This window comes from Corvus cornix, chromosome 1 (genome assembly GCF_000738735.6).
Source record: "Corvus cornix cornix isolate S_Up_H32 chromosome 1, ASM73873v5, whole genome shotgun sequence".
Lineage (NCBI taxonomy): Eukaryota > Metazoa > Chordata > Aves > Passeriformes > Corvidae > Corvus > Corvus cornix.
This window is the reverse complement of record NC_046332.1, coordinates 38,271,804-38,343,477: the sequence shown is the minus strand read 5'-3', so window position 1 is coordinate 38,343,477 and position 71,674 is coordinate 38,271,804. Positions and strand designations below refer to the sequence as shown.

The 71,674-nt window shown below is 43.8% G+C and overlaps 2 protein-coding genes across 2 annotated transcripts in view; one reads left to right on the top strand and one right to left on the bottom strand.

Moving 5' to 3' along the window:
- Positions 1-14,303: 14,303 nt before the first annotated feature.
- On the top strand, positions 14,304-54,976 carry SESN3 (sestrin 3). The gene is made up of 10 exons (XM_039563548.1): positions 14,304-14,483; positions 37,702-37,767; positions 40,097-40,294; positions 40,978-41,160; positions 41,543-41,779; positions 43,335-43,482; positions 45,711-45,826; positions 48,182-48,372; positions 49,656-49,800; positions 51,521-54,976. Exons 1-10 carry the CDS (start codon positions 14,379-14,381, stop codon positions 51,605-51,607), a joined length of 1,476 nt encoding a protein of 491 aa, XP_039419482.1. The 5' UTR covers positions 14,304-14,378; the 3' UTR covers positions 51,608-54,976.
- An 11,981-nt stretch (positions 54,977-66,957) lies between these two features.
- ENDOD1 (endonuclease domain containing 1) overlaps positions 66,958-71,674 on the bottom strand; it is a 10,461-nt gene continuing 5,744 nt past the window's right edge. Inside the window, exon 2 of the mRNA XM_010400625.4 lies at positions 66,958-71,074. Coding sequence (XP_010398927.3) covers positions 69,941-71,074 — 1,134 coding nt within the window. The 3' untranslated portion in view covers positions 66,958-69,940. The remainder of the gene's footprint in view (positions 71,075-71,674) is intronic.

Below are 71,674 nucleotides of genomic sequence, written 5' to 3'. Positions count from 1 at the left end.
TTCTTGTGTGATGGACAAATGTAGATAGTAAGCAGGGGAACTGCAGCACCCTCTAAATACTTTGTGAGTCATTTGTGTCCCTCACCACACTCCATGTTTCAGCAGCTACAGCAGAAGTGACCAGACACCAACCAGAGTAGCTGGCAGCAAAGTGCTACTGTTGCATATATTCAATAAAAGCAGGCATTTGAACACCATATTCTATTGTGGATTTTTCAAATAAAGTTTACATCCAAGGACCTGCTTTATTTGCAACAACTAGGCAGAAATATGAACAAGAAGGACTTCTCATAACAGCGGCTGCTATAAAAGTATTATTGTTCAAAATCTCCATTTGACTTTTTGGATATCCCTTTGGATGATGATTTTGCAGTATCACTGGGATATCCTGTGTGATACCCCTAACTAAAAGGCATCTCTGATGGGAATTGATTTCTCTGCTGGTGGGAGAGAGCTCACAGTACAACCTAAGTAAGAGTACAGTCAAATCAAATTGTTTCTAGAGTGCACCACTTTAGAAAGACAGATTCAAAAGTTCAGTTGTCAGCTGTGCCCATGACCTGTGCTGTGATCTGTCCCAAGTCACTTCATCTTCTCATGCTTCCTTTTCCGTTCCAACCTTTTTGCATTTAACTCTACAGTTTGTGATCTGGTCAGATGAGTTTCATTGTGTTTGTACAATACATACTAAACCAGAGCTGTCAGCCTGATTTGTGTCTCTTGGCAGTGCCAATGTTACCAGGTCTTGGGGATTTAGTGAAGGTCTGCATGTTCGGAGGCTGTCATGAAGTCTCCTATCTTGGCATGTTGCACTGAATAAATTTTTCATTTCAAAGAACAGCAGATTTTCAGGCAAGCTTGAAAAGGCTTGCACTAGAAATTAATACTTGAGAATACATGTAGAGGTGAGGTGGTGTTATTTTTAACATTTGGTGTTAGCAGAATGGCAGAAACACAGAAAAGGTATGAATGACATAGCCACAACAGTAAAAGCAGTAGAGAGTCAAAATGTTCCTGTTGCAAAGGCAATAGACAAGAAACATCTAATTACCATGTTTTAACAGTATGGAAAACCAGTTAATTTACCAGGAGTTACATCATGTATCTGCATATTCTGTTTACAAAGGAGGATGCTGCCATTCAAAGGCCATGGGGTTGTCAGTGGGGGTTTTTACCCTTTTTATCAGCCAGCCCCACGCTTCTCTGCACTCTGCCGCACACAATGCTGGCGGCCCAGCACTCCTCCCCTCCTCCAAACAGCACTGCTGAGCCAAAATCTGCCTGCTCCCTATGCACTGCACAGGGCAGCCCTCCAGGGAGTAAGAAAAAGGGCTGGCAAGGAGGAAACATAGACTTTCTATTTTATTGTTGTTGATTCCATGGCTGGCTTCTTATGGAGTGTGGTGGCCTGCTAGCCTGCCTCTAAAATGGGGATAATGAGTCATTATTCTGCCAGTAACAATGTGCATCTTTATTTAATTTTCCTCCTGAAACCCTGATTGCCAGCAGGTGATGCAGATTGCCCAGGGTGGGTGACAAGGAGTGACTGCCAAGCAGCTGGGGTCAGTGTTTGGGGCCCGTGGAGGGTGGATGTAAGCCACGCCAGCAAGGTGACAGCACCCAAAAGCCACCTCACACACAGACATTTTGGAGAGGTTCTGGGGAGGGAATCACCGCCCCAGAAGGCTGAGCACAGTGCAATGCACTGGGGAGAGGTGGGAAGTCCAGGGGCAGGGCTCCAGTCCACAGCCAGATGCCTCCCATTGTGTTCATTTGCATGAGTAAAATACAAAAGTGGTTTTATGGAATTGCCCCTCCTAAGGTGAGAGGTGAAATTACTTACCCTAGGGTCACCCCTGGAACCTGTGGCAAAGTCCAGCCTGCAGGCAGATTTGTGAAGGGAGAGAGGAGATGAGACCTTCCTCAGATCTTATCCACCTGCACATTACACCTTGAGACTGCAGAGGGGAAAACATTTTACCTTACAAATAATTTGATAAATTTAATCTTGAGGTAAGCAATTCGATAAATTCAGTCTTGAGGAAAGCAAGTCAAATTGTTCACTTTGGTAGCTTTGTGCTCAGATCCATCCTAGCTTGGTAGTTCCTGAGTTTCCCATTTTATCTGATGCTGATGGGGTGCCCAGTGCAGCTCCACTGTGCCAGCCACAGCTGTGCTGTGCTCCACGAAGGGTACCTGCTCAGCCCCAGCACTGCTGCAACCTGGCATCAGCCCTCACTGGGCTGGTGTGCCGAGTACAAACCATTACATGCAATGACAAGTAAAGCACTGCTTGAACCTTAGCACAAAGAAGAAAAAACCAAAACAATAAATGCATTTTCCACAAGGGCAGAGACAGCAGCCTTTGAATAGGAATTGCTGGATCGGCTTATGACTCAGCTGGCTGCTCCCAGAGCACTTCAGCACATGCTCAGCTTGGGATGGCAACTGGGGCTCTGTTGGCTTTGTTGGATCCAAAGTGAAATGCATGCAGGGATGTGTTGTAAAGGTGTGGGATGTGGGAGAGGTCTGCAGCACTGGTAGGACCGGGGGGATGTGTTGCCCACGCATCCTCTCCCCAAGCAATGTGGTTACCCAGTGCAAGCAGCCCCTCCAGAGGAGGCCGAGTGGGAAGTGGCGGGTGAAGGGGGGCCCGTGCTGCTCCCAGGGCTCAGCATGGCGTGGGGTGACACGCTCAGGGCTTGCGGGATGCGTTTCACCACTCGGGTCAAGCCCTGCTTGTTGAAGTGGGAGGAGGGAACCAGCCCAGGCGCCAAAATGTCTGTGACTCTGCTTAGATCATAGTTATAATGTTTTTCTGCATACGGATCTACGTAAATAGAAAGAAACCATTCATCTCAGCTGGGAGAACTGGCAGTCTTTGGAGTCACCCTGTCCACTGATATCCAGCCACCTTATTTTTTGCCCACTCTTTGATTTCTGCCCTCCTCCCCCCACCAGCACTGTTCCCAGGGCATCGTCTTCATGAAACGGCCTTTTGTTCATAGGTGCCTGAAGCCAATGCGCCTCTTTGGCTGCTTCATTTCACGCCGGCACCCTTAACTGCTGGTTTCATCTTCCTGGTAGCGATTGTCTCAGATGAAGTTTCAGTATCACTGTTTCTCATCTGCGGCTTGAGAGTCCCATTTTCACCAGCCAAAAGCCAAATGCCTTGCACTTGCCTGACCTCTGCAATTACCGGCAAGACTGTTGCTTCACAGCACTGCAGCCTCTGGCCATGGGGAACCTTTGGAGCAGGGGCCATTTGGATAAGCCACAGGAGACCTAGAAACAGCACAGTTTGCTTAAAATGTCCGGTTCTTCCTGCAGTTCCTTTCAAATTCACTGCTGCGACCTCACTTGCTGTGAAGCACAGTTTTGATTACAGTGTCATTTGAATACTGCCTGTGATGGCAGAGTGCCTGTCCTCACCTCTGGAGGGTCTTCCTATTTTCTTCTTTTTTTGCTTCTTAATCAAAGAGGAAAGTTTCTAGCCACCCCAGGCTGCAAGTCTGCTGTGAGTCTTTCATGTACAGAAGTGCAAAAGAAAGCATTAAACACAACTATTTGGGGATTTCTTCCCTCCAATGCATATTTGTGCAAGAACTTACGCAAATCTCCTGGTGCTGGTCAGGATATTCTGCTAGATGCGTACCACCTTTGGTTTTCATTATACCATGAGCATCCATCTGACTTCAGCCAGCAGCTTTTATTAGCTCTTCAGCAAACCCCAAGCATTTGCCAATACCTTCAGTGGTGTGAGGAGCCCACAGCACCCACCTCTTCATAAAAGGTGAAGAGCAAGGCATGGTAACACAACAGATTGTGTGGGAAAATTGCAAGCCCACCACATGCCCATAATGCTGCTGCACAGAGTAGGTCTGTTTCGGATTTCAGCTATCACATTTCAGCTGCAGTGCATGGGAGTTGGGGGTGGAAACGCCCTGTCACACCATTGCTGTGCTGTGGGCGTGATCAGGTCCAAATGTAAACTTGGCAGATCAGTAAAGCACCCAAAAAAATGGTGGCCACTGCAGTTCTCATGGGAAGCTTGGCATTGGAACAGATCACCTTAACTCCAAGTCCCCTGGAAATTTTACAGCAATTAGGCAAGGCATGCAGGAAAACTCAGAGGCCCTGCCTGCCTTCCTACAGCCTCTTCTCAGATAGGTATTTGTCCTCTCAAGGAAGAGGATATGATGGGATTAAGGCTTGTGGTGCTGCTCACTGGCTCTGCTCAAGGGCTGGAAGAGGGTTAGGCATTCAACCCAGAGTTGGTGAAGCTAACTGGCTCTGCTCATTAATCACCCTCAGCACACCACTGTCCTGTGTGTCAGTACAAACTCTAGGAAACACAAGTTTGTGAGTCTGGGCACCATGCTCCAGCACAGGCTATGGTCATGCTTTGGCTTCCTCAAGACAAGAATTATTCTGCTCTTCTGGTGGCACCCCAGCTTTCAGGGATGGATGCAACCATGGTACTGAGGGGGAGAGAAAAGTTGCTGCTCAGCTTTCTCCCTGCACTAACCAGGGGCAGCTAATTAGATGGCAAATGTCCCACCATGCCTTGTGGCTCTCCTAGGAAACCCTGACTTGGCTAATAATTTTAGCATAAACTGCAAGAAAACTCTGATTAGCAGAAGAAAATGAGATCACATTCAAACCATCACACTGCCTTTCTTGGTGAGAAGAATAAAATTTCTGTCTATCACTCAGATAACTTCAGACACACTGTGCATGATCTGTTGGGTTCTTCCCATTCATGCTATTATCAAGAGTTCAGCAGCCACATCAGCTTTGTCTTCAGTTTGAGTGTTTTCCTGTTTTACTTTCTCTGCAGCTTATCGAGTACAGGCACTGTTCTTTGATAACTCCACAGATAACTGCTCTTTCTGGACTTTTATTTTCACCGTTCATGAAGCATCTTACATGAGTGGATCTCCATGTACTTCAGAAAGTCCTGGAAGTGAGTGTCTGGAGGCAGATGGGGTCTGATTCTCCAGCACCTCGTGCTGCCCTTCATAATAACATAAAGCTTAAAGACCTGCAAAGCACTTTGAGGTGTGGGAAAGAAAAACCCAGTTTCACAGAATTACAAATCCTGTCTGCTTTTCATGATGAGGTCGTATGCTGGTGAGCATTGCATCTCTAGAAAATAATTCTCACACAGAAGAAGACGCAAGAAGTCTGTGGCAGTCCCAGAAGGCAGCAGTCAGCTGTCCCAGCCCTCCATGCCTTATTTTAACAGTGACCCTTCACCACACAGAGGCAGTGGAGACTTGGGGTCAGGTACCAGGAGGCTTGGGAAGATGACAGTTCTTTAGCACTTGGGATATTCACTGCTGCCATGGTGCCCAGGTACCTGCCACAGACAGGGACAGGTGCTTCCAAAGCAGCTGACCAGCATACCTTTTTGCTTCTGAATAGTCTCTCATGTCCATCATCCCAGTGGGGAAAAGGAAAACATACTACAGACAGGACATGCCTCGTTTGTTTTTTTTTTACTAGACAATAAATACTTTTTTCCAGTCTCTTACATATTAAATGTCAGCTTGACTACTTTGGGACAGCTGGCTACAGGTATGCAAACTCAAAGATGTGATTTATTCACTTCTGACCCTCTCTCCCACCCATAGCCAAACAAATTGGCGATGCTTTAACAACAGCTGCACGTGGCAGCTAAGAACACAACCAACAAAATTACCTGGCACAGTTGCAAGTTGTTCACTGCACTGACAAACAGTTACCAACCACTTTCTTCTGCTCTCTGAGCTTAATCTTGTTACAGACACCGCTTGGAAACCACATCCTTCTGCTCAGTATGACTTGTCCCCACCGCTTACGACACACTTTCTGATTAAATGCATGAATGCCATGTTTTATCGCAGGGAGAAGTCGCTGCGGATATTCAGAGGATCCCCAGTCTGCACAGAGGATGCTTTGCCCACCAGCTGCAGAAACTTGCTTCAGGCACCAGGACCCCCTTTGCCTTTAGCCAAGTGCTGTCCTCATCCAGTAGTGGACTGCTTGGCACTGTTTCTCCAGCGCTTTTGGCTCACATATTACTTGCAGGATAGTACATCACTGCTGCTTTACTCAAAGGAAATCTAACCATCCTGCCAAGGAAGTAAGGGAAGAAATTCACTTCTCATAAACTGACTAGAAAGAGGCAAATTCTCTGCCTACCAGCAGGAACGTGCCTATGAATAGTCACTGTGTAAACACGGATTGCTTATTGCAGAATGACATCGAGCGTGGTTACCGCCAGCCATCTCTTCCTGAAATTCAATAGACATTGATATTTATACCCAGCCTTTGAGGTTTAGCATGCTTCAGCACAAATATACATTTATTAATACCACATAACACCGGGCCTTATTGACTCTTATTCCACTCACAGATACACATTTTCTCTTGGACTGTCATGCTTGAAATAAGTTAAGCCAAAAGTGAATGATCTTTCAACAGAGTAAGTAATATATTTAAGGCCACATTCACCATTATTTTCCTTACTTCCCTTCACCAAAGTGATATTTATAGAGAGTGCTACATTCTGCTCAGCAGTAGATTAATGCTAATGATATATGACTCCAGCGGTTATAGCACAGTTGATCTGAACATATATTGACAAAACAGGGAGTGGGAATTTGGCCCAACATTCTCAGAATAGGAGTACTAGGACTGGAGTTATGTCAGGAAAAGAATTTGGTCCATACTCTTTCTGAAATAAGGGAGTCAAATAATGCAAAAAAGGAAGCTGGTCTGAAGTCTGTTTACAAGAAAATCCATGATCTCCAGTGATTTGGAGTCCAGCTAGAGGAAGGTTAAGTTCAGGAGCAATACAGCCTGACTAAAATAAGTTATTTCTCCCCGTAAAATGACCTTTTAATAGAAATGAGGACAAATAAAATTCTTAAGACATGACCTTGCTCCGGAAATACAATCCTTTCATATTTTCCATCTCAGATCCTGTGCTGTACAAAGACATCACTTCACCTTTAAAGCAGTTTCTGCTTCTACTGTGCAGTATTCTCATGAATCTTCATCAATATAAATGCTTCAGTGGCCATAGTAAATAGTCCAGTCTGTGCCTGAGGTTCAGTTATACTAGACAGATCTGGAAGTTAGCAGAGCAAGACGCAATGACCCATGTTATTATTCATTTATTTGCCCAAACAGGAGCTGGCTTCTGCCATTTCCAGTTCAGGAGACCCAGCACTGAAGGGGTGACCGCCAGCGCTTCACCAGCAGAGCAAGGTGCATTGATTACACCCTTTTTTCCTTCCAGACTGACCCTCTCTTTCCCCTCCTCTGACATGATAAACAGAGCTCATGTCTGCTGCAACACTGGGCTGAAATAGGTCAGGGAGTCTTCAAAGAAAAATCTACATGCAGGAGTCATGAATTTCCATCCGGCAGCAGACAACCAGCAGGCTAGAGGAGACAGAAGCAGAAAGGAGTTGGCTGATGTAGGTCCAGGAAACTGCTGCTCCTTTTCTCTTACTCTGCAGTGCCAGATGGCTGGTCCCATCCTGCTTGCTGCATTTTGGTGTATCACTGCCTGGCTGTGCAGGAGGGAGGGAGGTGGAAGTGCCAAGGTTAGCAGGTTGTGAGGCTCTGCACAGGCAAATTGTGCTGCTGATTCAGTCAGCCGACTCCCCTGCAGGGGTCTTTCTTTAAGGCTGAATCTCAACACCTCTCCTGTCCAAGAACGTCCCCAGCATCCAGACAGAGATGAATGAAAGAAGAAAACACACCATGCAAACAAGCTTTCATCACTCATCTGATTTTGCTGGGGAAGATCCCATGTGCTAACTGCCTCCACTCACACGCCTAATTGCTTCTAAGTGTGGTACCTTCTGAGAAAATCCCACTTGCACTGACACTCTGGTTTTTCAGGGTGTAACCACTGGGAAAAGAATGAAATTGGGTAAAAGCATTTTTAAATAAAAACAAGCCAAGTCCATGACAGACGCAAATCTTTCAGCATTTCAGGTCTTCTTTGTCTAAAAACAAGGAATAAAACTCTGCCATAATTTAGCCTGACCTTCCAACATATTTATGTTCCTGTCTCATGGGTTTCAATGAGAAATGGAGCTGAACTATGTGCCATATCCCAAAAGCTGCTAAGTTTTGTATTTGGTTTTTTGTATTTGCACTTGTATTTGAAAATAATGAAAGCCATAACTTTACCAATGAATACCGGAAGCTAATTTCACTGATCAGCTCCATCCTTAATGTGGCATCATGCTGTACCAAGTGTTTCATTTGCAAAATACAAACAGACAAGTTCTTCTGCTTGAGAAACATTACAGTTTTTCAGTCAGACAAAGACATTTGTGTGCTTTGCATTGGCCAGGCACAAAACTGAGCCAAGGCAGTGGGAGGAAACAGGCAGCAACCCCCCAGGTTCCAGTTCTCTTCCCCAGACAGCTGCCTCCTGCTTGCCCTCTTCTGGCTCCTTGGCTTTTGAGCTCTTGGCCTCATGGTATCCTGGCTGCAAAAGAAAAGCTCGAGGTGTTTTACCCAGCCTGACCTACACTGTTGTGTTTAGGCTGTACTCTTCAGTGATATGCATTGTAGCTGGGAGCCAAGGCAGGAACTCCCACTTTCCACCCAAAGGCCAGCAGCATTTCTGTCTTCTTGAGGAAATCTTGCCACTGGTCCACAGTGCCAGAGGACACTTACATCTCACAGAGATGTCATAACTGCAGCTTTGATGCAGGTACACATGTTTAGGAGAGGGATGAAACCTCGGGCACATCCTTATCAGTGCTGGAATTGGTGCCTTTTGTAGCAGCTGTGCAGCCAGTGCTGAGACCCAGCCTTGCCCCTGCTCCACATGTATGACCCCAGGCATCCAGGTCCACCCCATGAACTACACCTCCAGTCCTGGAGGGGAGAGAGTTTTCTGTCTCCACAGGTAGTCCTGCTGCTGTCATTACATCTGTTTTGTAGGACTACCTTCAATACTAATAGGAATACATTGCAAATGATTACTTGCATTTCTCCTTTTGCAGGGAGTAAGATCAGGCTGCCTTTGTCCTGATTTTCAGATGCAGTTTTTTTCATTTAATATACTTCCCCTCTGTATCACTCCCAAAAATTATACAGGCTGAAACATTTCCAACTTTAACTTGAAGCATAAAGTATTTTTGTTCCAGATGATCCCTATTTATGGGCTCACAGCACTGGCCAGTGTGGTCTCAGAAGGCTGAATTGAAGTAAACAACATGTTGAAATATATTTAGTGAATTATCATGCAAACCACAGAAGAACATGAAGAGAGAAGAGAAGAGGTTTCTCGGTTGGGTAGTGATTTCATGTTTTCTGTCAAAGAAATCAGATATTATAAAGGCTTATTAGGTCAGTGAGCTCAGCTTTCCTGGGCCAGGCCATAATTGTTTCTTATGATAAACATAATTTCAAGTACTTTGTCTAGTTAGGGTTTAAACCCTGCAAATGAAAAGGTGTGCACCCCCACCCTCAAGGAAGAATTCCACAAACTATTACATCTCCCTATCTCACACAATTATCTGAACACCCATTTTGCAGATTAGGATGTGTAATAGCAAGGATGAGAAGTCATTTTAGTGTCTAAGTGTGTGTAACATCATTCAGGGCACAAATTTTATCTGTTTCTCTTCCTTCCCCTAACAATATAATATAAATGCCGTGCAAATGATATTAGAAGAGTGCAACAAAAATTATGATAATGAAGGCAGGACTGTCACTCATTTGACATAATGTCAACAGGCTGGATTTTTGGCCTGAAGAAACTACATCTATTTGCCTGTGTATACATGTTCCGCATGGCTTTACTGAATGACTCATGGGGTCATGAAATGTAAGGCATGTGACATGTGTCAATCAGCTCATTTAATCATGCATAGAGCACTTTACTATGGCAGTCAGGGAGGCTGGGTAAGGCTCCAGAGCTGGGTGCTCAGGTATGCTCTCTCTTCCTGCTTCTGGGCAAAACCCGAGAATCTTTTAATTTCGTGTGGGATTTCTAGTCTGGCAGCAATCCAGTCAGAGCTATTGCACAGCAGCTGCCCCCTCCTGTCCTCTCTCTCCAAGCTGCTGGATGTCTATGAATAACAAACGTTTCCACTGCATAACAAGTTCAATTTTACAGCACTTGATCTTGTCAATCTAGCCTTTTCAGGAAGCATCAAGCTGTTCAATAATGTATGAACAACAGAAGCACTGCACACTTGTAGAGTAGGTGCATAATTTAGGGAAGCATCATGTAGATTTTGTGAGCATCCCACAGCACCTGCACAGCACATTGCCATCAGGCTGACTGTTCTGGGACACACAGTATGGTCAGTACAGTCAACCTACAGATCATCTTCTTACTGCTCTTGAAAAAAGTGTGTGTTTGTCGCTCTGTGCTGCCTTACAGAATGGTTGTGCAGCAGACGGTTGTTGGGTGTGATGCTTTCTGGAAGACAGTGGAGATGCATTTTGTCCAAGTTCCAGGTGGAAATACTGCAGCCTCAGCAGGAGTTCAAAGCTGGTATCACACTGCTAAAACACAGCATGAAGTATATGCTCTGGGAGGTGAAGGTGGCTCAGTGTTTGGATGCACCTGGGTCTCTCAGCCAGTCTGTTTCAACAAAGTTAACTTGAAGGCTGCATAAGGCATTAGGAGAAATTTGACCTTCTAGCAAAGGCCATCACATCTCAGACACTCCTACGACAAGGGCAGCAGTCCACGCCTGGCTGCAATGTGTCTGCCAAAAATGCATCTGATGATTTCAGGAGGCAGAGAAATCCTTACTTCCTTTGGAAGTTTATTCCCACCTTGTTGTTTCATCATAGTGTTTGTTTCTTAAACTTTGCAAAAGTTATGATCATTGATGATAAAAATCTGTTTAAACCAGTAACCACTTGTGCAACTCTATCCCAGCAGGTCAGTAATCTTTGTCAAAGGATGTGATGGTCTCAAGCCAGTATGCTCCATATCATCAAGATTAAAAAAATCTCCCCATTACCCTTATACAGCAATAGTTCACAGCCTGTCTAGGTGACCTCAGAAGAGAGAACTGATTGGGTTTACAGAACTGACAATCTTTGTAAAATTTACAGGCTGGTCAAGATGCCATGCTGTTTGTAACTCAAGTACCTCTTAATTTCAGCATTCTGCTTTCCTTTATGACTCAGTAGCTGGCCAAAAACTGAAGGAAATCCACAGCAGTGGATGGCAAGTGAGGTACAGTTGAATCATAAAAACTGCCAGACAATTGTGAAGGGAGCACTGGATATTTTTGCATACTTCATTTCAGCAATAAGCTTACAAGGAGAACTTTCAAGAATGTGGATATGTTCACCAAGAAACCAGCTTGTACAAAGACAGGCTTTTATTCTGCAGAACTTATGCACATTTAACTCAAAATGGAATGATGCAAGAGCTCAAAATCAGGCTCACATGCACAAGCTTTTGCAGGCAGCAGGACTCTGCAGATGCTGTAAGCAGAGCACAAAACCAGCATTTTACAGGAGCATTGTCACACAGAGCCCAGCAGTTCATTTCCAAACACCGCATCTAAACAGAGTTGAGGTGTTTTAAAAATTGTCATATTGTCTCTAATGTATACACTAATTTTCTAAGACTGACACCGAGTAAGCACTGGCCCTGTTAAGTACATTTCTGATCTCTATTAGGCATTAAAACTCTTTATTAAAAAAAAAATTTGCAGAGGGGAAAAATGAACTCCAGAAAAGATATCCAATAGAATTTTTGTTTGAGGGCAAGAAAGGGTTTTAGGCAACTTCTATTTGCTGTATTATTTCCAAAAACAATGAAACACTTTCAAAGTTTATGTTTCTCTTGACATTTCGCAGCTACTAAAGTACTGAAAGGCAAGACTGGGAGCCACAAAGGTATTTAAGTGCTTCTTGTTTAATTAAGGATTAGTCAACCAAATACTTAAGCATCTGGGCATGCATGTCCTGCTTTTTTTCACAAGATGTTTGTGGCAGAACAGAGACTAGATACCAAATTTCTCTAATTGTAAACTGCCTTACAAGTCAGCCTAACTTTCACACCAGACTAATGGAAAATTTTCCTGGGTTTAATGGACTTTGCTAAAGATCTGAAGATGTCACTCAAGGCAGAAATAATTTCAGCAGGGGAGTGGGACCCAACCACATTTCTAAGAATGTTTAGTCATGTGTACTTGACACTGTGGATATAAAATAAATGAATGGATGCTATTACTGAAATCTGAGTATTTGCTAATGTTCCAATGTTAAATATTAGGAGTAATTCAGCCAAAATCTTTCTCTTACCTGTTTTTCAAACTTGTCTGCTACCATCCTTGCCAATGGGTTTGAGTTTTGAACCAGACACTTTAACAGCAAATAACTCAAAGTGATCTTACTTGAACTGAAGAGTGAACTCTTTGCTTGTGGCTTAATAACACTGATCCTCTACTGTTTCTTTTAAAATTCTTATTTCAGATAACATGATCATGGAGTTTGGCAAGAAATAAAAAGCTGTTTATATCATTCACGTAGTTTACTTAAATGTTAGCATTACATTCAGATTACACGATGAAAACTAACCTGTTTGGCTACCCTTTTCCCCTGGTTTAAATAGCACCATGCTGCAGTGTGTGGGATTCAGACACGGCACAGCAAGTACCTGCACTCAGGGAAACAAACTGTTTTCTCATGTTGGGATGCCTTTTCTAGTACACTGTTTGGGGGAGAAACCCCCAAAACACCAAAACAAAAGAAAAAAAAAAACAAACAACCCCCTTTCATGTATTCCTCTCCAAGCATTTTGTATTGCTGCCTGTGACTGTAACATTTGGATGTATTCCCAACAGTGGAGTCCACAGAGTGTCCGTCTGTTGAAGGCTGCTCTGCCTGGGGAAAAGATCCCTTTTGAAATGGACAGAAGGGAAAGGATGGAGGAGAATGTTCCTGTGGATGTGGTTTTACTCATGCTGGCAAAGTCTGATCTGAGAAACTTTTTGGTAGTTCTCAAAGATAGATCTAGGTTCAATCAGTCTCCTTTAAGATATGTAAATTACTAATTGCATTGTGCCCTTTTTAGCCAGTCAGTTGACTAAATTATACAACGCTTCATTTTGCAAAAACAGAAAGTATTCCCAGGCAAAGCAAATCACAGTTCTCAAGCAGCTGGTTTAAGAATGTTTCTCTGGGAGAAACCTTGAAAACAATGTAACATCCCAAATCTGCTTAGAAATTTCATAGCGTAATAGCATTCTGTTGCCATTAAAAAACAGAAAATAAAATCCTTCTGTATCATCATCTTTCAAAATAGGAATTATATAACGCTCGACATTTAATGAACTTTTATTGACGTCGGTGGGACTACTTATGCTGAAGCTCATCTGTGCACATTTAAAAGCTAAAGAGCACACAGGCAAGGGAAACTGCAATGATGCCGTGATGCAAAAAAGAGGTCCATACCCCAGCTCTCCGAGGCTGCAGATAATAGATTTGCCTCTGTCCTAATTATACACTCCATCTCCGTGCATTAGCATGGAGCCTAGAAAACCTGACTCATCATCCCTAACAATCCCGGCGACCTGAGGCAACCACACACACACACACACACACACACACACACACTCTCGCATGCGTGCTCCCAACTTCCCCTAGAGCAAACACCTCATCCTGCTCCGCCGGGCAGCAGCGCAGTCGTGTCCCTGCATGTGCAGCCCGCCGCTCTGGCAGGGAGAGCAGATCGCCCCCCGCCCCGGGAACGGGGGTACCCCGGGAGAATGAGGCTGGCGATGCCCGGGGACTGGGTCTGGCCGCGGGGTCGGCAGGCAGGTGGGATGGGGAGCTGAGGCCGGCCCCTCCTCCCACCGGTGACCCCGAACGGGACCCTCGGGGACGCTCCTGGGGCAGCGGGACCGGGACCGGCCCGGGGGAGCCGCGGCCGCCGAGACCCCGGCCCGGGGGCGTGGCCTCCGCGCCTCATTTGCATGGCGCGCACCTTATTGGCCAGCGGAAGGCACGCGCCGAAGCGCCGGCTCCGCCCCTCTCTCCCCAAGGCTGCCCAGAGACGCCACCGGCCACGCCCCTCGCGGCCCTGGCCACGCCCCCCTCCCCGCCCCCTCTCGCAGGCTGCCCGGAGATGGGAGCCGCAGCGGGCGCTGCCCATTGGCCGGCGGCGGGCGGCCCGTCGGGATTGGCCGGCGGCGGCGGCGGTGGGCGGGGCGGGCGGCGCTGATTGGCGGGGCCGGCGGGGGTGTGCGCGGGGGGCGGTGGCGCGGAGCGGGCGCTGGGGCCGCGGCCGGGGATGGGGGCGGCCGGCGGCGCGGGCAGCTGAGCGGCGCGGAGCGTCCTGCGCCTCCCCGTCCCGCCCGGCCCTCGCCGCCATCCCCGCCACCATGAACCGCCTCGGCTCCGGACCTGTGGGCAGCGCCGCCGCCGCTGCCGCCGCCGCCGCCGGGCAGTACCGGGTGTGCGGCAATTGCCGGAAGGTGCCGAGACAGGTATCGGGGGGCGCCCGCTCAGAGGAGGCGGGAGCTGCGGGAGAGGCTTGTAGAGGAGATTGGGGGAGCGAGGGGCGGTGGGACAGAGACTTGGCGGGGGGGGACACGGACGGCGACAGTGACTGAGGAGAAATGGGCAATAGGGCAGTAGTGGGGCGGGGGGATAGAGGGGAGCAGTGGGGTGAGGGCGTGCATGGAGGGCTTTCCAGGAGGTGATTGTCTGGGGAGCGTGGGGTGGGGGGCAGGAGAGGGGTGCAGGGCGAGGGGGATGTGGGCCCAGGGGGTGCCGAGGGTGCCAAGTCCCGCGCCCCCATCGCCCCCATCCCCCTTGGGACGGCTGTCACTTGCCCTTGTCCCAGGCTGCCCCCTGCATCCCGAGGGCTTGGGGGGGACCCGGCCTCCCCGGTGGCATTGCGGGGCTTGACTTGGGGCCCAGCCACGCTTGTAAAGTTTATTATCCACGTATTTCACCGGCGAAATTCATCACCGCGATCTCCGTCAAGTCTTTGTGCGGGGGGGAATCCGACATCAGAGCTTTAAAAATGTAAGAAAAGCACCAAAGAATTCCCAGCCCCCCGCCCCCCAGCCCGCTGAACCACATCCCTGCAGTGCCCGGCCGCTTCCCTGCGGACCCCCCCGTGCCCCCGGAGGGGTGCGGTGGCGGCACCCCCTGCTCCCGACATCTGCCTCACGGGGAGCATTAGTGGAGGTGCTTTTTGTTTGTCCAGTGCAAATGAATTAAAATTGCTGAGCTGTTCAAATGCGCCGAGTCTCCGAGCGCCCAAGATGAACGCGACGCCGGTTTTGGTTTTATTTTAATTCAATCTCTCCCAACACATTTTGCTCCACGTTGGTTCTTGCAAATGCTAAGAAAGCCTGTAAGTCAATGAGCTCAAATATTTGCGCTCTTTGTCCAAAAACTGTTTTTCTTCCTCTGTGGGTCAGGCCAAGTGCCAATCAAAGTTGTTTTTCAAGCCTCTCTTCCCTGCAGTAGGACTGCTTTTTTCTTTCTTCCTTTTTTTTTTTTTTTTTTTTTTTAAGGGTTTGGTTTTTGGAAAGGAGGTGTGTATTTAGGGGAGGGGGAGGAGAAACGTTAAAAATCGGTCAGAGAGAGAAGCAGGTCTTAAAAATCATGTTTTTTGAATATTTTAATGGAAACAAAATCTTATTAAATGTGCATGCTTGGTATGTGCAGTTATTTTTTCCATAAACTCTTGGATCATATTACAGTTGATACTTGGTGCTCAGCTCTTAGCTCAGCTTGCAAGAAATGTAATGGATCAGAGAAGCACACATCAGCAGAGTCTGATTTTTAACCATTTCGTTGCAGGATCGAATCCCTTCTTGGCTTTAGCTTGCTGCTGTTCCTGCTTTAAGAAAAACAAGTACTTAAAAGAGAGAAGTTCTGCAGGGTTAAAGCCTGAAACAGCTTCAGACTTGACATATGTCTAAAGACATACAAATTAACCAGTGCCAAATATGTCTGTAGAAAAAGCAGGGAGGGAGCTTGCTTTGTTCTGCCAAATAATCAAAATGTTTTGTTGACAAATAAAGTGGTGCTTGGCAGCACTTGTAGATCTAAAATTAAATTTAAGTTATTGAATTTTTTTGAAGCCGTATTCCCATCCTGCTGTGTAGGACTTTTTTTGTATACCTCTTTAATATCAGTGGGAGGTAGGAGGCGGGGACAGGGTTAGATGGTACTTTTCTGGTAACAGGAAACTTGCTGGATTTGATTTATTGCTGTGTTTTTATTTTATTTTAAAGTAGTTTAGGGATGATGGTGAAACGTAGGCACCCAGTTGGGTCTGTTGAGAAGGCAACTTAGTGCTGCTCTGCCTTGGCTGTGGTCATTTCAACCATACAAAATTGGGGAAGAATAAAGAAACTGAGTGATAGCCCGTGAAACCCTCTTGAAACATAGGTGTTCTGTGCTTTCAGTGGTTGTACTGGGACATTGTTCCATCTCTGTTGTAGGCTGGACAATAAAAATAGAAGTGCAAAGCTTCTGACTACATCTGTCATTATTTAAAAGTTGGTATAATAAAAATCACTGTAAATTTTAAGCTTTTGCACCTCATTGGCAAGCATGCAAGTAGAAAACAAAAAGTGCTTGATAGAAGCAAGATGCAAATTTGACCTGAGTCTCAGAGTAATAATCTTCAGATAAGTGCTGCCTCATCTGTTCTTTTGATGGTATTGGGGTTTTTTTTTCTAATGATCATGTGATAATATACTGGAAAAAATGATTGGCCTTGAAACATGTTGAATCTCTTCTGCCCTCCTCAGTCTTAAGCCTTTATTTGAAGTCATTTGAATGCTCACAGTTTAGGTAGTGCTGTTGTCAAAATAATAAGGAGCAAAGCAAGCTTTCAACTCAATGGCATATAATGAAATTTGAAATAGTCTAGCACGTTTTGGATTTTCATGGGTGAAGGTAAGTTTCTCTTTCAGCTGGGAAACAGGAAAAGCTAGATGCAGCACTTTATGCTTTGGCCGATTTCAGATTAATCAAAGTTACATTTTATTATGGAAAGTTCTGTGAGGGCAGCACTGAGAATCTTGCTACGTATTCATGGGTTGCATTTGCCTATGAAGAATGTTTCTCATATTAAAAGGATACAGTTTCCAGTTGGGTTTATTGTTATGGTACTCTTTAGATAACCAGATCTACTTGCAGAACAGTTGTTGCTAATCAGAAGGGCTTAGACAGTCATAGATACAACAACTGCATCATTATTTGGTTTAGGAGAAAAACAAAAAAGGACAGCCAGTAGTAGGTGATGCTGTCTTGAGTTTGATCAGTGAGCTTGTTGAACACACAACCAAGGCAATGCTTTAACTCAGTTTAATAAATGGGAGAATGACCAAAACCACATGAGTAGCTCTGGTTCATGGGGTGGATGGGCAGCCTTTGTAACAAAACTGTGGCATACCAGTAGGGAAAAGTGTTAAACATGGCATATGAGTGCTGTTGCCAAGTCTTTCCTAGAGGTGGCTGAGAGTTGCTGCCACTTCAGTAACCAGGACAGCTCCAGCTCTTTCCTTTGAAAATGCAACATGTAGGGGAGTCCCTGGGCAGGGGAGCTCCAGGGTGTTATCCTGGAGCCTGATGGAAATCCAAGGTTCTCCTGCCTAAACAGAATCAATATCCCAAGCAAGAAAGAAGAGAATATATAGGAAGAGCTCAGTATTTCTTTGGACAAATAACTGCTTCAGGAAGGCTTTTAGGAATAAGCAAAAAGTCTTCGGGGGATAGAAAAGTCCTGATATGTCAGGAAATGTAGGAACAGGGAAGATTTGCCAACTATTCAAACTTAGTTGCAAATTGCAAAGCATGTGAAGTAAAAGGTTCTTTTACATGTACATACAAGTCAGTAGGATATAAAAGAAGTATAAACATGGTTCCAGGATTAAATATTTGGTTTGTGTTAGATTTCAGTGAGGCAGATAGAAGGGCAGTGGCAAGAGGAGTGATGGGGGAGTGTGGTTTAAAAGCAACATTTAGTGTTGGCAAGGTGGAAGTGGACCCAACTTACCTGACCCTCCTAGCTTGAACCAGTGTCTGTGCTGGAGTGCAGCATAAAGGCATATGGAATCCAGGATTTTCATGGTATTTATAGACCTACCCACTCAGGGTGATCCTGTGAGAGGGGAAATATCCATAAAAATGAGTGACATAATTTGCTCCTCATCCTCCCATGCCAGTCTCCTTCTTTAGTGCAAGTCTCAATCCTGTACAAAGTTACTAAATAAAGCAAATAGGAAAAAAATTTATATGACATGGTACCACCAGAAGCAGGTCATGCTAGACTAATGTAGTGGTCTTCTGTTGGTAAGACAGCTGCTACAGTGTCCTGTTCCAAAAGCTTTGAATGGACTAAAACTGCACTGTAGTCATTAAACATCTGAAGTAACATCAAAGGTTGAACTTGACACTGCAAGTCAATGCAAATTAAATGTTTGTATTTACTAACATCAAATGTTCTATATATCAAAAAGTTTAACTGGGTTTGAAAATTATTTAGGCGAATTCATAACAGAAAAATTAAACAACACCTGTAAATATGAAACAGCAACACCTCTCAGTATAGTTTCTGTATGCTTTCCTGGGTGTCACGTCTCCCATTGTCCCCTAGCAGTGACAGATTACTGGGCAGGAGGGACCTTTGTTCTGACACAATTTGTCTGTTTTTCTGTTCCTGTTAATTACAGTGATTCAGAACTGATGAGAATGGGAATTTTGGTGGGCCATGCTGAAAGGAGAAGTTGCTGTGCTGAGAGGAGAGCACAAGTGGTAAATGTTGTTGTTCCAGGGAGAGAGGGACATTTCATGGAGAGCTGGGAGACCTTGAGCACTGACATAGTTAAAGCGGTGTGAAATCCAGTGGTGTGAAATGTGAGAGTTACAGGCTTGGCTGTTTGCTACTCATCACTTTTAATAAGAGCAGCTCCTTGGAAGGAGCAGGGAGAAGAATGTTGATGCAGGAGGACCAGCAGCTTACTGTCACCCTGCAGGGCTGTGGTGTTGGAGAGGAGGGAAGCTGGGAAGGATAGGCCCTAATTAAACAGGCACAGAGGCTGGCTGCCTGGGTGCTGGGAGAAAGGGCATACTGATTTTGCAGAAGGAAACGAAAAAGTTTGCTTTTTTAATCCAGCAGAAAAAAAGGCTGAGAGGGGATATGATCCACGTCTATAAATACATCTCATGGTAAGAGCCAGTGAGGAGAAATTAGCTCAGGAGTAGATGGATGTAATATGGTCATAAATACATTTAGGCTGGAAAATTGAAGTGTCCACAGGTACAAGGATCTGGAAGAGTTTGTTCTAGGTCTGATGCTGCCAAAAAAAAGCACCCGCTTTTAAGATAGAAAAATGTGTGAACATCATTAAATGATGTGGTGCTTACAATAGCACTAGCCTAGGCTCAGGAAGTTGAGGTCATATCCAAAAAAAAAGCAACCAAAAAACAGAAAAAGAAAAGGCACACTTTGATTCACATTGTTGTTCTGTGTGGGTGAATAAGAAAGTAGCCCAAAAGTGAACCAAAAATAGTTTAATGTCAGGTCTCATAAGCCCATGTAAAGCAAAATATGTGTCACCATGAGTCATGAAGATGCATGGAGATGCTGTTACCTGCACTGTAAAAGTCAAGGGGCCTTTCAAGGATATCTCAGCTATTTTGAGGGAAGTCAGCCTGGTTCAATCTCTTCTGAGCATAGGCAAATCAAAGTGGCTATGCCTTTGCTTGGAAAACACCCTGGGTTTTCCACAATGCAGCGTCTTTTTTTCTGAGTTGAATAGTCTAGTTGGCTTTGGAAGTAGTCTAGTTGGCTGTCACAGAGAATCTTAATTTGTAAAATCAAATTATATCTTCTATAGTTTGATGCCTCTTAATCTCTCTTCACATTGTAGGGAATGTGAGGGGCTGCCTAGATGGCTTTAAATCTCCAGTGTGTTTCTTCCTAAAGGAGTTCTCAAAATGATTTGCAAAGTCCGTCATGAAAAATCAACTCTGCTTGCATTGGTTCTAATATTAGCAACATTCTGTTGTGTAAAACATTGTGTCTGCCTTCAGTGTTTGTGTCTTCCAGTCCCCTGGAGCACTGGTGAAACATGGTGAAACTAGCTCAGGTCACTCCTCCAACTAATTCCGAATGCACAGCTGGTGGGGAGAAGATGGGTTTTCTTAGGGTCCAAAAATGTAAAGCTATGAACCAAGAGCAACAAACCAAACTTTTTAGGGCAGTTAAAGTCAACAGCAACAGGCTCCTCACTCTCATAATTCATTCTTACTTTTTCTTGAAACATTTGATAAAAAAACTCCCAACAAACTGAGAACTTAGAGCAGGGTTCTTTCCTGTGAAATAAATGCTGTGAAAATCCAGAGCTGACTGGTTTCTCTCCTTCCCCATCCTCACAAGTGTTTCAATAATTTGTATCTTTTCAGAATCTGATCCATTTAACTGGCTCTTCTCCCATCCCCTGCGTAATTATAGTCTTTGTGTCCTGAAATCAAAGGACAGTACTGCTCTTTGCACATGTATGCTGGTCCTGAGGCTTCCTGGGTTCTCCTAATTTTGCCTTAGAAACTACTGTAAAGAAATTTCCTTGTGTTTTCCTAGTTTTACGGGCTGAAAATGAGATGGCAGAATTACTAAATTTTCATTAGACCTGTAATGAGAGTGGCATGAGTGAAATGAACCTCTGGTGAACAGCACGGTTTTGCAATGAAAAGCTGCAAGAGGTGGCCTTGTAGCAACCGTGCTCATTTAGAATACTCATTCTATTTAAAAAAAACAAAAGCAAAAACACCGTCTTCCCTGAATTACAAGGAGGGAATGGAGGTGAGAAAGGAAGGAAGGTGGGCTGGAGGATTTTCTTCAGAAGAAACCTTGAGGTTTAGTGTTGGGACTGAGTTAGCCAAGCGTGGAGGTTGTCCCCTGCTAAGATTTACTTCTACTCGTAGGAGTGGAGCATTGCATTAGCCAAATCACAGGCTGTGGTTTGGAGATGTGGACTGTGTGAACATTTGCTTTAAATTCATGCATATTACTTAATTAGGGCTTCAAATCTCACATCTCTTTAAATGGCAGTGTTTTGAAATCTGAAAAAAATAATATGGTCCATTAAGCATCCTTGGTTTTTCCTCTCTTCCACATTGGTGAGGGAGCTGTTGATACTCATTTAGTTCTTTATTTGAACCTTTTTTTCCTGGCTAGGGAGATATGAGAGAGAGAAGATAGTGGTATAATTCTCCCCTGGCTGTGCATAGCTGGGATCTGGAGATTTTATTATCAGATTTCGATTTACAGGGCTGGAGAATAAGGAGGGATCTCAAGCATAGTTTGCATGGCCAGGCTGAATATTGGCTTTTTGTCTAAGTGGGTCAGGATGGACTGGGGGGATATGGAGCACTTTCAGTAGAAAAGAAATTTGAATTGTCAGGAGGGAGACCTCAGTTAATGAGAAATTGCACCTCATCAGCTTTGGAAAAACCTGTTTGGAAATAATTTATGCTGTTTAATTTCTCTGTTCTTTGCAGGTGTTCCTGTTTGTATGCAGAGGTCCTTCCCATTGTTTTCTCTGCAGCCCAGCCTGGTAGTCTTTGTGCTTTGAGTAGAAGCTATAGGGAACGTAATGAAGATGAGTCAAATTGTGAAATGCCATTACAGGGCAAACATTTTTTTTCTGATTGTTTGCCTATCAGTCAGTCCATGAAACACATTACAGATAGTTCAAGAAATTTTATGCAGTTCTTGGTATGCCATCCTGGGCAGACCAGTGTTACTGATAATAGGGGAGGCCATGATCAAGGGGTATTAATTTTAAATGTCTCTCTTAACCACTAGTTTCAAATTTGTATTATAGGATGCTTCTTGCATATCAGACATTAGATAACTACCACTTGGGGCAAAATACTGGTATAGATGGTAGTTAATATTATGTGTTTATGAAGCTGAAAAACTATTTTGTTCCTTTTACAGACCATGTCAACCATTGATTTACTCTAATATCTTCATTCTCACATCTTACTTAAATTGAAAGGAAGGCGTTTTGAAGCATGGGCTTTTTTCTTGTAGGGCATAATCTTTGTGACAGTCATGGACTTAAGTTAGGGAGAGGCTGAACAGAGTGTAAGTGATGGTGCTCAGGGTGAGAGACAGAAGTCAGTGTTCTTAATCTAGCAAGATATCTTAAATCTTTCCTGAATGTCTCTGCTTACTTGAATTAGGGTAAGATAAATAAACAGATACAACCTCCTGATTAAACACCTTTTGTTGTTGTTAATGACTCCCATGGTACTCTCAAGGTAAGCATCTTTGTTTTGTTAGACCAGCAACAGATTTCTAATGGATTCTGAGCTCAGCCCCCAACCTATTGAACTTGGTAATAGTGTGAAGCTACCTGCAGTCCCCATCCTCAGGGGATCAGATGGTAAAAAATAATAATGGAGTAGAATATGAAGTATTCCTGGCTTCATGTGTTGGGAGTAGGCTGAAACAGAAGTAATAAGTCTTTATCACAAGGGAATATGGTGTGGTCAGTGTGTGGACCCCCCTTTGGCTTGTGGTTTAAGTCTTCTAACATATACAGATGTTAGGTTAACAGGTATGAAAGCCAGGAGGAATCGCATTCTTGAGAATTCTTTGGAGTCATAGGTCTCTGTTATCTCTGCAAGTGCAAAACACATTTGGAAGAAAAATAAAAGGTAACTTGAAAATCAGGTTTTCATCTATTCAGAATGGGTAATAAAGTAATAAATACAGTCAATGTGTCTCAGTTGCTGCAGTTTGGAATCAAACTGTGTAATTGTGTATCTGTTTTAAAGCATATTAAATTTGAAATTAGTTTTGTCATGAAACTGGAGAGACATGTAAATTCTTTCAGAGTCATTTGACACTTTATAGGATGGATTAAAATTGTTCCTTAGAAAGGAGGAATGGTTGCAAGAATGACTCCTCACTTAACATTTTCAAATTAAAAACTCATGCTTCTGAGCAATTGCACATAACCTCAGTAAAACAAAGTTATGTTAATGACAGTGAGGGAGTACAAGCTGTCTTGGTGTAAACCATTCTAGAGCAGTACACAGCTGCTTACTCAAAATCATCCTTTATTTGTCTCTGGGCAGTTTATTATTGCATTGGATTTGTTCTGGCTGATACTAACAAAACAATTGAAAGCCAGTGTATGTTCTCTCCTCTGTATGAATTCTGCAGTTAAAAACTGTTTAATAAGACAGTATCTTAACAGTGTTGAACCTAATTTAATGGCACATGCTTGTAAATATGTTTAATATCTCCTGCTTTAGCATGTGGTAAAGGGAATATAGTTACATTATTGTCTAAATGTATCTGGAGGGGTTTTGGCCATATGGTTCTAAATCTGTTTTAAAGTAATTATACCTATTAACTAAAAAAATAAAAAATATTCCCCTCTGAGTTGATTGACATTCCTCTCAGTAAAGCACCCTCATTGCTGATTAGAGGTGTGGAAATAGTAATTTGTTCTAGCATTTAGAAATTTGATTAGAACTCTAATGAAATGGAGCTCCTACATGCTGTCTAAATATTCTACCTGGCACCAGCTGGATCTCATCCAGTGTGGAAGAACACTTGAAATGTTGCTTTACTACAATATCTTTTGTGTCTTGAAGTCAACGTGCTGTCTGCAGTGCAAATACCTACTGGCTATTCAGCAGGCAGAGCAAACCTTGAGCCTCCCTGGAAACCAGTATCAGGATGTGATTATTCTAGTGAGCACTGATTGCCTGACTGCAATATCTGGCTTAGAGTTAGAAAATTAAAGTAGCTCTTTATGGAGAAGCACCCCTACTACAGCTCTGTCCTCTGGACTTCAGGTGGTTGTGCACATATGTTATACACAACATGGTGTGTGTATATGAGGTAGAAACATGCTGAAGTTCCCAATTTTTCGCTGTTGTTGTCTAGTAATAAGGTGGCAACAACACACTATGAATAAGAGTTTAAAGTTAAAGCACCACATTTCTCTCCCCATTATGAGTAGTGTCTTCAGTTCCTCCAAAAGCTGATTGCAACACCCATTACGTGCAGTGGCAGCTGTTTGAGCACCCATGTTTTAAGTCCTCTTTAATTCATTTGCAGCCATTTGCACTCCAGACCACTATGGCTAGAAGACTCTAAATTGGCACTCTGTTAGTATCCTGTAGTGGAAACTTCCAGTCCCTAGTGGTAGGAGACACTTGAGGAACACTTGAGGTGCATGGTGTTCATTAGTCAACAGTTCATTTTGACTGGTTGCCTTCTCCCTGTGAAATCCAGAAGATAAGCTGTAATGCATCTCACTAGAATCAGACATGGTCTTTTGTGTTCTTCCTTTTTTTTTTTTTTTAGTTCTGTTTGTCCACCATATTTAATATTTTTACATCTTGCAGTCACCACATTTAAACAAATGCAGTGGAAAGGTTGAACCAGAAAAACTCCCAACTAGTTTATGCCATATTAATGCTTCAGAAATTATTTTCATCTTCTTGTTCCCTCCAGAAAACTTGAACAAACTGTTCAATTACATTAGTATTTTAAGTTTTGCGTTACTGGGGAAAGACTGGATGAGGTGGTAACATTGGGGGTCATTCAAGTAGAATCTGCTTTGAAATAAGTGACTTTTATTCCAGCAATTTAAAACTTGTCTCACTTCTGTGCTGGTGCTTGACAAGTAGTTAGGAGGAAAGGTGTGTTGGTTGAAAAGGTCAACTTAACATAATTAAAGGTTGAAGGAGCCTGCAGCTGCCGTTGGAGTTCTTCACGAGAGATGGGGCTTGGTGCCTCTTCCACCTGGGCAGAGTCCAAGAGGAAGGAGAGCAGGCTGCAGCCATGGAGGGTATGCTGGAACCATCTTACACACATGGCTTAGAAAAGCCAAGAGGGGAGTAGAGGTGGAAGGAGGGTCTCCCTCCATGCCCCTGCTCTTTAGGCCACTTATGCAAAAAGTATTAGATAAAGGTGTAGTTAGTTGACCTATTTATCCAACAGAAACTTGCCGTACAAGCAAAAGCAGTTTGACTATCCAGTGCTGTTGCTGTTTTGTATGGGACACTCCTTTGAGTTAAGCTGTGCCTCATGAATACATAGAGGCAGCATCCAGCCATCCAAAATTATTAATTTGTCTTCTTTGAGAAGTTAGGGCTATGGCCTCAGTTCTTGTTTCCCAGAAAAGTTGGACAAAAAATTGCATAGTCTAACCTGTCTGTATAGAGGTAAGGCTGTTGCAAGTAAAGGCTGTGAATGTGTCTCTTGGGAGCTGGGCTTACTCTGATGAAAAGGTCTCTGTTTGGGTTTGGAGACTTCATTAAGAAAAAGGGCAAGTCGACTGGAGGGCAATGGAGAACCTTATTAGGCAGTGCATGTTAATCACTCTTCCATAGCTACAGAAGTCTTTATTCAAGCAGGGCATAAAATAAGTGAGTTTATTATTTCTTTATTACTTGCTGGTGCTTTTTTTTGTAGAGTCGTTAAGCCACCAAACTGTAGCAAAAGCCCTCTTAGTAAAAGTGTAGGCAGTGATCTGAGAAAATGGTAGCACCTGCTAGCAGAGGCTGGAGGTAAATCTGAAATTCTGTTGATCTGCTGGCCTGGGTGGCTGGAGAGAGCAGGAGTAGCTGATCTATCTCTGGACAAGTCCTGTATTTACATGCAATAAATCTTCTCTAACAGTTAGGAGTCTTTAATTTTTGAAAATCAGCATCTCTTTTAAGCTCCATCATGAAAATACATTTGTATCTTTGCTGCCACCAGCTCAGCTACATTCAGTCAGTGTGTTTTGGAGATTGTATCTCACTAATGACTCACTTTGGTAAGATGTAGCTTAAGATGCAAAATGTTCTTAAAAAAAAAAAAAGGAAAGAAGAAGAAAGGGGAAGAAACTGCCTGACTGAAAGTATTCTTATGGTCGCTCCAGCAAGTCGGTGGCTTGCGAATGTGCTACTGAGATGAAGCCTTTCCTCTGTCTGTCTCTTGCCCAGACTTTCCCAGACTAATCAAATGTAAAACAGTGTGTCAGCTCCCTGCTCATTTTAAAACAGTCTCCTGCCTTTGCAAACAAGACTCCTTGGAGAAATAATTTGTTCTAATTGGTGACCATTTTAGGATTTCCTATCAGGTGTAAAATCAAAAGGGCTCACCCGTGGTTTTCCATCTGTGGCCGTAGCACCTATAAGATTTTTCTGGACTTCCTTCAAGGAGACTGTGTAAGAAGACTTACTTCAGTAAACTCAGAGGTATGGTCTGGGTGCCACCTCCTTCTGAAAAATGCTTGCAAGTCAACTAATCAAAAGAGGCTTAAACTCCTGCCTTAGACAGCAAGGCGCTTGCTCTTGGAAATTGTACCTTTAGGCTAGAGGTAAAGCGTGTTAGTCAGGGAGATTTTATTTTTCATCTGGCACATTCTCTCTGTTTGAGTCATCAGCCAAAGAAAGATGGCAAAAAAAGCTGCTGCTCTTAAAGCAGGAGGATATTGCTCCTTTTGGATGTCCAGGAAGACTCTCCCTTCCCTGGCAGAGCAAGGACAACAGCATCAGCATGCCTTACATTATTTGAACTGTTGCAAAGATGGTCAGTGATCATCAGTTGCACATAAGCATTTGTCTGAGAAACTTGTGCCAAGGGGGCTTCTCGTTTTCTTTTAAAAGCTTTTCAGTGGATTAACTTAAAATTTTAAGGAACATCGGCCACAAATTTTGTTTGTTATAAATTAGAAACCTTATAACAGGCTCATGTTTTAATATTTTGATGTTGTCTTGAATGTTAACACAAACAGCTTAGTTAAAGTTCTTCATAATGAGGTGGCATAGCCAATATGTGCTTGTATTCCTCCAGTACCATCTATCTAAACAAATATCATCTGCCCATCAGGTGAGTAGGGAGGGTTCATAAGTATATTGTCTTTATGTTTTAATGCATAGGCATTTTTTTTCTTCACCTTTTTCAAATCTAAATTGAGGGAATTTCTGAAGGGGTGCATTCAGAAAAGAGGAATAATAACACTGGCTTCCTCAAACCGGTGTTAGTAAAGAATTGAAGTGTAATGTACTTAAGATTCTGAAGTAAATTATATGATACCACCTGTGCTGAACAGGCAGTGTAGGAATGTGCTCACCCAGGCACTAAGGAGCTCCGTAACAGGGCCGGCATCATCTACACTGGATTAGCATAATGCTTGTTTCTGTAAGGGTCCAGTTTAGCTAAAATGCCTCATTGCTTAGGGGATGCCAATTCCTCTCTCTATTAGAAAATAGGTTCCATTTTCAAATAGGACTTACAGAATAAGTAGTATTCTTGAACCAGTCTGTTGCAGATATGTGACTGCATTAGGGCAGATACAGTGGGTCAGATTGAAACTCAGACTCCAGTCATCTGACAGTGGCCAAGGGAAGACATTGAGGAAAGAAGACACAAAATGGAGCAGTTTGTTATGCTCTCCAACAACACTGTCTCCCAGGTTCCAAGTGTTTGCCATTTGAAAACTTCTGGAGCTGGAGGTGAATTCTCCATATTTAATGATCATTGTTGCATTTCTCTTCCATGAACTCAAACACTTCACTTTTAAACACACACTGGCTTTTTGTCTGTAGCATCTTACAGCAAGGATTTCCACAGCTTAGTTGCACATTGTGGAAAGGCTAAGTACCTCTGCTTGAGCTTGTCACGTGCTGTTTGGTTCACAATCTTTTTATTGGAGGTGGTAAAAGCACGCTATGCATGGACTGTGACAGCAAGGAGGCAATCAATTAAAATTATTTGACATGCTTGTGACAGCAGTCTCAGCAGTTCAGAGTTGCTGTTTCCAGGACTCAAGCTCCTGTGTTTCACAATTCTGTTTGAAAAAGATGGCAGAAAACTAGCTGGGACAGCTCCAGTGCTGAGCAGAGCACTTTTCCCTCTTTAATCTGTGTGAGAGGATTTTGTTTTCTGAACTTGGGCAAGTTACTTCCATGACGCTTAAGATAGTTCCTGCACACAGTTCAAAATAACTGCTATGATCATTTGGTACATAAAATGTGTGGGAAAAGCAGTTTGAAAGCCCATGCTTGAGCCATTTGCTTGGCTTTCTTATGTGTCTGAATAGAATTTGGTTTTATGTAGTACTTGGTAAGTGAAAGGTGCTTAGGAGCATATGTCTGCAGCAGCATTTACTACTGAGTAAATAGATGGTGCTCTAGACGTTTTTATCGAGCTGAAAACACTACAAGGACACAGACTTATCAAGAAGGAGTGTCGGCAGGGACACATGCTAAGTTTATTTCTGCAGTGTGGGGCTTCTGCTCACATACCTGTTCCCTGAAATGCAACAAAGAAGCACCTGTGATACACTCCAGGTAGCGAAATGTGCCTCTGCAGCGGGTTTGCTGCTTTTCTGATAAAATTCAGACGTCCCACTTACATGTTCTGGTTCAATGGCCGATCAGGGGAGCAGTCAGAGTGCATCTCCTACTGAATTTTAAAAGAACAGCTATAAGAAGATTAAGCTGTACAATGATATTGCAGGGTGAAAAGTAGTGGGAATTCCTGGGAAGCTGGGCTGTATGATCTAAAATCTCATAGTTACAGGTCAAACAGGTTTTCACATGGAAAGGGTCCTCAACCTTTGCCTTCTTGAGTTAAACTCTGTGGTGGATTTACACTGCACTTAGCTTGTGAAGATTTTTCACTGTTTGGTAGCCTGTAAACATGTAGTGTTTGACATTAGTCATGAACATTGCTTGACTAGCACCTCAGGCAGCCAAATACTTTGTGTGGCCAGGAGACCAGTGCAGGAGACCTTGTTGGTTTTGATAGTGTATCATGCAGGTAAGTTGAGGCTGGGAAGGAAACTATTTTAGTGAGCTGGTGCAGAGGTCAGAGCCCAGCTTCCTCCCCTGCAGCTGTGGGGGACTGAGATGCTAATCAGAGGAGGATATTGTTATTATTTTTTCCATTCAAGTGCAAAGGTAGGACTGCATACTTGCTGTGAGCAGATTTCTTTATGGTACTGTTCCCTCCAAGCTGTCAAGCTTCATCTTTTCAACTGGAGACTCAGCAGTGGCTGACTTAACATTTGTCTGGTTTCTCAAGCCAGTTGTGCAGCGGAGCTTCATGTGCCTGCCTGACTTAGGAACTCTTAACCAAGGACTCCTTCAAAACCAGTGAAGCCAAAGACTTCTTTGAAGCTGACTTGTAGAAGAGCAGCAGTTGTGCTAGCAACTGCAGTGTAGGCATGACTTTAAGAGTCTTACCTTGGTAAAAATCCATATTTTAATCTTTTAGGGCACACTGTGCCTAAAATCTCTCTCTCTCTGTGCTTTGTCATAATGAATGCAACGCCAGTAACAAAGAGGAGAGATGAGAGAATGCAGCCTTGATGACGGTCCCTAGTTAAAAATTCACCCAGTCTGTTTTTATAGTAACGTGCTATTAAATGCTTCTTCTTTTCTATAAACCCTTGGTGATGATGGTCACTGCTGAAACACTGTAGCACGTGAGGATTTTCTAGCATGCATTGCAGTGGAGTCCTTTCAAGACTTTCTTTAAAAAATTGTCAGAGTGTTGTGTAGTGTACTACCCTTTTATTAATCTAGTGTTTCAATCATTTAGCATCTTTGAAATATTCAAAAAACCAAAACCAAACAATAAAAAACCACCATACCATGGGCCACTTTCTTAACAGTAAGAGGATGCCATTATGCATTTACAGTATGGATGAATACCATTCCGTTTTGCTTGCTTACAAGGGATGTCTTTTTAGACAATATTTCTATTAAAAATTCGGTAGAGCATTCTTGGGAGACAGTTCTGCCAGAGATACATGATGGATTTGCATAACCCCAGGGAGTCTTTCTCTCTTTTTGTTTTTTAATCTCCAATTGGCAGTACGCCCCATAAATCAAATGTGTGTTTATGAATTGAAGTATTTAACCATTCAATTGCTGTATAGTAAAGAGGCTGTGCTCTCAGTCGTTAATTTAGTATTAATTCAGGCCTGTCAAAGCAGCTGCTGTTCTATCTGTACTTTCTAGCAAACGTTTGTTGTACCTGGTGGCAGTGTTCTGCTGCGTGGATCAAATGGGGCATTCGATACGATCTCTCCGTAGGAGAATGGAGGCCACACGCATGACCACAGTCACTGCCCTTGCCCACACTGAGCCTGCAGCCTCCTGAGCACATGGGACCCTTCTGGCAGAGCGAAAGCAGGCTTGGTTAGATGGGCTGTGTTCAGGCAGGACAAGGCAGCCCTCTGCATGGAGGCAGCGGATTAAAGGATATGCTGTGCTGCTTCCGAGAGTCTCCCTGAACATGCAGCGCTCCTGTCCTGGCTGATGAGGAGGCAGATTAACTCAGTGCACGTTTCCCAACTTAATGGCTAAAGGCTACGTTCTCCAAACTAGATAATACTGGTCTGTCTCAGTATGTCAGATGTGGACTAAACCCAAAGGTGGAAGGGAGCCAAGGTACAGATAAAACAAGTCCCAGCTAAAACCACTGAAGTTTTCTAACTTTTGCTCTTAATATCTGGTGCTGTTGAAACATAGAAAATGCTCTTCTGCCATGCTTGTAGTTTATTGAGTCATCAAGACATTCACTCACAAGGTCTTCTGTCCTCAGGGCAGTTCTTGGGGAAGCACACAAACTCCAGTGTTACTGTTCGGTGTGCAGGGAGGGAAGGAGGTGAAGTTCTCTGTGGATGAATGAGAGAAGCATTGTTTCTCTTTTTTTCTGTTCTCCCCATAATTTTGGTTTTGGCTTTTTTGTTTGTTTTTTTGAGGGTTTATTTGAAGGCTGAAGTAGACCAGAAGGCCATTTGTTGTCTGTTGGTGATACGTGTGTTGCTGGTCTTCAGAGCAGTACCTGGTTAGCCATGAAGTCCTGTTAGTCTATGGTGGAAATTCAGGCTTTTCCATGACATAGTTGATCTCATCCTGACTTAGACATCCCCTTCCTTTTTTCGTTTTAACCAGAGTGCAGCTGGCTAACTCTGATTTGGGTGTCTGTGTTTGGTCAGTTGAGTTTCATCCTTGGTATCTGAGAATGGGGCATGAACAAGAAGTCAGATTTTGAGGTTTGAATTGAAGTGATTCTCAAGCAACGAGGAAATAGAAAAAGTAGCTGCTTGTCTCTCATCCTTTTCATGTGTTAATAATCAATGTTTAGGTTTGGCTTGGCAGCATTATTTAAGCAGGTTTTCTTGTGAAGGTCTTTCCATTTTTCTAGCCCGGAGCCTCAGCCTTGCTTACCCAGCTAGATGTACTCTGAACTTCAGTCAATATTAAGTTACAGGTGTGTCTTTAACTTGATACATTTAGGTCTATTCTGACCAAAAAAAATTGTGAAATACAGTTCAGGTTTCTTAAATAACGAAGTGTTTTTCAGCATACTTGTTACACTGACGTTTGACTTGTGGTCCTTGTTTGTCTGCTCCCAGTTGCAGTTGGGGGTTGGTTTTGGTTCATAGGAATGATCTCCAGGACAAGGAGAGAGATACAACAGTAGGAGTAGTAAGGATGCAGACATAGGTTTGCTATATGGAAAAGGTGATAGGCTTCTCTGTCAGTAAATTCGTGTTCACTGCTGAGTTTTACTCCCATAGGCCAAGTGTACAGGATATCTTTCAAAGATCAAGGAACCATTGTGGGACTTCTGCTGCCTGACCATCCATCTTGGGTTGGATAGAAATTGCTGACCTTTGGTTTCTAATTAGTGTGGATTGTGTTCTTAATAGCTGGTGGAGGGATGGGAACTTGGGATAGGCTTCCTTTTATTGTGTGAAATCCAAAAGGGCTGTAACCTGTTACCAGAGCGAAAGCTCTCCATCAATTGTACTACATTGGCTCTCTTCCCAGCTGTTTGCACCACTTCATCAGCTGTGAGGCACAAAGATGCCAAATTCTTAATGTTAAAAGTTACTGGTTTAAGTATTTTGAAATGCTGTTCCATTAAAAAAAAAGGTTTCCTGCTGTTTGACTTCCTCTGCTAATTTTCATTTTTATGGCTTAGTTTGCATTTTTGGAGTTGGACAGTTTGCTAAGAGGAAGACACTGTTGCAAAATCACTTGAAATACCCCTAAAAAATGACCGTAGGCTAGGACTTTTGCTTTGTGAACTCTTTAACATTTTGACATTGTTTGTTCTGAACATTTCTTTTATTGCTTCTGGAGTTATATCCTGGGTTTAATTATAGGAATGGGTCAGCCGTAAGGAGGAGTTCTGCACTGTCAGCAAATAAAGTGTTGTGCATCCTTTAAATCATTGCTCTTCACATTTTTGTCTTCTGGTTTTTCTTTTTCTACAGAAATTGTTTTGAATAACAGGACACCATTTACCCTTCAAATGTGTATCTAAATTTTTGAAGTTGCAGCGCAAATTTCATGTGAGATTAATTGAAGATATGTTCTGAAGCTATAAAGCTCCCAGTTTTATTATAATAGATGTCATAAACTGATCTTTTTCTTTAAAAAATGATGATCAATAAATGGTTGTCAATAAATGTCAAAATTTCACTGCTTTGCTGAATATACTTCTTTGTTCTTGTCAATCAGAGTCTCCCAGGAGTACTGACATGGGAAGACAAGATGAACTGTGACTATTGAGTTTTCATTTTAGTCAGCAAGACTATGTGTAGCTTTAACTATTATATTAATCCTCTTCAAATTTACAACAAATAATAAAGTTATCACCTAAAATGAATTGGAGGCATCCTAAACTTCTGTCACATTTCAAACTGCTCTTCATCTGCCAAAGTTGGGTGGGTAAATTAAAATGCAACTTGACATGCACAGAAATAAACAAAATCCCTCCTGCATCCTAAGGAAGAGTTTGAATAAAAGTAGATGCTAAGACACAACCAGTGTTCAGATAACCTTTTTTTTTAATGTTTTCTTCTGTTTTCAGCAAGGATGGAATAAGCAGATGGCCCAGTATGACTGTATGACTAAAACTGCGTTACAATTTACTGAAACTCAGAGCATTTGACTGTGATTAGAGCCAGTGGAGGTAGACCCTGTTCCAGGATCCAAGAACCGAAAGTGAGACTGTGTTCAGTAAGCAACAGTGGGAGTAGGCGAAACCAGTTTGTAGGTAGGGTTTTAACCAGCAGCAGCAGCAGCAGCAGCAAATAATGCTGCTTGTAATGTGAAGTAAAATTCAAGGCATTTGTGTCTGTCAGCTGAAAACCAAATGTGGGCTCCATAGCATTAAGTCTGTGAGATTGAACTGGTGTATTTTGAGTTTGAAGAACTGTAAGATAGAGCTGAGACTGGGAAAAAACCCAATTCCTTTGGTTTAGCCCCAGATAGGGAATCCAGTTCTCCACTCCCACCGAGTGACAGACTTGACTCAGATTATTGCTGCAGATGATAATGTGGGTTTTAAAGAGATAGACTGTTGAATTTAAATAACAAAGATCCTTCTAAATGCTAAATGATAGCAAAATTGCTTGTAGTTTATAATATAAGAAAAGGTGTAATAAATAATAAGTGTATACTCATTACCTTCCCCCAAAAAAACATTTCTGCCTGTTTAGGAAAATGAGTTTGTTCCTCAGGAGAAGCTAATTTTGGGATGCCCTTAGGATTTATATTTGATCTGGTATGTTTATTATCCTGATGTCTTGACGGTGGTGGCAGGTATTGTGAGAGTGGAGGCTCTGACCCCCTTCATGAGTGTTTCCCACGCACTTGCACTGCTCTGGGAGTTTGCAGGGACACAAGTGGCAGTATTGCCGTGCCTCATAAAATTCCCTCTTGAATGTTTCTTCCCTGTGATTTCCCCCCCACCACCCCGTTGAAGCATGACCACCTTGACATCAAGTGCAGGATGAATTAGATTTTATGTGCCGTGTGTGTAAGAAGCCCCCATGCACCCGTAGCAGTGCAACCACTTGCTTCTTGGCTGTGTTTTCTGAATACATAGATATTCAGGAGTACCTCCTAAAGCAGCTGTTCGATCAGCCCCACCAGCTAGCGCTTCCATTCTCAAACAAAACAGCCTCCTTTTACAGCTTGCTAAAAATAGCCATTTCTTTAATGCCTGAGGACACGGTGATTCATGTGGTGGGGAAGAGGAAGAAAGGGTATTTCTTTTGCTTTAGGCTTTGGGAGGAAAGCCACTGTGCTATCCCAGTGCCAGCTGGGCTCATGCTTGCTCCCACTTGGCCTGAATCACCAACCCCAGTGGCTCTGGCATTCCGTGCTCTGCCACTGCAACCTGCCAGCTATTTGAGATGCAGGTGCCACATCCCAGTGCCCATCTTGGCTCTGGAAGGAAGGGTGTGCAGTCACTGCCACAACTGAAAATAAACCCGTGAGATGGCAAGTTGCCGATTTGTGTCTGTGGGTTTGTGCAGAGCTCGCCCAAGCACGCAGGTATTTCTTACAATTTATAGCTGGGCAAAGGTGAAATGCTCCTACTTTGTCACCATTCAAATTCCTGATGAAGCTCCTGACACCATTGCAAGTGCAGTTTAAGGACAGGAAGAAGTCACAGGTAGAGCTTAGGTAGGATTTTTCATGGATTCCTGCGTCAGCTCTCCCGTGCTCTGCAGAGGTCTCGTTCTGCTGTCTGACACTGCAGTGTGCTGCTGCTAAACCTGCTCTGAGGCTCTGGCTTGCAGCAGCCCCTCTCTTAGGAACATGCTCAGGCACACCTTTTTCTGCTTTGAAGCCTCCTTCTGAGGAAACAGCCCTCAAAAAGGTGTTAGTCTTAATGTAAATGGAAATTGTTCTTACTCCAGAAATGTGTTTCTGGCGGATCGTGAAGCAGAAAATGACTGGTAGATGTGCATACAGCATTTTAGTTGCTGAGCAACCCACTTCTTGCTTCAGCCTCATTGCATAAGAATCCGATTTCAAATAAGATACTTGGGACCCTGGCTGACTTAGTGATAGTTAATGTAACCTGCAAAGACTACTTGACAGTAAAACAAAATGGCTTTCTTGGAAAACAAGAAGCTTTGCAAGAACTTTCACCATAAAGGACCATATATCTGCACTGTTACTTTCTAATTCCCATATACTGGTTTTTATATTTGGGTTCTTGGGTAGACCTTAAATCACTGTTATAGATAAAGCATGCCCAGAAGCAGTGGTTCTTATCTACAGCTCAACAAAGCCAAAATTATCTTTCTCAATGCTTGTAAACTTCACATGTTTTTATTAATAGCATCCTGAGAACCTGTGCAACCAGATGATGTTTGCTCCTTTTCTCCTCACAACCTTGTTTTAACCAGTTTTAATAAAATAAAAGCATTGGCAGGAAGGCAAAATAATCTTTCTTGTTGATGGAAGGGAAGAGTATACACTTCTAATATCAAAAAAACCCAGCTCCCTGGAAGTGTGCAGTGATAAGGCTCATCAACTTGAATGATCATGTTCAGGCCTTTGGGGTTTTGTTCTTGTTTTGGTTGTTTGTCTTTTTTTTTTTTTTCCCAGGCTTGGGGTTTTTTTGAAACTGCCTCCACCCAAAAGGAGCTGGATTTTGTTCTTTTGGTAGTAGATTTAACACACATTTTTCATGTCTGACTATCTCCTGGGCTTTCTGTCATCATTCACAGGAATTAACTGTTCATACTTGCCTATATTCATCCACCCAAGTACCGTTTCCTCCTTTCCTCAGCAGTACCTTATCTGCAGGCTCAAAGGAGTATTAGGAGTCATACTGAATGGGAAAACAGTGGACTGGAGCCCAGATCCTGCTAGAAGCAACATAGGAACATTTTTTTCCCATGGTCTGGCCTCACGGACCAGCTTTGCAGAGCCTGAAGAAGGTACAGATCAGAGAGCAGGATAGAGGAGGTTCACCTCTGGTTTAGACCTGTGCTCCAGCGAGAGCTGATAGTGTACAGGTATCCAAGTTGTGTCACTCACACAAGGTGCTTCCTCCAGATTATTCAGTGTGAAATAAAGGCTTAAACTTTAATTTCCAGATAACCTTCATAAAACAAGTAAAATCCAAGCTTGGATCCAATCTTGGAAAGCATTTCTTTTTTTTACTGTTGGCAGAAATGACTGGCTGCTGGCAAGATTGTGTATTTGAAGGCAGAAGGTGTCTTCCTGTGCCTTGTGTAACTCTGTGAGGAAGGGGTTGCATGTGCAGATACCAGGACTCTCAGGACTCTACACCATTTCTTCTTACTTTAGATTGAGTATTTTTTACACATGAGAAGTATTTTACAGGATTTTGGGGGCTGTGATAGTAGGCAGCAGATGCAGTAAGTTGTCTCCTGGCTGCTGGGCTTCATGTGGTTGATCCAGCTTATTTCTGCATCTTTTAGCAGCTAATTGTTCCAAAGTCACAAATTCAATTGTCCTGCGAGAGTTTGCTTTGGAACATCTTCCCTGAATAATCATTGCTGATTTTTGCATGTTATTTCTTAATCTAATTTAGAAAGGACAGGATGTTTTTAAGGATCAGGACAATAGTTACGCAGCTCCAGTGGCTTAATTTTCCTGTGTGGAAATCAGTGGCACATTCATTATGGGACTGGCACTGCTGTTTGTGCACATGGCAGTTAAGCTTAAAGCCCCCCTGGTAGAGGTATTTAAGGGTCATTTGTTATGGAAAACTTGAGACTTTTACGTTAGGGGCATGAAATACTTAGTATGCAAATCCAATACTGCTGTTTATGGATAACATATTAAGAGTCACCAACACTGTGGTTGCAATTAGGGACTTGAGACAAGTGTGCAGCCAGCCAGATAGGTGGAAAATAATCATAAAGAGGAAAAGAAGAAAAGACAAGAAGCAACTGCTTTAAATTATTGCAAGGGAAATTCAGGTTAGACATTAGGAAAACTTTAGCAATCTGAGGAGCTAGTCACTGAAATAAATGACCCATGGAGAGGAAGAAGCCTCCAGGAGAATTGGACCAACATTGGTCAGGAATCATGTGGACAGTGTTGGTCCTGTCCCCAATGAGTCGGAGGAACAGGCAGCCTCCCCAGGTCCCCGTTACTCCTCTGGCTGGTAGCACAGTTTATCTTAATCCAGTTTCTTATCCCTAATAAATCAAAAAAGTCCTCTGGCTCTTGTTACACTATCAGCTTGTTCTGTACTAAATATATCCTCCTGCCTTGTAGCTGGGGTTTGCACACCAAGGCTTGTGCTGCATGCAGTGTGCTCCAGGCTCAGCAGTGAGCAAGGTGGCATTTTCACCAGGTTTCTAGAAAATACAGGTTTCTGTAACTGGGTCTTGCTGGTTTGCTTGGACTGTGCTTTTCATGCCAATATTTGGCACACATAGTGCTTATGCACTTCACAACACTAAAGATCTCATCAGATGGTGATATTGAAGAAAACAGCATCTTGCTTATAGTTTCCTGAGTGTGGTTTATTTTCCCCTCTGTTTTCAAACTTCCATTCAATCAAGTAGAATGGCTAATTTTAGCATCATGCGAGATGTTTTGTTGCAATTGTCTGTGTATCTTCAAACTGGTCTGTAAACCAACTGGGATTAGAGTTTTGGGGTTTGTTTCTGCCTTACCCCTGCCCAAAACTGGTGCTGTTCCTTGCCAAAATTGCTGCCATTCCTTCATGCAAAGTACAGGGGATGCAAAGCTGATTTAATGTGCTATGGTGCCATACCTCCTCAGTGGACACCCAGGTGGCTTTGAGAAGAGAACTGAATCCAGACCTTGAAGATTTCATCTTGTGAGGTGAATATGTAATATGTAAAAATTCACTGACTGAACTATGTGACTGTTTTGCAGGAAAAGAGAGTACAAGTCTCCCCACCATTGACAAGAGGACCAAGTGCCTTTATACCAGAGAATGAAGTAAGTTTGCAGTTAGCTGGGCTGGGTGATGGCTTTGAAAATAACGACACTGAAGGACTGTTCTATGACCCTACTTGTTCCATGGTACCTGGATGAGCTCCCTTGAAAGCAAAAGCAATGGCTTCTCTGGAGCAGGTTCCAGTGGGTATGAACCACCCCTGCCTTTCACACAAGTGGTACTGTTTGACATCTTTTCTGTCAGCAGCATTTCCAGAGGCAGGCATGAGTGACAGCTCTACTCTTCTCGGGTGGGTGTGAACGCATTACTCATAATGCCAGACCTGAGGGGAGGCCTGTCCAGTATTGCAGCAATGTGATTATATAGCTCTCAGAGCAGTGCCTGACCTTCAGTTTGAGAGAACCTGCAAATATGACTTCACTCCTTAGACTGTAGCTGTGGCTCTTGAGAGAATTAAGGGTTGAAAGGTATGGTTGGATTTCAGACTCGAGATTCCTGCCATGGCAAATGCCAACTGTGGTTTGTTAAACAAATGACTACCATTCTCCATCATTCCTTGTCATGAAATAGTACAGTGAATAGAGAGGGTTTAGTGACAGAATAGTAACACACTGAATGCCTCACAGATCTTGATAATAACACTTACCGGTGTCAAAGGCTGCTTTATTGTTGTGATGGAAGGAATATGGGCAGAGAAATAATTACTTAATTGTAAAGGTTCCTATTAACATGCCACAAGGCTTTAAAAGCAGAATTTAAAAAAATGTCTGTGGATGGAAGTAAATCAGGAGGGAGTACATGCACCGTAAGAAGAGGATAGTAATAGAGATGGAGATAAATCTTAGAAATAGTCATATGGCATATTGCTATGCCTAACATAGCAACAGTACAGTCCTACAGGATTATGTTTTGATTCTGTCAGCAGAATTTCTTGCTATAACTTGCACTGTTACAAGGAAAATTCCTGACAAGCTGGAGAAGATTAGAAACCTTACCAGAGACACAAAAAATATGATTTCCCCAAGAAACCACTAAATGAGACAAGAATCTCTTAAATACATGGGAGATACACTTGCTGAAGAGTAAGGGGGACTCCTAGGAGGTATATACAGGGAAAATGGTCTCTAATGTGTGAATAAAATTCTGATGGTAAAAACATTCTTAAGGAAAACTGAGAAGGCATCATTTTGGGTATAAAACACAGAAAAGCTGCAATAGTGAAGATACATGTGTAAAAATGATGGAGCTGCCTGTGTAGCTGCTTCTTCCCTTTCTTTCTGGGCCCACAAATTGAAACAGGAAAGTACAGTGGTGAGAAATGAAAATGTCATATGTTGTTTGTGTTTCCTTGTATGTATCTTCTGTATATGATCCGATAGAAAAATATTTGAGACACAGTCCACTCATCAGCCCATCATAAAGAGGAAAACATATTTTAAATAGAATATTTCAGCAAAAGCATTGTGCTTCTTGGTTTTAGGCACTTTTTAGCTTCATGTGCAGTAAAACAGCTAAAATGTGTTCTCATTTCATGGTATTTGCAATAGTAAGATGGCTGGTTTATTACTGCACAGTTGTCGGAATAAATACTGGGTATTCTAGTCTTGTGCTTGTAACTTCAGTGGTGAACATGTTGAGAATGGCTATCCCTGGTGATAAACACTGAGTAATAGCACTCATACTGTGTCAGGGCTTGCAATGCAACTGCTACTTACTCTTCTGCTGTTTCATTTAATCTTGTGCCCAAGGTTTGGATTGGTTGGAATAATTAAAGAGCAGGTTTTGTTTGAAGAAAGCATTAAATTCCTATTCTAAATAATACCTGAATGTTATGGACAAATTAGCATTTGATGTCCTCTTCAATTACACAAGCACAGAAGGGGTAGATTGCCAGGCTGTTTCTATCATTTGGTTACATAATCCAGTTCCTCTCCATTAATTTTGAAATTGATTTTAGGGCTGAGCACTCAGGTGGTGTGTGTCTGTACAGGTTGTCTTCCATAAAGAATTTACTTTTCATTTAGCTTTTACTTACTTCCAGATCTCTGTACAGGTTTGACTTTCAGCATCTGCAACCTCCACTGTTTCAAGAAGATCTATATAAAATGGTTCGGAGTTTTGTAGAGACATAAAAAAAATAACAGAGGTTCAGTGCAAAGTGCTCTTCAATTCTCATTGTACAAGCAGGATCTGTATGTGTGTATTTGCATTCATGCAGGCATGTATGTTTGCAAATATATATCTAGAACTCCATCATTGTCTTTAAGTCTGTACACAGATATACCTTTCACACCACAGTGTGTTTCTCCCCAGGGCAAAAGCCAGGGAAAATCTCTCCCTCTGTTAATATTTCTCCATCTTATTTTCAAGGTTATGCAAGCAAATGGTTTGGATGAACGTACTAACCTTCTTGTGGAAGAATATTCTACGTCTGGTCGCCTGGACAACATCACACAGGTCATGAGTATCCATACTCAGTACCTGGAGTCTTTCCTCCGCAGCCAGTTCTATATGCTGCGCATGGATGGGCCCCTTCCTTTGCCCTACAGGCACTACATTGCCATCATGGTACGTACCAACAGGCTGTGTATCTTCTCCTGCCACCCTGACTTCTGTAGTTAAAAAAGGAAGAAAAAAAGAAGAATTTTAAAAAGGAGAAATTAGGGTGGTGTTTTGACAGAAGCTGAATTTTTGTAGTAGATTTTTATCACAATAAAGCGTGCCTAGCTGGAAAGTTTTCAATGAAAAGGGAGAATTGGCAACCTACATCATTCCCTGTTTCCCACAGTAATACATCCCTCACATGCCCACATCACTGTGCAGCAGTAGGATGAGATGCAGTGGACTCGAGTCACAAGAAATTCCAGGTAGACACTAGGAGAACAGTTTTCACTGTGAGGATGTTGAGACATTGCAGCAGGAACCAAGAAAAGTTCTGTGATCTCCAAGGGTGAAGATCTTGTCTGGACAAGGCTCCAAGCAACAAGTTCTAAGTCAGCCCTGTGAGCGGAGGGTTCTCTTGTAGTGACTGCTTCCAACCCAAATTATATTTTTCAGTTCAGAGAAATCAAATGTATTTTTATTGGAGAATCCTCCATACTGTATAGAAATGCATTGCAGTGCATTTGCACAAGGCCCTTTGGAATGACACTGTACTTTTGTTTTGTGTTATTAACCTGTCTCCCACCCACAGCAAAATCAGATTACACACTAATGTGCTGCACTGTTCACTCTGTGTTTAATTATTCCAGGCTGCTGCCAGACATCAGTGTTCCTACCTAATAAATATGCACGTGGATGAGTTTCTGAAGACTGGTGGGATTGCAGAGTGGCTGAATGGTTTAGAATACATTCCCCAAAGACTGAAAAATCTGAACGAAATAAACAAACTTCTTGCACACCGGCCCTGGCTGATCACGAAAGAGCACATCCAGGTACCTCTTCAGTCATGCCCTGTAAATACCAGTAAATGTCTGGTAAAAAGAACTGCCAAGAACTGTGCAAGTGTCTGGTTAGGCGTCATCTCCCTGAGTTAAAAAGTTCTGGGAAATACTAGTGCACCAAACAAGGTGATTCTCTTGTGTGACAAAGCCAGTAAGATTTTCTTTTCAGCAATAGCATTGGCTAAAATAGTCCAATAGAAAAGAAGTAATATATTAGGTGTCTCCTTTTTCATCCAGTGAGAGTTTGTGTGCAAGGGGAATATGGTATTATTGGAAGAAAGAATTGATCTCTTTTTAAAATGTGTAGTGTTTTATAAAAAAGCTGGGGGCCAAAAGACATTTTAGATTTATACTTTTTTTATTCTCATTTCAGAAACTTGTCAAGACTGGGGAAAATAATTGGTCTCTTCCTGAACTGGTGCATGCTGTTGTCCTGTTGGCACATTATCATGCCTTGGCAAGTTTTGTCTTTGGTAGTGGCATTAATCCAGAGAGAGATCCGGATACATCTAATGGACTCAGACTTATAGCAGTCAACAACTTCTGTGTCTGTGATCTTGCCAATGACAACAACATAGAAAATGCATCCCTCACAAGTAGCAACTTCGGGGTTAGTGCTGCAAGAAAATTCTTTTGCTTGCCTCTGTTTTGCATTAGAAAACTTTCTTCCATTCTTTCCTGTTTAAATTTTAGGGTAGTTTGAAATTTTTTGTCTGCTTTACAGGAATGCTTGAGTCTGGTAATTCTTACATACACTTTGGCAATTTTCAGTGTAATCTGTTGAAAACCACATTGTAACAGTGAATGGAAGTCAGAGCAACGTGATTTTGATAGTTAATCTCACCACCCATTGGGCAAGACTAAAACTTTGCTTTCAGCAGAAAGCTTGAAGTCCCAGTTTCTTCAGACAGTGTGGCATTGACCTGGAGCATTGTGCCATCCATGTTCCTAACACAGGGAATGAAAAAAAAGAAATGGAAAAAAATGGAAGTAGTAGCAGTAGTAATAATAATAATAATTTTTACTTCAAGGCCTACAGTCATGAAACAGTTTGAAACGCTTCCATGTAGATGGGAGGAAATGTCTGAAATAAAATTACTTAATTCTTCATGCTGGTGTTCCAGTCTTGTATCAACAGAGAACTTTGATTACTAGTTAATTAACTTGATTAATTTGATTACTGGTTAATTAACTGGACATTTTTTTCCTGAAAGGTCCTCTAGAATTCTTTTGAAGATGTGCCCTTGAATTAATGCTGACAGATGAATTAGCTTCATTGCCTTTTGTGGAAGATCAGGATTATGGGCAGAGTTGCTAGATACAATTTTTACAATTAGCAGTAGAATGTACACATGTCATCACTCAGTTCAGTTGCTGTATCTTAAATTTCTGGGCTGTAAAACATGCCAGCTCATGCCACGGAGGTGCCTTACTCCCCGTTTGTAGTGGGCAGAGGGCTGCTGCTGACTGTGCTTATTGCTACGCAGTGAGGAAACAATTCTACTAGAAACAGTTGCAACTATGGGCAAAACAGACTCAAAAAGATGGAAAAGGAAAACCAAACAATTTATCTTAGGAAAAATCTGAATGATATGTACAGGGCACCCAAAACTCTGACGTATTTCTAGTAAAAAGAGGTCTTTTTTCCTCACAAAAATAAGAAAAAGGGTCAACATAGTGGCTATTTCGATCACACATAATGAAAGAAAAGCACTGATTTGCCGTCTCAGGTTGTGTTTCTGTAAGGCAGTGTTACACTGCCTCTCTTCAGAAACATACTTTGCATTACCAATGGACTGACTGTTGTTACCTTAGTATGAAAAGTTGTTTTCTGAGAGATGTAGGGCACACAGATGGATTTTCCTGACCTATCTACATGGTGGAATATGAGTGACTGGCTTCCACACTCAAACAGCACCTCTTTGCTGTTAATCCCACTGCAGTAAATTACTGCAGCAGGCTACATTAACACTTCCCAGCTCCTGTCTTCTTGCTGTCTGAAAGCTGTTTGTCTGTGCTGCATGTGACAAAATGCATTCTGGCTTGAGTTTTTGTGTTTGCCTCTGCTGTCTGGTTTTGAGAATGTTTGTTGTCAAGCATGAAATCCGAAGATGACACACGTTGTCTATCTTCTAATTTTTCAGAATGTCATGGTGTTTTTGCAGATTGCAGATTCTTTAAGTGAGCTGGAGGCCCTGATGGAAAGGATGAAGAGACTACAAGAAGATAAAGAGGACGAAGAAGCTTCTCAGGAAGAAATGGCAACTCGCTTTGAGAAGGAGAAGAAGGAGAGTCTGCTAGTAATTAGTGGAGGTATTTGTGCTTTTCCAGTTCAGTTTTGTTTGTGCTTTTTAAGAATTAAATACTTGAGGCTAGTCCAGTGACTAGAAACTTTTTCTGTCCATTTCTTTATTCTGGTACTTCATGTAGGAGGAGTGTAGTAAGGGTGGTCTTACCTTTTGCTTCATCACCTTAAGACTTCTTGATTGACAAATAACATCATCCTTTCTACTACTTGAAATTTAGCTTTTGTATATTAAAAAACAAAGCCTGCAGGCTTCCTTGAAAAGTAGGGTGTAAATTTCTCTTTCTTTATATGTTCTGTATCTTCAAAATAATTAATTTATGTAAATATTCAGTAGTATTTCACAGGTTCTGTGGTGCTTAGAACTTCAATAACACTCATAAGTAGCCTTCAGATATGACATTTAGTTTAGGAATTAGATGATGAGACTCAACTACTTTACCATTTACTGCCCACCTGGAAAGGACATTTCCAACTTGCTGTTCTGAGTGATCATACTGCTGTGCTGTTCACTGCCTATCTTGTGATAGAGATTCATAGCATTTTTTTATTCTTAAATAATTTTCCAAATTTTGAGCTGAAACCTTCTTTTCCCATATTTTTCATATGCTCTGGAGGCCTTCATCTCTAACAAACCACAAAATGAAGTCTGCTTCATACAGACAAGGAGGTGGGTTTTTTCCCAAATAAAGTGTTAGAAGAAAGAATATTATTAAGACAATCAGAATCTCTATTTCCTCATAGTAGAAGCTACTTGAAGATGATTGCTTGTGTCTTTTTGAGAAGTGACCCCTAAAATGCTTCACATTTTACTGTACTGTTCTTAGTGAATTTAGGTCTCAGTAGCTTCAGACCAAATGTGTTTGAAGGAACCAATGGTATTGTGCAAAGAGCCCAAAAGGGAGGAAGAATGTACTGCAGATCAGCAAAGAGATTGTTTTGTGGCTCTCTAGGAACATGGAAAAATCTCTGACAGAAGATACATCCAGCAACATCAAGCTGGATTTTTTGAAATGGACATTATGTATTCTTGCTGTATTTTCCTTTGGTCAGGCAGTATCAGCAGTGCAGATACATGGACACTCATTGCAGTTTCATTATCAAATCAGGACTTCCATGAACCTGTGCAACTTCAGGTTTTTAAGGAAAAAGGGTCATTCAAGACAGGAGGGGGTTTTGGATGGGGTTGCTGACAGTTTTGTTGACTTTCTTCCCTCTTTAGCATTTGCTGATTTCAGTTGAGGAGTCTGTGTGTGTTGGCTTTTACCCTTTCATGAAGTCCAGTCCTTGACAGGGGAGAAGAGTGTATGTGTACAGGTTTTTTTATTCTTCACTGAGGATTTACTGTAGCAGATGTTGTTCAATCTTCTTCCTACACAGTTATGTTTTGATTGTTTAATGAGGCAAAGAGGAGATAAAGCACTTCTGCAATTCTTAGATTAACTGACTTTTCAAGGTGCTAACAGTGGACATATGGCAACTGTTCTGTCAATGCATGTGGAAGCGAGCCATGATTTTAACATCAGGGTCAAATGCAGTCAGCTATGCAGTAGTCAACTTCTGCAGAGGTAGTTACACAATCAAGCCACCTGTTTATTCGGGAGGGAAAGATTGATTCCTGATAGAGAACCTGCGTGTGCTTAGCGATATGTTTTGGAGCTCTTGGAAGATGCTTAGTTACTAGAGCTTCTGGCAGAATTTCACCCTGCTGTACTGTAGAGCTCTTTGCTTTCACATAATCTTCAGCTGATGTTTACAAGTGGAGTGTTACATTGCTTTCTGGTGCTCATACTCCAGCTTAGAGAACAGAGCTGGTGTGATTTCTGACACAAAGGCTGCTCAGTACAATCCTGCTGTCAAGGATCCATTTTTTTGTTTCTTATGCCAACACAGTGATTTTGCTAATGATGTTCATCTTCCTGACTTAAGATACCTAGCCTTCTTCAGAAGTCAACAGAGAGAAAAGCAAACCTGCAGACAGAAGTGTAGCCCATCTCTTCCCCTTTTGTAGAAGTATATTAGATGTCTGGTATAGGCTGGCATTTAATGGGCTCAATGAAAGCAGTGTATCCCATACAAGCAAATGAGAATTGAAATGTTTCTTTCCTTTGTACCACTCTTCTCTTTTGCATAACTTCTAAAATTGTCTTCTAGTCCTATAGTAGAGTGGTAGTTGGAAGTTGGCATTAACGCATGTTCTTGCCTAAAGCAAAGCTTTTTGCTGTTTTATTCACAGCGTTTGATGATGAAATAGTTTCTACAGACGTCTCCCGTTATATTGAAGATCCTGGGTTTGGGTACAAAGATTTTGCAAGGCGAGGAGAAGACCATCTGCCAACATTCAGAGCTCAGGTATCATCTCTTTAAAGCACATTCACTCAAAGAATGTTTATATATCTCACTACAGGGCATAAAGGGGTTATAGTGGGGCATGTTTGGTGCACACTCCTTTTCTTGTCCTGGTTCATTAAATAACTCACAACCTTCCATAAACCTCCCTGAGATGGAGTCTTTTACTATTTGTCAATCACTGGCAAGGTAATACTTGGCTTTCCATCTTACTTCAGTTACTAGCAGTATTAATGTTTGAACACTGTAAAGCATATCTGAAATAAAAGTGAAAGGTAGAAAAGCAAGAATTTATTTCCCATCTCTCCAGATGTTGTAGAAAAAAAATCTACCAGAGCAACTCTTTATTCCTGTCATTTTACCAAGTACTCTCTGTCCAGTGGCTGTCAATACGTGGATACATATACGTCTGTGAAAATGATTTGGGAGTATTGTTCTCATATGTGCACCAAATCTCTGGAGCTGGAATGCTGGGGAAGAAAAGGAATTCCTAAATATGATTACTGAAGTTTTTGCTATATTTTAATACATTTTTCTCAGTGCTGTTGAAAGAACAGAATATGCATTTTACCTGTACATTGTCTTATATATTGACATCCTTTGCCATGACCAGAATCATGAACTTCGTATTATGTATAACAGGAGGGACATTCTAGGTGGTTCTGTTCTACCTTACAGAGTACATTAATAAGCAGCCTAGAAATAAATGGAAAGTAATGGAAGAAATCTTCAACCAAATCAGAGAGCTTCAATTAAACTGACAGTGGGTGCAGGAAAGCTCCATGGTCAGAAGATGTATCTAAGACTGTAAAATAAAGAATCCATGATCACTCTCAGAAAATGTATTTAGCTGTATAGCAGTCTCTGCTGAACTGGATAATTTACTCTGTGGTCTTTATATGAGCCTGAGGTTATTGCTGCCAAAAAGAATAAGGCATAGTCAGTGCCTATAAACCAAACAATCTGCCTAACTACTTTAGGAGCAGCAGGCTCCCTTGGAAAAAAGCGCCAAAAGAAGTTGAAATTGGAACTAAAACATCTCTGCTCTTAAATGAGCAGGACAGCTTCTGGCCTACATTCAAAGGAGTCACCTTGATAATTTATTATGTCCTACTCTTAACAGTTGGATGTATATACCCACAGCCTCCCAAATGCTCTGCTATTAATGATACTTAAATTGCAGTAGCATCCCAAACACCTGATATAAATCTAATCCTTATCCTGATAAAACTACCTTTATCTGTATGATTTTAAATTTATTAATAGAAAAAAGGTATTCTATACACAGCAGAATGTCCTTAAGCTTGTTTTTGGTGGGGGGGTTCACTGACAATATGGATCAATTGCTGTTAGTCAACAACGCTTTCCTCTCTCTGGACCTTCTGGCTTTCAGAGGCTTTTGTGATGTCCTGGACACCTTTCCAGGGCTGGATGGGTATGGCATATTTCTCACAAGCCTTACAGTCTTTTGTACTGGCAGCCAGAGGCCGAACGTGATATTGTGACGTGTTTCAGATGTCACTGATGCCTCTGTAAGACAACGGAGCACTGTCGTGCTCTTCCCTGCTGTCCTACCCAGGGGGACAGGACAGTAGACATGCTCCAAGGTGCCCAGGTGAGGACCTTGGCCTGGCAGTACCTTTGGAAAACAGCCAGACACAGGAAGGGCATGGAGATGATGCCCTCAATTGTAAAGATGCCATCATTGATGGGATGACTGAGCACTTGACAAGGATGTGGGCACACTCTCACCTTCAGTGTGATGGCAGTGCAGAACGCCCTTGCACCCTGCTCCGGAGCAGGATGATTCTTCCTGCTGTGCCACCACTCTGAAAAGATTTCCCATTCCTCATATAAGCAGGCAGGCTTTTATCTTGCAATCCAGGTGCTTGTCTAAGACTGAAGCAGCCTGGATTTTATCAATTTTTTCAGGGGTGGTTCAGCACTTTACCCAATGACTGTACATCCTGACTGGAAGTAAAGATTCCATCTCTGCTCAGAGCTAAGCATCAAAGCCTCCAAGAGGAAAAAGTTTTTAAACTTACAGGCCAATCCCACATGGAATGATACTGGTCAGAGTGGCAAAGCAGAAGAAGATTCCCTCAGCACTTCAGGAGAAGCTTGGGGTTTTTTCTCCTGTAGGCTAATGATATCCAGGATTGGGGTGTCGCAACATGATTCACATTGTCAAGAACTCTGGGGGAATGGAGCAAGTGATGTGGATGAAGGATTCAAAATACAAACTTTTGGAAGGGAATAAAGTCGTAACTATCAGACAACAAAAATGGTGACTTGTAGAGAATGACATAGGGAATTCACTTCATTTGTGCTTTTATATATCTCCTTCTCTTCCTGCAGGACTATACTTGGGAAAATCATGGCTTTTCCCTTGTAAACAGGCTTTATTCTGATATTGGACATCTCCTGGATGAGAAGTTTCGGATGGTGTATAACCTCACATATAACACTATGGCAACACATGAAGATGTTGATACAACGACACTAAGAAGAGCTTTATTTAACTATGTCCACTGTATGTATGGAATCAGGTATGGACAAAAATTCACTGGCTTAGGAGTACATTTTAAAACTATGTGAACAGAAAAATAAACCATATGTAAAGCATGATTTTAGACTGTGGGTGTTTAAAGTGGAGATGGCACCTCTGTCTGGAAGTTAGAGTGGTTTTGCTGGCACTGCAAAAAAATAACTTTTCCTTGCAGTGCAGAAAATGAGTCAGGATGGAAATTTTTACAGAAATGTCTTCTCTGAAGCCAGCCTGTATCCTTCATACAGGAAAGACAACATCCCTAAACAAGTTCACAGACAACACCAAGTTGGGCTGGAGTGTTGATTTGCTGGAAGGAGGTAGGAAGGCCCTACAGAGGGCTCTGGACAGGCTGGATCAATGGGCCAAGGCCAATTATACGAGGTTCGGTGATGCCAAGTGCTGGGTTTTGCACTTGAGTCACAACAACCCCAGGCAGTGCTACAGGCTGGGGGCAGTGGCTGGGAAGCTGCTCGGCGAAAAGGCTCTGGGGGTGCTGGACAACAGCAGCTGAACATGAGCCAGGGTGTGCCCAGGGGGCCAAGAAGGCCAATGGCATCCTGGCCTGGATCAGCAATAGTGTGGCCAGCAGGACCAGGGCAGTGACCGTCCCCCTGTACTGGGCACTGATGAGGCCACACCTCCAATCCTGTGTTCAGTTCTGGGCCCCTCACTGCCAGAAAGACATTGAGGGGCTGGAGCGTGTCCAGAGAAGGGCACCGGAGCTGGGGAAGGGTCTGGAGCACAAGTCCTGTGAGGAGCAGCTGAGGGAGCTGGGGGTGTTCAGTCTGGAGGCTGAAGGGGCACCTTATCACTGTCTACAACAACCTGAGAGGAGATTGTCGCCAGGTGGAGGTCAGCCTCTTCTCCCAGGTAACAAGTGACAGGATGAGGACAAATGGCTTCAGGCTGCACTGGGGGAGGTTTAGTGTGGATATTAGGAAAAATTTCTTTGCAGAAAGGTTTGTAAAGTGTTGGAACAGCCCACAGAAGTGGTGGAGTCCCCATTCCTGGAAGTGTTCAAAAAACATGTGGATAGAGCACATGATTTAATAGTGAACATGGTGGTGGTTCAGGGTTAACCATTGGATTTGATGATCTTAGAGGTCTTTTCCAACCTTGTCAATTCTGTGATCCTACTAAGCCTTTCAGATCCTCTCTTAACACGTGGATTTTGGTCACGTATCATACATGTTCCAGTTCCCAAGCTTCAGAACATAATGCTGCAGAATACAATGCTTTTAGAAACTTAGATCAAACAGAATGATTGCTTGTGTTGTGTAGGTATGATGACTATGACTATGGAGAAGTTAATCAGCTACTTGAACGCAGCCTGAAGGTTTACATAAAGACAGTGACCTGCTACCCAGAGAGAACTACCAAGCGCATGTACGACAGTTACTGGCGTCAGTTCAAGCACTCGGAGAAGGTATGTGTTCCAGAGCCAAAGTGGCTTCACAGAGACCCCTGTGCTGTTTGAAAATTAAAGTATGGGGACACCTAAAATGGCAGTATCTGTCAAATGAACTGTTCTGAATCGGAGAAAAACGAGATTCATTCCTTGAATGTTAGATACCAATTTGACAAAAATACTTCTTAGTTGTGCTGGAAATACTTTATTATTATTATTATTATTATTTTGAGTGAGTTCTTGTCTGGGTTTGAAAAGACAGGTGTCTGCTAAGGAAGGCAGAAGCCTTCCTTGGAATGGCAGATGCAACCCCCTTCCCTCCGAGATATTATAATTTTGAAATCAAGGGGCTTTTAGGCAAAGATGTGGGAAATAGGAATAACAGTTCTTTACTATTATATATATAACCAGTCAAACAAACAGCAATAACTATGGCAGTAACCGCACACACAAACCCAGTCCCAGCCTTCTCGGCTGTCAGGCCCTTTCCCCTCGGGTGCAGTTCCGCTCGCAGCCGGCAGGGGCGCTGGCGGCTCCCGGTGAGCAGGGCAGGTGCGATGGTTCCCCCGCGGCTGCAGGGGGCGCTCCGGAGCGAGCTCGGGAAACACGTGGCACCGGTGCCCTGGGATCCCGGGAAGGGATGGGACAAAGGCTTCACAAACCCCAGACGGCTGGCCCCGGTGTCCAGACGGACCCTCGGGAACAGCAGGCTGGAAGGGCAGGGACGAGCACAAATCCCGGGTGGCAGACGCGATGTATCCAAATGGAGAAAACCACCCCCCCCGGAGGTCTGGGCAGGCAGGGCAAGCACGGCTACAACGCAGCGAAGGCTTGAGTCAGCGGCAGGGCAGGGCGGCCACAGCCCGGCTTCAAGCGGGGCAGGGAAGGCGAGCTTGGGATCTCGGAGCTTCTCCAGTAGTGAGGAGAAGCAGATGAAGAAGCAGACTCCTTCTCTCTCTCGAACGCAGAGACCGACTGCCCCCACACCCAGGTGAAACAAAAGAGTAGCCAGGCACACCCCACTTCCAGTGGGTAGCTCTTTGTTTTCCTTAAGTACCCAGCAATTTGTCTTCTTAGCAACAGTATGGGGGAAAATTCCTTTAACAGAAAAAAACTAGAACTCTTAAAACCCCAACAGTTCTCCATAAAATTGAATGGACAACTGTAAAAGAAAAGTGGATAAACTTGAGAATGCAGAAGTGGTCAACTATGCCAATACTTGGGATTTGGAGATCAAGAAATACCTAAACTCATATATATATGTATAATCTTTATGGTGTTTTTCAGCAATAAAAACATCAACAGGCCTTCAGATATCCTATTAAATGCTTCCTGAGAAGGGTTCAGCACGTGTGCCTGCTAGCCTATCTGGCACGGAAACTGTCCCTTATTCTGTGCTCCTATATAATGGTCACAGGTAGTGGTAAAGAAAACCAAACATAATTCAGAAAGAACAAATGCCATTAGGATACGAAAAAAGGTTTAAAGGGGACTTCTCAGGTGGAAGATTGCTTAAAGCAGCAGTTGAGGCTAGCTCATTGCAGTCCTGGGATGTTGTCCATGTTGGCATCACTACACAGCTGTCTCTAGAGGAACTGTAGTCCTGCAGCAGGGTACAGGGAGAAGAGACAAAGTTTTCTTGCAGCAATACTTTACTAAAGGTTAGAAATTTCAGCCTGGATGAATAAACCATGTTCCATTCAGAGGTGAGCTAAATGGCTGACGTAATTTTTCACAGGTTCATGTCAATCTACTTCTAATGGAAGCTCGGATGCAAGCTGAACTTCTGTATGCCCTTCGTGCCATAACTCGTCACTTAACCTGAAGCACTCACTGGCCAGGAGTACAGGAGCTTTTACTGAGTATGTAAAGACCTTTCGAAATAGATACACGCCAGAAGCTGTTTGTGTTGTAGCATCAGCTTATTCAATTCTCTAGTGTCAAAGTTTAGCCGTGCTTCTTGGCGGCTGTAATGTGCAATGACGTGTTTTATTTTCTTGATGCTTAACATTACTAATGATAACAGAAGTAACACTGAGGAGTACTACTCTGCATTGTTTCCGGCTGGATTTCTGCGCAGTGGTCAGGATCCTGAAACTGGTTTTACTATATCCAATCCTAGCGCTTTGTTCTTTAAGCACTGGAGTGAAGTGCTTAGAGACTTCTTTTTCCAAGCAATCATTTTCCAGATTAGTGGAGTCCAGCAGAATATCAGTTCTGCCTGTCCTGAGAATGTACCACCACATCGTGACTCGTGACAGAGACGCGCGGGCTGTGCTGCATTGAATTGCCCACTGGATTCTCCTGTGTGTCCTGGAGACTGCTGCCAGTCATTGTCTTACTACAGCAATTGGAGGTGATGCAAGATGTGGATGCAAACATCGAGCACACTTTAATGTGAAATTAATCTTGGTAAATCCTATAGCATGCTACTGAAGTGCGAAATTCATCCGCTTTGTCGTGCCCCTTCACAAAGAGAAGAGGCCTCACGATTTGCCATTTCAGCCACACTTACTGTTTCAATCATGCATAGTCTTGTTTTACTGACAGTCACCCTCAGTTGTCCTGACAATATCCATGCTCATCACGTGTTGCAATTTGTTTAGTTGGCACCTACAAAATTAATACACAGGCTGACCAAAAACAGGGTTGTGGGGTTTTTTGCACTCTCTTCTTTGTCAATGTTTTAACTAAGGAAAGTAAAGGAAGGCTAGTATATCTACTCTTTCATATTGGATGTATAGAAATTATTTCCCATAACTTTTTCATAGCATGAAATTGTAATATTCAAAGTTTTAAAAGTTTCTATGCATTAGTGTGAGTGAACAAAAAAAAAAGTGCAATATTTAAAAAGAAAGCAAGCTTTTTTCCCTGACATGCCACTGCTAAAGTGTCCTTCTTATATAGCCATAAAGAAATTTTAAAACCAAATTTCTTTATTGTCTAAGGCCTAGCAGTTTTGTTTTAGCTTTTGCGGCTTAAGACAACCTGATACTGAGATGCCAAAGCATCCCCAAAACAAAGCATTTTTGGACAACCAGTAATATTGGGGAAGGGAAGAAATAAGCTGCCAAAAATGTCACACTTTTGTGCTGTTTTCTGTTGCTTTTGACTAATTTTTGAAAGCACAAAATGTTGATATTTATAGCTTTATTTTGTATTGCATTTAATGAACCAGTGAAGTGCCTAAAGAGATGCTTAAACTTACCCAGTAGAACACAAGTTAACTGCTTCAACTTTAGTCTGTTGGTTTGGACTTTCCATATTTCTTTTGAGGAGGGTGACCTTTATTTCTGTGGTATACATTCAGAACTAACTGGACAGGTTTATTTTTAATGTTCTGTTGGATTGTAGAAGTTAATGCAGGACTTTTTTTTCATTGGTGATTGCAGAATAGTTAGAAAAAATACTACCAGTCATAGTTTGACACTTTTCATTTATAAAACCATGGACCAGTACTCTACTAAAGTTAGTTTTCTCTTTTCTTCCGTTTTCCTGATCCTTGCTTTGACTTTGCATGTTGGTTTTTTCTGCTTTATCTGTCTGTTCCAGATTGGAAAGCCCAATGATTGTACACTTTTCTGCACTTTCAGACTGCAGACTCTGCATGTGAAAACCTTTTGAGGAAGAAATCAGTAATTATTTTTTTAAATGTCATGTTGGCTATTTAGAAAACTACCCAACAGACAGCACTGGTCTGTCTTCTAGAGAGCATTGGGTAGAACATCAGATTTATTTATCTTGTATAGCTAACTGCAAAGATTTCTCAGAAATATTGAGATGCTCATATGTATGAACTTAGATTTACTTTCCAAATTGTTATGATCCTTTTTCCCCCCCTCTTGTGATTGTAGTGGCCATACCTGATGGCTTTTGTGCATAAAGCAGTTCTGCTGAGAGAAGTTTTCATGCAATACTTTTGTTTTTTCAAGTGATGGGAACTGTTCAGTACTACTTTAAATTTCTTTGCATTGAAAAGTCAAGTAGTTCTCAAGAAGCACAGCTGAGCTCTGGAAAGGAGGTGAAACTAGATTTGGGTAATTAATATGATGGCTTTGTTTCCCTTCAGAAATGCAAAGACTTCTGGAGTAGGTTGAGTTTTACATTTGGAAACATGAGTGCCTTTACTTCTTTCCTTATGAAATATACTTGCCAGCTCAAATGCATTCGTGAGCAAAGTACATGAGCAGATTTGAAATACAGAAACCATAAATAGATTGCTTCATAAAACTTGTAGTAAACCAGTGTTTTGTTTTGGTTTTTTTGAGTGCCATATCAAGTCCCATATGGCCTGCAAGACATTCCATCATAGGAAATGTCACTGTACAACTAGTTTGCTATTCCTCTCTTTTTTTTTCTTTAACATTAAACACAAACTTGAAACATCTGGAAATGTTTTCCACGTGGCATTTTTTTTCAAGGTACTGCATATACAGTGCAACAATTTATAGCCTAGTTTTTATACACAAATTTGGGATTTTTAGTAGATGTTTGTTCAGAATAGGTGTTTAAAGTCAGACAACGCTACCACACACTTTATGCACGCTTTAGGTTCACACTGTGCCAAATTTTAATGTGCAAGTGTACTTGGATTTTTTTGCATTCTTAAAGCACTCATGAATGTGAATCTTCACAATTTGTTCATTAATATTTTTCTTAAGAATACCATAATCATCGGAAGTGTAGGTCCTCTCCCTCTGTGTTCCTTCATTGGAATTGGTAATTACCAGCATTCATGTTAGTCTACAAAATCCCAGCTGTGACCAACATAAAAACAAAGTGTACAGTCTTCTGACTACTGAAGAGAAAGCTTGGTAGGTATAAATTAAGCAGCTAGCACAGGGAACACTGTGAGTAGGGAACAGAGCTCTTGAGCGTGAACAGCTTCTTATCATTGCAGAGTCACTTAAAATGTGTGTTGTGATAGAGTATGTCCGTGCTGAGATCGCTCTGGTTTTTTTGGTAATGAAGAGAAGTGAAAAAGGTGCCAACTGGAGAAAGCATTTGCATTTCCCAGAACACTCTACCCACAGCTGAAATTCATGAGAGTGTCATCATACAAGAACAGAAATAATTGTTAAAACAGAAATAAATATTTTAAATTCGGGTGCAGTTATAGCTACTACAGCTAGTGCTGTGGTATCCTATGAGAATTTTGGTGAGCTTTGTCCTAAAGCCTTCATTAAAATGAAAATCACAGAATCACAGAATTTGCTGAGTTGGAAGGGGCTCACAAGAATCATCAAGTCCAACTCCTGACCCTGCACAGGACATCCCCAAGAGTCACACCATGTGCCTGACAGCATTGTCCGAATGCTTCTTGAGCTCTGTCAGGCTGGTGCTGTGACCACTGCCCCGGGGAGCCTGTTCCAGTGCCCCTCTCTGGGGGGAAGAACCTTTTCCTAATATCCAATCTAAACCATTCCTAACTCAACTTCAGGCCACTGCCTCAGGTCCTGCCACTGGTCACCAGAGAGAAGAGATCAGTGCTTGCCCCTCCTCTTCCCCTCACAAAGAAGTTGTAACTGCAATGAGGTCTCCTGTCAGTCTCCTCCAAGCTGAACAGACCAAGTGACCTCAGCCCCTCCTTGTACAGCTTCCCCTCAGGGCCCTGCACCACTTTTGTTGCCCTCCTTTGGACACTCTCTAATAGTTTAATATCTTTCTTAAATTGTGGTGTCCAAAGCAGCACACAGGACTCAAGGTGAGGCCACCCCAGAGCAGAGCAGAGTGGGACAATCCCCTCCCTTGCCCAACACCTTGGTCCTTGAAAAGGATATACTTCAGCTGTAAGAGTTAAAGAATTGCCACTTATCAGCTCTTCCTATGTATTAAAAAAAAAAAAGCTTTAAAGATAGGAAAATCAGTGCTTGTAAACAATTATAAATGTAAGTATAAATTTAGAAGAGATCAGAAGAGAACAAAAAGGAAAACATTTTGCTGCTCTCTTACTTGAGTGCAGAAAATCAAAGCACCAGATTTTTCAAGTGTATTTTTGTTTGTAGTGATACTGATAGATATTTTCATGGGATTTGGAAAAAGCAGCTAGCTGCCTAAACTTCATTGGGAATTTAAGCACTCAGGCACTCAGCAAAATCCTAGAAGGTGCCCACTTGAATTTTTGAGTCACAGTTTTAAAGAAACTGAGTCACCTAAATAAAATAGAATAAAATTAATTTCCATAGAGACTAAAGGAGTAATATGTACCAGATCCATGTGATTTGTAGTGATCCTTAATGAAAAGGGTTGTTTTGGGGACTTAATGTAGACTTAGAGAAATCTCTCCTAAAGCAGTTAAACTGTAAGCCACTGCTCTTGCAGAACAGGTTCTCAGTGTTTCTCATGTGTGTTTTCCATGAACATAGGCATGCATTTCAGGCTCATGATCCAGAATTCGGAATCCTTTCAGAAGAGCTGGGTTATTTAACCTCTACTTGCAGAAAACATTCACTGGTGGTAGTAAGTTGATAGCATGTGCCTGAACTAAAACTTTTTGGATCAAAAGAAGTACTCCAAATCTTCTTGATCTCAAGTGATGTTCTTTCAGTTACTTTCTGTAGATATTTGGATCCTTCTCCCATAAATAAGGGGTGATGTAGCCCAAAATAAAGGAAGAGGGGAGTGGATTCATTGTAAATGAACTTTCCCAGAGCGGATCTGATTATAAAGCTGTAAGAAATAGTTTGCTGTTAGCAATCATTCCAAGAGCTGGACAAAATAGTTTTCGTTACCTGAACTTCAGATTTACTGTTTGTCATGTCCCCCAGCACTGTGTTTGTCTGAAGAGATGCATCCACCAGCTTTTCTATTTTTGGAAATTGTAAGTGAAACATTTTATCTCCAAGTGAAAATTAATTTAGTATTTCATTCCTACTGCACAGATTACAGGTGTAGGAGGTGGAGAGAGCACAGTAGTATGAGGAAACTTTAGGAGCATCTTGATCAGTGTTAATTTATTCCTTAGAGCACATTTCCTGGCAGGCGGTCATGCTGCTGCTCCCCCAATACACATCAGGTCTCTCTTGCAGATATTTAATCCTTTGCTGCTCATCAGGGGAAAAATTGTCATTTTCCAACCTGCCATCACCCCTGTCCTTCATCAAGTGCTTCCTGTCTTCCCAGTTCCTGACCCCAAGCAGCCATGCAGGGACAACCTCCCAGCCTCAACCTTGAAAACAAGGTTCCTCTACCACTGCTTGTTGTTAAGTGCAGAGGCTCTTTCTCACATTTAGAAACACTTAATTGCCGTAGTAGGTTATTTCTGGACAGGAAAATTCTAAATGTGGTTCAAAAGGATGAAATTCAGTATTTGCTTACATTTAGGTAGCATTTGCCAGTAGCATGTCAAAGCCTATCTCTGGAGTTACAGTAAAAATCCAGTGGATCCACTAAGGAAATGCTTTCTTTGGTGAGACACCCCATGCTTGAGCTATTCAGCTGTGCGGGTTTCTCAGAGGGACATCTAACAGGGAATTTGAGGTCCCCTTCTGCCAGGCAGGCTTACAGGGCCATCAGGTTGGCAGCCCCTTGGGTACTTTGCAGCCAGGCAGACTGCATCCAGCCTCTGGAATAAGTGGATGTGGGTTTTTCATTTATCTATGGGAAAAAATCCAAATGCATGTTGTGGAGCGGCTGCTGGAGACAGAGTTGGATGTTCCTGTGGGTACTGAGTATCATCAGGGCTTGTGGAAAATAGAAACCTTGTTCCTGACAGTAGTTAGAGGTACTGGAGATGCCAATTGTTACAGTAATTGTGGGGAGCAAGCCATGCTGTCAGCATCAGGAGGTACAGACCACAGGCACTCCCAGGGGGCCAGAGCAGGAGGAGTTGAGGTGTTGGTCAGTTGAAGAAACTTCACTGATGTGTCTGAGAGGTTCTTTTGTATGCCTGTGCATAGGGGAGGTGGTGGAGGATGCCTCCTTCCAAGGTGTCCAGAGGGTTTCTTTGGGAACAGAGCTGGGACCCTTTCCTTACTCCAGAGATGGAGCAGGGGAAGGGAACTGCTCTGCCCAAGAAAAACTTGCTGCTATTGAATTGCATTTTCCCATCCCCATCAGCCGTTTGAAGGGAGTTTTGAGGCAAAATGGGTCAATCACTAAGCATTGTGTCTCCGGCTGAGGAGTCTGGCGGCAGCAACAGCAGCAGGTCCAAACACCAACAGTCCAAAACTGTGTCTCATTCCTCACTTCATGCTCATGTCGTGCCACCAGACCCAAACCTCTTCCCTCCACCCCAGCTGCCACATGCCCAGGTGGCTGCCGGAGCAGCCCGCTCATGGTGGTGGGTGATGTGGCCATTTTTAGGGGGGAAATAATAATATTTAGGCTACAGCCCTTGGACTCTGCAAGGCAACGCAGTCAGAGGTCTTTTCACGACTGTGACCAGAACTGGATATGAATTGTAGCTTAAAAAAATAGGAATTTGGTAAACTTGAAATCTCTCGGTTTTACCCTGTTCTCCTTTTGCTGGAAAGCCACACGATGAATGTATATGCTTTATCTTTCTATCCAACATAACTGAAACTCAGACTGCCAACTCCTTGTTTTGTATTAGCCTTTTTTTTTCTTTAAAAAAAAAAGTTTGTGAGCAATATATGTAGCATGCTGTGAACGTCTGTTTTGATCTTTATAGTTACTCTTTAATCCATCAGTATTAACACCAGTTCTTTTTTGTGTTCCCCTTGGTACTTTGTATGCAGTGTAAGCAGAAGCTGTGATCGGCTTTGCAGTCCTGTGCCATGTTACTGTAACTCCTTGATTTTTTAGGAAGCACCTGACTGTGGGCCACCCTGGGGCAGGTAGCGTGCTCGTACACGACTGCCACTTTTCAGTCTCTTGTACTATGTATAGTTCTAAGTAGAATAAGCTTTTTAACAGAATATTGATGCAGTTTATGAGTCACACAGGCTGCAAGTGTCTGGTGTGTGAGAGTCTTTGTATTTATAGTTGTTGGGGTTTGGTTTTTTGTTTTGTTGTTTTGTTTTGTTTTTTTAATTCATAAAGTAGCAAACTTGATAAACATAGCCACTTTAAACTGCTCTTGCTAAACAGACCCTGCTGTAGATAAAATACCACTGTAGATACAGGGAGAAGCACCAGCTGACCTCTCTCGACTGTGGGTGAGCTGAGCCCCTCTCTGCAAAAAGCACGGCCCGAGCCACACGGCCACCCTGCGTTTGACCACACATGGACCCAAACGTGGCGAAGGCTGGGGCCTGGCATCTATTTCAGCCCCCTGTGCCCGTAAGCCTGCCACTGGCTGCCTCCCACACTCTGCTCACCAATGCACGGGGCAGGCGTGAGCCTTGCTGACATGAGAGGGATGGACAGACCAGCTGCTGGACCACAAACATGGTCACGGCACTTCTGCAGCCAGAAAGCTTCCAAGCCTCTCTCAAGTGCAAAAGTTAGCCCTTGATTTGCTGACTGGAGAGCCTGGCACACTGGGGTAAGAAGCAGCATTGGCTCCCCGTTGGCAGCCATGGGGCTGAGCCCCCTTGGCTGGGGCAGCGCTGTGCCCAGGGAGGGGCATTTCATTGCATCTCCCACCTCTGACCCTCTGGACAGGGGGTGAGTTGTACCCAGCCCAGCCCAGCAGCTGTCAGCTTCTTGCCTCCTTCTGCCACGGCCATGCAGGTGTTTTGGGATGGAGGGTTAAGGACAAAGCTCTGATCCTGCAGCTCCCTCCCACCACCAGGAAGTGGGGAAGTGTGGTAGCTCTATGGGTCCCACAGTCCCTACAGCATCCTGTGGGCAGGTGCCCATCTCCTGTCCTGCCTCCCAGGTCACCACCTGCCCTGAGCTCAGGAGATAGGCCACGGGCTCCATGCTTTCACAGGAGGTTTGCCTGCAAGGTGAGGCAGCTGCTAGGAGCTCACTGTGGGTTCCCACAGCAGCTTTTATAATTTCTTTCCTATTGTTGCTGGTTGGGTTTGTTGTTTTGTTGTTTTTTGTTTGTTTTTTTTTTTTTGCAAAGGACAGACTGACCTAGTGGGATGGATTTTTTTGTGTGTGACTTCTGTTAGTTTTTAAGTTACCCGACTTGAATTTATCTGAACAGATGCAGAAGGAACTTTCTTTTTTTGTGAGTTAAGAGACAAAAACGCATTTTTAAACAAAGGAATCATGTATTAACATTTTAACAGCAATTCATAAATCTGCACTTTTTATGAGGTTTTGAAAAATCTATTTATAGGTACGGAACAATGGGGTTTGTTTAAAACTGTATCGCATTTATACTTGCTGAAATTACTTTCATTGTTATCAGTAGGAATTTCATTGGTTAAATAAAATGCATAAAACCTGCCTCCTGTTTGAGTCATCATTTGCCCCATGCTGGGGAACACATCTCTGGAGCAGAACATCCTGTGTTTTGGGACAAAATCCAGTCCTCAAAGTGTCTTTCCTCTCCGTGCCTTTGTAGTGGGTTTTAGTCTATGTATTATTTAACACAGAGATTATTTAATCCCTCTTCCAGGGAGACCTGGGCAAACCCCAGAGCAGAAGCTGGTGAGAGCCATAAAAACAGGAAGGGCCTGTGAAGCAGTGAGAGGAAATGTGTGCTGAGGGTGCTCAGGGCAGTGCCAAGCTTATCTAGCAGTCATATTGCCCCCCAGGTCCCCCAGTCCTGTGCTCTTCCCCATCCAGCCCCAGAGAAGGGTGACTTAGTGCTGAGGGATCACCAGGGAGTTTGTCCTGGGGAAGATGATAATTTCCCCTCGGAAAGACAAAACTAGTTAACACAAGCTGCAGACCTTTCGGGTGTAACTTTACCTCCAGCTGCAGGATGCAGTGATCACAATAAAATAAATACATGTACATATATAAATATCTGTACATATATAAAGTGCTTCTTTATTTGCTTTCAGTGGGAGTTCCAAAACACTGAAAGTATTTGTCATCTTAGGTCCAGGCAGAACTTCCTGCCCCCTCACCAGTCGTGTGGCTGTCACCCCCAGGTGCCAGAGCAGCTCAGGACTGGGAGGGTGACCATGTCTCCAGCAACATTGTGAAAAAGAAAAAAATCTTGCACTGTTCCTCAAAGCCAAGGGCTGCTGTGGAATTCCTGATTTAGTTCCTAGAAGTCCCAGAGCATGGGTGAGCAGCAGGGCAGGACAGTGCCCTCAAGTGAGCCCTGCCCTGATCTTGATCCCTGCTCCTTCACCCAGCATGTGGTGTGAGTGCTCAGATGGGGGTACCCAGCACAGGCAGAGGACAGCCCTGCTCCCCCACACCGCATCCTCACCTCTCCAGCTGGTTTCCCCCAGGAAATCCAAAGCCAAAAACATCTGTGTGTTGGTGATTCCCCAAGACATTTTTGACCATCCTCCTGGGCCACCACTCTGCTGCCATCTACCCCCTGCCTCCTGCTCTCACACCAGAGACCAAAGGGCGGTGGCAGACCAGGGACCACATCACAGGGATGCTCATTTGCCCACACCAAGTGCCTGCGGGACAAACTTCCCTGCAGCCCATAGGTGACCACTGTGAGATGCCCCTGGGACCTGGGAAAGGGCCATGGCTGGGATAAGGGTAGGCAGCCCTGCATGGGCAGCACATCCATGGGGAGACACCTGCATGGGCTAAGCCCAAGCCTCCCCAGGTTCCTCCCCTCCTCATGGAGCACAGGGAGACACCCTGGTGAGCCCCATGACCATCAGCTGGGAGCGTGGGCACTCCCAGCCTCCTGGTTGGAGCCAAGAAGCCATGAGCAGGGCAGGGTGGCCAGCAGAGTGGTGTGCCACTGCCAGCAGAGACTGGCTGCCCACTCATGGCCCGAGCAAGCCCACAGCTGTAGGGTTGGATTTCCGCTTGTGCCGGGGTCTCCTTTGCTTCTTCCCAGCATCACCTCAGGCTCCTTGTGCCATAGCATGGGAAGAAATGGTGACCAGCCCTGGACCCCTGTGCAGAGCCATCAGTGGATCCACTCTACCAAGTGTACATTAACTGAAGTGCACCCACCTGCACGACTTCATTTCAGCACTACGCACTAGATTAGACCAAATTATAGGCAATGTGGGAGCATGGAAACTCCCCCAAAAACTTTTAATTAGATTATGATTGGAGTTACCTGGCAAGGCACCTGGGAAGAGGAGCAGAGGCTCTACAAGCCCAGGCTAGAATTACGTAAGTTTTAAATAACATCATTCATAATGCTAATGAGCTCATGTAAATATCATTGATCTTTTGTTAGCTTTTCAATATATACAGGAAGATGATCACTGCATTTGTATTTCCTGCTAAATTAGAACCCTCCACATCTTCCATATGTGTTTTTTTTCCCCAGGCTTTTTTCAGGCCCTTGCAGCAAAACTGGAAGGTTTCTGACCTGCAGGAAAGTGCCCTCTTTCTCCTCCTTCTCCTCCTTCTCCTCCTGCCTGGGGCTGGTCTTCAGAGTATCAGTATATCCAGGCAATAAAACGTTGCCAAAAACTAGATATAACAAATGCAACAAAACGTGATTTCAGTCAAAATAGAAGTGTCTTAGGAGCGATGACCTCCAACATTCAGTGTTGACTTGCCCAGGAAGGAGATTCCCAGCAGTTTGCTGCCACAGTGTGCAGACCCATGGAGGAGGGCTTAGCTTCAGCCCAGACCTCCTCTCCCATGCCGATATGTCCCAGCATCTCTGAAAGCACCAGAAGGGCTGGGCTGGGGAGATGATGCTGCCTGAATACAGGCATTAAATTTGCCTCGCAAAATGACCTAGCTAATCTCTCCTGGCTTCCTCTGCAACCCGTGGAGAAAGGCAGAGACTCCACCAGAGGGTGACATCTGCCCTGAATCATCTCCTGAGGGACTCAGATCCGCCTCCATCCTCCACGTCAGGGGAATCACAGTTGGGATGCAGCGTTTAGCTCGCAGAAGATTAAACTGCCCTCACATCTGCAATACAGCACAGTGATGCTGAAAAGATTGGCTGAAAACACAGTATTAGATTTAAGGTAACCCCTAGGCATTTTTTCTTTTTTTCTTCCTGATGAAAAAACAAAAAAACAAAAATACATTTTTTGTGAAAAACAGGAACAGGAGCAGTTCAGTTGGAAGCATCATTACCAGCTCTGGTTAGTAGACCTGAGTGCAAATCCCCACAGCCACAGAGGTCCAAAGCCCCCGGTGCTGTGTCCACAGGAGTCACAGCAGTGCCAGCAGAACGTGTTGAGGGAATGTGCTCAGTGTTGAACAGCTGCATCTGTTCACAGCTGGAAATGGGGTCTGGGGGAAGAGTGAGATTTTGAATAAGCTCCTGAGAGAAATAAAGAACAGGTACCAAGTTCCCAGATAGATCCTACACCACCAAACCTCCGTTGGACTGGGAATGGGGGCATGATCTGAAGCATTACAGGATCTGGGAATGGACAAAATTACCTTTCATCACTGGAGTCTGAGAGCCTGTTTGTGGATACAAAAATGCTGCTAGCAAGGATTTTCTTGCTATTTTCTAAGTCCGTGAGAGACTTTTCTCTCTCACAGAAGAGGTATCAGAGTTCTGTAAACAATGAAACACCTGCAACCTTGAAAAGTATTGTTTATAGTACAGTAGAAAAATATTTTGACAATGGATGTTTTAGGATTTTAGCCAATCACCCCCAAGGGGTGCTGATCCTTTGTCCAATTAGACTGTGAAGAAAAAAGTCTATAAAAAGAGTTTGTAAAATAATTAAATAAATCGATCTTGCTGCACAATTCCTGCCTGCTGGACCTTCTCTCCTCCTCCCTACGGCTGCAGGACACGGTGATATACCCTAGGGCATTTTTTTAATACCTGTTCACTTGTCCTTGATCACACATGAAAGCTGATTGCAGCCAGGTGCGGTTCAGTCTCTTCTCCCAGGCAGCAAGTGACAGGACAAGAGGAAATGGCCCCAAATTGCACCAGGGGAGCAATTGACTTGAGATTAAGAAAAATTTGTTTACTGAAAGGATGGTCGGAGCAGACTGCTCAGGGAATTGGTGAATCACCATCTTTGGAAGAGTTCAAGGAACATATGGATGTGGCACTTGGGGACATGGTTCAGTGGTGCATTTGGTAGTGCTGTGTCAATGGTTGGACTCAATGATCTTAGAGGTCTCTTCCAACCTTAATGATTCTATCTGAGTAGTCATCCTCAACTGCTGTGATGATGAGCCTCAGATTTGCCCCCCTCTAACACCAGGACAGCCACTTTTACCATTCAAGCCTCTTCTGCAGCCATGGGTTCTGTGCCCTCACAGATCCTTGAGAAGGCAGCCCCTTGCCCCACATCAGACACTCACCTCATTTTTGCAGAATGCAGTGGTGTTTTCAAGTGCAGGCTGTCATCTCCAGAGCAAAGGTGTACAGTTAACTCCTCCAGGTGCCTGAGGGTGAGGGGTGAACCCATCCACCCCACAAATATGCATGTTTTCCGTGAACTCAAAAAACTGTGGGCGAAGTTCTTTGGGGGCTGGATTCATTCCACACAGGTCAGGCCAAGCCATGTGGCTGAGGTACACAAAGTAGTTAATCCCTTCTGTTTCAATAGGGCCACACACAACCCCCACCACCACCCAAATGTGGCTGTGAGCGCTGTGGGTCATTTCCAGTGGCACTCAGGAGGCATCAGACCCTGATATTAGTCCTACCTGCATAGAAGGATTTAGTGACCCAAGGGCCTTCCAAGGGGCTGTGGGAAAGAGCATCCCACCTGTACCATCATCTGGGTGAACCATGTCAGTGGACCCCTCAAGGGTCGGACAAGCCCCATCAGCCACCAACCCGAGCTAAGCTTTATTGGTCCCAGCTTTAGGCACCCGGCTGAGGTGCCCAGCTGAAAGCCAGGTGAGGCATTTGTACTGAACAAAGGGACTCCTGTGCCTGCAGAGAAGAAATTTTAAATGCCTACATTTAGATAACATAAATCCAGAAAGTGATGTCTCCATGAGTCTATTGTATCATCCCTCTGGAGCTGCTTCAGGCATCTCAGCAGATGGTTGGTGTCAGAATCAAGCAGAGACCATTTCTCAGCCCTTACTGTCCACTGTTTAGCTGGTGGCCACTTGGTTTCACAGAATCGTAGAATGTTTGGGTTGCAAGGGACCTTTAAAGGCTACATAGTTCAACCTGGGACATCTTCAACCAGATCAGGTCACTCAGAGTCCCATCCAGCCTAACCTTGAATGTTTCCAGGGCTGGAGCACCTACTACCTCTCTAGACAACCTGTACCAGGGTTTACCCTGTGATTTACCCTCATTTTAAAAGAAATTTCTTCCTTTTGTCTGGTCTGATGTTCTTCTTCCACATTTCCTCCCCTGCCCAACAGCACAGTCCTGCCCACCTGCTGCAGCTCCTGGCATTGGTCCATAACCACCTTTTACCAGCAGGTACTGGGGATCTGGAAAAGTCACACAATGCCATCTGCTGCAGAAGTCCATTCTTCACCATATTAAATTAGCTTAAAACATCAACTTATTCATAAAGGTGATACTGCAGAAGAACTCGATGCCTCTGCTTCAGTTTTGCATGCAACTGTGCTGCTGGCTCAGTAGAAAATGGCTTCTACCTCTCAGGAATATTGTCACAATTTCAGCATTTTTGGAAAGGAGACAGGGTTTTTTTACCCTGGAAGAAAATGACACATATGCTAAGACGGGCCATGGCTGAAGGATATGCTTCTGAAATGGAGAGAGCCACGTTCACATGCCTAACCTGCTGTAAGGCAGGAGTGGGTGCTGAATGCCCACATCCAAACCACTAATCCAGATCCTGGGCTGCTCTTGGATGTTTCCTGTCCTTGTTCCAACCTGGACCTGAAAAATATTTTCCACTAAAAATGGTAAATTGCTGTGAAAAGAGCCCTGTATGATAAATCACCCTGTTCTGACAGAATATAATTCCTTGGAGATTTTCCAACCAGCTGTAACACTAACACCACTGGAAAGTCTTTAGGCGTTTCTGCTTGGCTGGAAACACCAGTTCTGTGGAAATCAATAGCAGATGTTACCCAGTGTGAGATCCACCAAAGTAAGTCCAACAGCCCAGAAGTCTGTGCAGCAGAGAGAAGTCATCCCATGCCAAACCCACAGTATTGCAACCTCACTAATACACACACACCCCAGACACACCTCACACTCCTTGCTCCCAGACAATCCCTCCTGGCCAAACGAGTTGCACTGGTATTTATTTTCCAGTACCTTTTCCATTTTCTGGCACTGACTATGCTGGAGAGATAACCTTTGAGCAAGTACGGCTCGATTCCCTGCTGAGCAGGAGCAGCTCCCTGACAAGAGGGAGGGACAGAGCTGCTGATGGAGTTCCACACAAGGTGAGTAGCTCCAAAACGTGCAATGGCAGCAGAGGTGTGACCCAGAGGGCCTGAGACTGAGGGGCTGTCCTGCCAGGGTTACTGAGTTCCTCTGCCATTATGGATGCCCAGCCCCAGGGTGGATGCAGCAGTGACAAGGGTCACCTCGAGGTGCAGATACCCCTCTGTCGAACCTCTGGGTGATCTGGTTAAGGCAGGGACATCTTCCACTAGACCACATTGATCAAAGCCCCAGCCAACCTGCCAACTTGACCTTGACCATTTCCAGTGATGGGGCATCCACAGCTTCTCCAGGCAACATGTACCAGTGCCTCACCAGCTCCTGCAGACTTGAGACAGATGCAGATTCAGTTGCAGGGATTCATCTGCCCAAAGAGAGGTACCTGCAAAACATAGGTACCTGCAAAACCAACATCTGGTTTGCTCATCACAGGATCTCTATACTTTCAGTGGAGTATAATTAGCCCTTTCAGGAAAGGTAAGGAAGTTGTGATGAAGCCAGGCCAGGGACTGGCCCTGCACAAGAGGGAGTTTCTCCCTGTGAGCTGTGAAGAACTGTGCTGCTGCGCTGTGATTTCTGTATAAAAACTGGCTATCATGCTGCACTCCAGTGCATCTCACTGGAATAAAACAATCCCCTCTCCTGGCACACACAGTCATATTCACTGCCTGCCACATCTCAGCTTTTACCTACTTATTCTGCAGCTTAATTATTGAGTCTTACAGTGCTTTGTGAGAGGAAAGGTGTATAAAAAGCACAAAAGAGCCATTAATATCAGATGTCAAGCTGTTACAAGGAACAACTGTGCTGCTGGTGTTTTCTTGATTAGTCAGGGCACCCTAGGTTGTGTTATCTCATTTGCAACTGTGACAGAAAGTGATACCAGCCTCTCTTTGGAAAAGTTAATTTTATTTTGTTGAAGCCGTAGGTTTCCAAGGATAGAGTAAAGCTCAGGAGCCATAAATCATGCCTAGATAAGAAGAATCTCAAACAGTGGTTTTTTGCAGGATGTTGCTTGTTCTGTGATAATTGCTCAATATTCAAGGCAGATTTCCCTCTGCCTACTCAGACACGCAGCACAGCAGAGAAATGCCCCATGTCAGTTACTGTACTTAGCATTTGACATCTGAGCATGTTAAGACAATTTTAATAATACGGTTGCACATCTGCCCAAATCCAATCGAGCTGCAGTGCCTTAGATTTCAAGGATTGTCCCCTTGCTGTCAGAAGTCATGGCTGCAGCAGAGACGTGCTGGCCTGAGCCAGGTGGGGTAGTGACAGTGGTGGCAATTTGACAATGCAGACCTCGTGAGGTGCCTCAGTTTTGCTGCTTATCAGCACGTGAGCTCCCATGTCACTGTGACTGCAGAGCTGCACTGGAGATGCTGGTGGACCTGGGATGCAGGGGCTGCTGGGTTCAGGTGTAGGGAAGCTGCTCTGGATACAGAGACCCCAGGAAGGGCATGGCTGGCTGCTGTGCAGTGCCACACAGCTGAGATGGGTCAGACATAAGGCCACACACAAGGTGCAAGACAGCTGTGGGGGGCAGCTACCCCTTCTCCCCAGTGCTTGGGTTGCACTTGAGAGCTGCTGCTGCCACACATGCCTTCAGAGGCTGCTGGGAATCCTGGGGACCCCAGGCTGGGGCCCCTGTCACCCCATCCTGGCATCCCCTTGGACTTGAGCTGGCTGCTTTCCTGCCTTGAGAGCTGCCATGTAGCCCTAGAGGAGTACCAGGATTGAGACAGGGTCTCATGAAGGAATGGGGAATCAGCTCCACATCTGTCTTGATAGCAGACCAGGCATGTTTGAGTGGGCAGAAATGCAAAGTTCAGTTTGGAGAGCATCCGCTGGCTGTTCTCTGCCTGTTAGGAGCAGTGACCTTGCCCCTTGCACCCAACATTCCTATAGTAGAACACCACTGACTTTACCCAGCTATACCTCTACTGGCACACAAAAGCTGCCTTTCCTTTTGAAAAAAGCCAGTGCTGCTTGCAGTCAGCCTCTCTTCCTCCATAAACCAGCTGTGCCCATGAAGGGAGAGACGAAGAGTCATCCTCTCTTCCCACTCATGCCACTGCTTCCCCACTTCACCATTGTTGGCATCCCCAACTTTGCCATTTGCATCACTGCTGAACAAGGTGCCACCTGGCCAGGGTGTGCTGGTCTGGGATGTGCACACACACATTTGGTTGCGTTGAACATAGCCCCTGAGCTGAAGAAACTACTCTGTCCCATCATGAACCAGCCATATCTCCTTCTCCCTCTGAATCCATCCATGCCAGCTCAGCCTTGCTGCAAGCTACATGCAGAGAGGCAAAGCTGCCATGTTAGTAACTGAGTTTTCTTCAGCCCAGGACAGGCCACCACCAACACAGCACCACTGAGATGGCAGCACCATCACTCCTGGGACTCATCATGGGATGCTACGGCAGATCAGGGGTCCACACCAAGCTGGCGCTGGAGGGAGAGACACAGATGGGTGTGAAAGGAAGGAACCATGTAGGTAGGACTCCCAAATGCCTCTTGGAGTCCAGTCAAAGTAAATGCTGCTGACACAAGAAGCCTCCCTCCTGTAGGCAACTGCACCAAGAGATCCAAAGCCCCTTGCTGAGCCAAGCCCCAGGGAAGGGCAGCACTCCTGTGCCTTTCTCCAGCAGCCGCAGGTGTCTCTGTGCCCCTCATCTGGCTACTAACACTTGATGGTCCCCTGCAAAGCCTGATGTGTGCCCCAGCTCCAGTGGTGCTGAGGCTGGAGGACATGGCTCATGCTGGCAGAGGGAAGATGGTGTGAAGAGTGAGCAGAGAGGATGAGCAGTGCAGAAGAGCAGTTGGTTTTGCCTCTGGCATTAAAGTGAGTGTTTGTGCATGGGTTCACCAGGTGGGTTTTCACAAAGCAAAACAAGAGCTGCAGCCAGGGATCCCTCCTGCCTCTCCTCCCCCTTGACAGTCCATAGTCCCCTGAGTGCTTCAGGAGCAGTCAGCTCTCAAGGGAGGCAAGGCAGGTGGCAACAGAAGCCAAAAGTATGACTCGCAGATCTGCTGGGCTTTGGAGCAGACACGAGGGCTTCAGAGCTAAGACATTCATGGGCTTAGACCTTCAGAGAACACCACATCTTGAATTTTCAGGGCTTAGACCTTCAGTGGTCACCAGACAGCAAGGAAGGGTTGGGGGAAGATGACCTTGGTATGGCTAAGGAAAAATGCTTTCCCATCATGCAAAAAAAATGGGCATTGGGTCTTTCCTTGCTGCAAGATCCATGCAGTTTCAGACGTCTGGAAAGGCCTGAGGACTATGAGATATACCCAGCTGCAACCCCTCTACCAGTGGGACACCAGAAAAATGAGCAATGCAGCCAACAGCAGGACCTTGCCCCCATTCCACCCTGCTCCCTGCTGTTTCCCAGCCCCAAGGCATTGCCTCCTTCTCCTTTCATCAAGTCCCAGTAACCCTCTGTAACCAAAGTCCTCCCCTGACCACCACCACCTGCTCCTTGGAAGGGATGGGCTTCTGCAGAGCTCACTGACACTTCATAAGTCTCAGTGTCACCACAGCCATAAAGAAATTACCTCGTACCACATTTAGTGTGCATTTCCCAGAGGAAGCATCTTGACACCTGCAAATCACAGAAACTTTGTGGCCCACACCGATAAAACCCGAACATTTTACAACAGACAGAACTTGAGTTACAGTGGTGGCAGCCCCAAGCAACATTGCCTTGGCCCTCCTTGTTATTCCCCAGTCAGTTCATTATTATTAATGTCACTACAATAAATACCAGAATGAAATTGACAGCATTTGGCCACGTATCTTAAAGCATTGCCCCACTCCTCCTTCATTCCATGTATTTGCAGCCTTGGTTTCCGTCCCTATCAGTCATCAGAGGAGCCTTTAGGGACAAACCGTTTGACGATGTGACCAGCTAGGTAATAAAAACCATGCAGAACTGCAGCTGTGGCATCGATGACCAGCGAAAAGGTGCCCCCGATCCCAGTGGCCATGTCTTTAAGGACAGAGGGAATGGCACAGATGGAGTGGTAAGGAAAAGCAGCAAGGTGAAGGATGAACCCCACGGGGATGCTCAGGATCCTGTAGGTGAGGGACATCAGATCTTGAACAATTTGCAGGAAGCCCAGGAAGATATTGATGATGACCCTCCCAGCATCATAGGGGATGCTGATGAGCACCATGCTGACAGCTTTAAGGTAGGACACCATCCCATTCCACAGGCTGTACACTCCATCCAGAACTGTACCAACAACTCGCTTTACAACAAGCCACAGAAAATAAAACACAAATTTCACCAGCTCCACAAAGATGTAGATGAGGAGTTCCAGAAGTTTGATGAAAGGGGTAGCAATGATACCAGCCACTCTTCTCACCCAGCCGCTGTCCTTGGTCTCCTGGTTGTCACTTGTTTCTACTTGGTCTCCAGAGCGGATCTGACTGACAGCTTGCAATACTGCTTCTCTTTTCTCCTGGCTTTGTTTGTCCTCCCCACAGTTGCCCTTGAACAAGTGAACTCCTGGTAGAAGCTGCTTCTCCAGCTCTCTTACAGTGAGGTCTGCCAAGCTGTTTTCATCATTGATTTTTTTCACTAGTCCCAGGGACCATCCCTCTGGAGCATCACAGCAGGCTGCCAGCCAGAGGCTCTCTGGCACTGACACCTTGCCTTTAACTCGAACACTGGAAGGAATTGCACCTGCAAGGAGATACAGATGATCCATCTTGGAGCAGTGAGGGATCAGAGCTTGTTCCACTACCTTCCCAATGTCTCTGTGCCAGCTTTTGCTCAGAGCTGGGCTCAGAGGGACAGCGTTCGTGAGTGTGTAAGTGGCCACCTGGAAATCCTCCTCATTAAGCACACTGGGATTGAGAAGGCCTCTCTCGTAGCCAGAGCCCACGTAGTCTGAGGTCAGGGCTTGATTTGCACCAAGGTTGGCCACAGTGCCACCAATATCGGCTTCATGCACCATTTCGTGCAAGTCATTTTCTGGATCATCTATCTGAAAGAGTAGAGAGAAGCGTTACTGCATGCAATTCACCTTCCTAGAAAGCAATGTGTAACTTGGGCCTCGACATTTACTCTTCGTTAGCACTACTAGTAGATGCCATGCCTTGGATTATATCCTTCACCCTCTCCTTACTTTCCTTGAAATGCTTCAGAGGAGCGTATTCTCTACTTAGCTGCTCTGCCAAACACATTGGTTTAGGCTCCAAAGGATATTCGCAGCTCTCGAGTCTCATACACCGCACAGCACATCCTTCAAAATCTCACCAGGCACCCTATACGAAGCCTCTAACTTGTGCTTTGTCCTAGAAGAGGTTTTTGAGACCAATAGATGGCTTGATTTAGGGTCATGTTTTCACCTCCTACTGTGGTGGTACCTGCAGCTCATTTAAGAACTTAACCATGGCAGCTTAAGTCCCCCTGAACTATAAAATCCAAGCCAAGGGGAAAGAAAAAGCCAAACAAGCCATGGTGTATAAGGTGTCTAGAGAAGGCATTTACCACTTATTGTGTAAGAAGCAAGCATGAAGCCATACATCATGTCAGGTCACCTGAACTTCCCTGCCTTGAACAGGAGACACAGCAGTGAGCTCCT

Coding starts and splice junctions, on each gene's coding strand:
- SESN3 (XM_039563548.1), top strand. CDS start 14,379: ATGAACCGCCTCGGCTCCGGACCTGTGGGCAGCGCCGCCGCCGCTGCC. Junction 41,780..43,334: donor TCACAAGTAGCAACTTCGGG/GTTAGTGCTGCA, acceptor GTGTTTTTGCAG/ATTGCAGATTCTTTAAGTGA. Junction 48,373..49,655: donor CACTGTATGTATGGAATCAG/GTATGGACAAAA, acceptor TGTGTTGTGTAG/GTATGATGACTATGACTATG.